General features: G+C 49.8%; 3 protein-coding genes across 4 annotated transcripts; 2 read left to right on the top strand and 1 right to left on the bottom strand.

Moving 5' to 3' along the window:
- Window positions 1–1,026: 1,026 nt before the first annotated feature.
- On the top strand, window positions 1,027–23,998 carry SMYD1 (SET and MYND domain containing 1). Of its 2 annotated transcripts, XM_035547402.1 has the most exons (10): window positions 1,027–1,163; window positions 10,967–11,143; window positions 11,805–12,018; window positions 13,598–13,728; window positions 15,380–15,418; window positions 18,156–18,348; window positions 20,888–20,980; window positions 21,465–21,628; window positions 22,441–22,609; window positions 23,840–23,998. In XM_035547402.1, exons 1-10 carry the CDS (start codon window positions 1,027–1,029, stop codon window positions 23,996–23,998), a joined length of 1,476 nt encoding a protein of 491 aa, XP_035403295.1. The 2 variants fall into 2 exon arrangements, with proteins under 2 accessions (XP_035403295.1, XP_035403296.1); XM_035547403.1 differs by lacking the exon at window positions 15,380–15,418.
- A 1,802-nt stretch (window positions 23,999–25,800) lies between these two features.
- On the bottom strand, window positions 25,801–29,373 carry FABP1 (fatty acid binding protein 1). The gene is made up of 4 exons (XM_035547460.1): window positions 29,307–29,373; window positions 28,208–28,380; window positions 26,317–26,409; window positions 25,801–25,851 (listed from the first exon to the last, which is right to left on the bottom strand). Exons 1-4 carry the CDS (start codon window positions 29,371–29,373, stop codon window positions 25,801–25,803), a joined length of 384 nt encoding a protein of 127 aa, XP_035403353.1.
- Window positions 29,374–38,647: 9,274 nt separating this feature from the next.
- THNSL2 (threonine synthase like 2) lies at window positions 38,648–47,275 on the top strand. The gene is made up of 9 exons (XM_035547297.1): window positions 38,648–38,777; window positions 39,430–39,657; window positions 40,346–40,540; window positions 40,807–40,959; window positions 41,675–41,905; window positions 42,768–42,916; window positions 45,491–45,616; window positions 46,499–46,650; window positions 46,784–47,275. Exons 2-9 carry the CDS (start codon window positions 39,435–39,437, stop codon window positions 47,049–47,051), a joined length of 1,497 nt encoding a protein of 498 aa, XP_035403190.1. The 5' UTR covers window positions 38,648–38,777; window positions 39,430–39,434; the 3' UTR covers window positions 47,052–47,275.
- Window positions 47,276–69,707: the final 22,432 nt, after the last annotated feature.

The following is a 69,707-nucleotide window of genomic DNA, read 5'->3' on the forward strand; positions in this document are numbered from 1 at the left end:
ACACAAAATGCTATTAAAGGATAAAAAAAAATGCTGAATGACAGTCTAGGCTGGGCTGAATTTCCATAGCAAGGCTCACCGTTATACATGGAGGCCTTCCTTTGCATCACCTTGAACATGCTCTAGCTGCTGGAGACAGAGGGCAAAAAAAGGGAGTGCGTTCTCATGGGCTTGATCTCTCTGGTTTTCTCTTCACCCTCCTTTACCCTATGGTGGGTCAAATTCTGCCTTCTCAAGGCTGAGAACTGGAGGTGGGGAGAGTCCTCAAATGTGCTGACGTTTCTGAGTTTAGTGCATCCAAAATTGTTCAAATATCTAAGATGTTCTGCTTGCTTCTGCAGCCCGTGCCAAACCGCTGCTGCCCTTCCAGCTCCTTCCACGCTGCTCTGTGTGCTCACCGCCGGCATTTGGGAAGCGACGGCCCTTTTCCAGGCCTCAGTGGTCATGGAGGAGGCAGAGGATTTCAGGGCGCAAGTTTCTCTGCTCTCCCTGCCTCTAAATATGCCGTCCATCTCCTGGAGAGTAAAAATAACGCAGCATTGTTTAATTTCTGGAAAAAGCCAGATGACAGTGGAAGGGGTCAGAAATATGCATACCAGCCCTCCCCGTCCCACTGTCTCAGCTGTTGCTTCCTGAGAGACAGAAACATGTGGTTGCTAAAAATACCCCTGCAAAGAGAATACATTCCCTCTCCAATGGGAGCGTATAAATTAATCCGAGTCCTAACATATACAACCGCTCGTGGCTGGGAGCAACAATTCCAAACGTGGGTTTTGGAGAGGGGTTTCCTAATGCAGCAGAAGACCCAGCCCTGCACCTTCTTCCCTGCGTAGGCTGCCAATATTGCACGGGAGATCTTCTCCTTCTGCCTTTCCTGCTCCCACCCCCTCGCCCTCCTATGGGAAACGGTGTGGCCGGGGGTGGGGGTAGGCCAGCCCTTTTATAAGCGTGGTCCTGTGGCAAGACGAAGTTGACAGGAGTGACGGGAGATTTGGCTCTCTCTGAGTTACCCTGGGGGTCCCGGGGATGACTAAAGGGGGAATGGAGTCAGTCGAAGTGTTCACGTCTGAAGGCAAAGGCAGGGGCTTGAAAGCGCAGAAGGAATTCCTGCCCGGGGATGTCATCTTTGCGGAGCCAGCCTACGCTGCCGTGGTTTTTGATAGGTAAGAGAAACGTACTCATAAAACTGAGATCGAAAGTTGTCTCGATGCAAAATGTCATCTGGCTGGGCGGGTGAGAGTTTGAAAGTGTCTGGATAGCATCAGAGAGGGGCGTGAAGGGAAGTCAGAAGCACTTCTGTAAAATCAAGTCCTAGCTTACAGTGAATATCCTTCCCGGGGCTCAGACCTGCTTTTTTACTTTGAACATGGCACGATCTTCTTCCAGGATGTGACCTTGCGAGGTGCTCACTGCTGTCAGCTTTTACCAAAGGCAGTGAAAGCTGCATGTGCTTGGTGCCTCACAAAACGGGACCCATGTTACACTGCAGTGAGCAGCCAGGAGTGCGTGTAACTCAGTTACAGCAGCCTCAGACATGCTTTGCTGAAGCCTCCAACGTAAAATGTGTGATAAAAGTGAGTTACACTGTGCTGTGCTCGTGTGTATTATCCCCCCCACCTCTACATGCAAATTCATAGCCAACTATCTTCAAACTAGAGGCTCCTGGGGATCTGCAAGTGGTATTGTTTCTCTTCATTAATTTTGTATTTCTAACCAGCTAAGTTAACTGGAGACAGGTTTCTACTTTCACTCTTGTGCGAGAGTAGTTTTAACCTTTTTGTTCATGCTGATACAGCTAGAAGCTAAATTTTGGTGCAGGTGCATTTTTCTTTTCTGCAGCTTATTTTAAGGATGAACAGCATTCAGTCAACCTGCACTGCTGGAGTGGCAGTGGCAGGTAGGTGCCCACTTCTGCCCTTCAAATCAATGGAAAATTCACTTAATTAGCCTGAAAGCTAAACGACACGAAGAGACAATTTCTGTGTTAATCTCCTTTGGAATGAATTTAGTCTAGAGCCTCCGACATGAATGGAATTTGTTCAGCCTTATAATGCAGTAACCGAGAATAGAATTTGTCCCTTTTCATTTTTTTAATTTTTTCCCCAAAGTGCCAGTGCCTTTAGCTGCACACTAACTAGGGCAGTGGGTGACCCTGCCTAGCTGGGCTTTCCGTGATTGAATCAGTTCTGCTAATGGAGTCTGCAATTCAAGCAGAGCTTGTACTTTTGTTTTAACGCTGGTCATCTTGGAGCCTTTAAGTTAAGTGCTGTAGCTACAGCTGGTATGTGCTACTGTGTGATCTGACAATAGCAGAGAATTAGGGGTCAAATAGTAGGAAATAATTTATTTTTTTGTCTTTCATTCACTTTTTCCTTGCCCTTTTACTGTCAGTGGATGAACATAGTTGTGAATCTATACCATAGCAACAATGATACTATTTTTAATTTTTATTTTAATATGTCTTTACAAGAGCTCACAATTAAAAATCTTTTTTCTTGTTTGTTTGTTTGTTTTAAAATGTTAATTTATTGACTTCTTAACCCCAAGTTCAATTACAGTAGTTAGTGACAAAAACCTCTCTCCTTGACGTGTCCTTCTAGCTCTCATACTTTCATTGCATTGTGTCACTAGTTGGGATCTTGCTGTGATACTGTGTTTGCCTCAGAAGTTCCTATGGACGATGACTTCTCCCATATGCCTTATTAAACATACTAATTAAATCACTGAAAACATTTTGCCTTTTGATTGCTGGTTGACAATTTCTGTTCTTCTACCCAAAATGTTGTGAGCATTGATGCACATAGTAGAGCAGCCCAGGCTGCAGTAGGCTTAGATTTCCAACAGAAAACATCGGAAGCGCAGAGAGGTGCCTCCCTCTTTAGCCAGGCTGTGGTTTTTTAACTACCAGAGCAGGAAAGAGGTAAACACATCTCTCCTCTGTGACTACAGAGAATGGGGATGGTTTCAGTCATTCTTATCTCTGCTGCTTCTTCATGCTGCCGTGCAGTAGCAGTGGGCTCTCACCCTCCTGGGGCATGTTTCATCCCACAGCACTTTGTATGTGTCAGTAGTGAAATCCATTCCCAAAATCTCTGAAGCAGGCATTGCCAGCTGAATACTTGTCAGTTAGCACTCAGCAGGGGATATCCTGGGTCTGAGATAAAGGGAGCGTTCATTTTTCTCGTCAAAACTGTTCTAATGTTTTTCACATGCACACCTTGGTTTTGAAGGTACCTTGCACCACTCTCCCAGGGTATTCAGTTGCATATAACTCCAACTGAATTGACTGAAATAAAAGGGTAGCCTGGATCCTTCTAGGACCAGCAAGAATAAATCCACACTAGCCATGGTGGTTTTGCCCGGAGAGAACTGCTGTTTACCTTTGCATTGGTGAAGAGTCCAATGAAGAGGCATGTGTTTTTCCATGTTTTTTTTTTCCAGGTCCTAAATTGGTATTGACCCTACACTGTTAAAAACGTGCTCAACCTGCACAGGGACACCCAAAGTCAGTCCATCATCCTAATTACCATCAGCATCTTAGTCTCTTGCTGAAAGCAGTGTATACATGAGTTATGGAAAGGGAATTCAAATATGAGTGACTGGTAGATTTAATTTTTTGGCTGAGGTCCTACCAAATAGGAGACTAGATTTTCCACAGAGCTCAGCTCTCTTTTGCGTATAAGGGAAGCACAAGAGTGCAGAGCACTTTGAAAATTTGGTCTGTACTTTGCAGCTATTTTAGGAGCTCAGTTCTATGGGAAGTCTGGTCACAGGGTGGATGTTGAGCCCCTGTTTATGCTGGTGAAAACCAAGTTCTGTCTGTTATTTATATTGATGGCCATAATACTATAATGACCACACTGCAATCTTCTGTGTGACTGCATGCAGTGTGGCAACACAGCAAGTGAAGTGAAGGCGTCTTTTCTGGATTAGTGGGAGCAGCTCTTCAGAGGTACAGCATTGTTTTCTTGGTGTGGCCATACTACAGAAAATGATTCCACTAACATGATCAAAGGGCTGGAGCAGCTCTCCTATGAAGACAGGCTCACCTACCTTGGTGAGCCAAATGGCTTTCCACACCCCACTGAGTGTTTTGACTGGATCTCTGCTTAGCTAGGGCACAGATGCAGTGTCTAAACGTGCAGACTGCATCTCACCCTGGAAACCCCTGAAGGTCCCAGGGACCTAAGTCACTGAGGCTGTTGGGCGCATGTTCTCTTTAATCCAGTGACAGTCATCTGAGCAGCAGCGCCTGAGACTTCTGGTCCAAAAGTACAGCAAGCTCACAGTGAAGCTAAAGAAGGTTCCTACAGACATTGGCCAGCTCATCTCAAGGCTAACATTTTGCTTAACACCATAGTTACGTGGCGTTGACTCTTGCATCAAGCCCATTACTTCTACGTGAACTAGAGCAGACTGGAGAGATGGTGACTGCTGACTGAAAGGGGGTGCAGGTCTCAGTGTGATCTCCTGCATTTTGCTGTTTGGACAAAGTGGGGAAAACTCTCTGATCTGTGCTTGAATCAGCCTTGAAATAGCACTCGGAAAACAGCAGTCAGTGGCAGGCCCTCTTTGCCCTAAAGTAGATTTGGAAGGTTGAAAATATATCTTTGGTATTCTACCCTACTCTACCCAACCCTATTCTTCCCAACCCTACCCTACTCTGCCCTACCCTACTCTGCCCTACTCTACTCTACCCTACTTTACTCTGTTCTGTTCTGTTCTGGAATTCTTTGCCTTTGTGGGGTCCTTTTTTGATTTGCAAAGCCACTGTGCATGCCTGGTTGGCCATTACCTTCAACTGAAGTTTGTACTCGTGCTCTGCTTATGTGCTGAGGTTTAATCCTTCCCTCCCTCTTCCCTCTCTCTTTGAAAGGTCTCCTTTCCTCACAGCTCCCTTCAGGACGATGACATTCCCATTGCCTGGCCTCAATGTACAGTATGTGACCTTCTCCTCTAGCATGCACGTTGGCTCTCAAACCTGTGAGAGTTTACATTTCCTACAGGCATGGGGAGGCCCAATATATTTCTGCCAACCTTCTCTTGAGGGGTTTGCTCTTTACCCAGTGGGATTTGAGAGAGAGTAGTCAAGGTAAACAGTGTCATGTGGTAGAAAGCCAAGATCCCTTGAAGATCTGCTTGATGAGTGATGTATGAAGCAGACATTTTCCAAGGGAAATGTGGGGAGCTCTGTTATTGTAGCTGGGATGACCTAGGGTTATAAGGAATGCAAAATTTTCCATAATAATATGACTCTGAAAGTATTATGGATGCAACTTTTTTGAGCTGACACCAATAAAAACTGAGAGGTAATGTGATCATATTCCTTTTTTTTTTTTTTTTTCTGGGCTTTGATTTTTTATTCCTAGTTCAAGAGCTTAAGTAAAACTGGGGAGAAAACCCAGCTTTTTGAAAGAAAACCACAGCCACACCTCTTTAAAATGAGGCTGAGAAAGCTTGTAAGGAAAGACTAAAAATAAGAAAGTCTAAAATAGGTCTAAAATAAATCATTCACTCAACTCAGATAAACTACAATGTGTCATCCATGGCATTTTGAAGATAAAAGTACTGAGCTCCAACCCCCCACTTTTAAAGGAGCAAAACTCTTCTTGCACTGATAATTCACCATTATAAGTATCTCCAGGAGAAGCCGAGTATTGAATACCTCCCTTCTTCTTTCCCTGCTGAAGGGGTAGGTGGATTTCCTTAGACTGCTGGGTTTAATGTGTTAAGATCCTGCTTTGAAAGCCAAGTGGACTTTGCCTACACTTCAGGCTATTCTTCTGCTGTCCTCTGCAAGCTGTTGAGGAGAGGGATGCTTAGCCAGCCAATAATAAATACAAAGCAGGTGGACTTAGGTGTAATTTATGTCATTTGTGTGTGTCATCTGTCGTGTACAGAATAGAATAAACTCACTTTGAATAGTTCTTGAGCTTCTCAGCACGTCCAGCAGCTATTCTGTGAGCTCCTCCTCTGTCCCTTTGCACGGCAGCCATCTCACTTTGCCTTTTCACATCAGCGAATGAGATGCTCTGGGGGCTGGGTGCGAAACGGCTGGCAGGTATTTGGCTTGGGCATGTTCCAAAGACGAGGTGAATATATTTCCTACGGCAGTGCTCAGCCCTTTGACCTGGCAGGTCTGACGGATCTGAATGCATCTGAATCCAATCCAAGCAGTTGCTAGAGCTGGTTGCTGCTTCTGCTCTCACTGAGAGCCATGCCTGTGGGAGCCATGGTTTAGCTACCAGTGCTCTGTCACCTCTTGCATTAGTTGGCTGGCGTATTGAATCACTGCTTTTGTGACAGTAGTAGCCGTGTGTCTCATCCATGTAACACCAGAGCTCACGAGCCCCTCAGAGTTCAGCTCTGCTGACTCTTGGATGAGAGGCCAAGGAAACCTGAGGCTCCCCAGAAAGTCATTTGGTGAGTCAGCCAGTGGCATCTGCCCTCCAAGTCCATCCTAAATCCCTGACCTGGCAAGGCCGTGGTGGGCTGAAGAAATCACTGTGCTAATGAAGATCCTGCTTTTGGCCAGGATAAAATAAAGATGTTCTCACTATCTACAGTACATGACCACACGGAGGCAGTGAATGAATGGCCGAAGGTCACCCTAGAGGCCACGGCGTACACTGGCACAACAAAAAGCGGTCTCATTGTACCCGTGTTAAAGCAAAGGAGCAGAGCACTCAGTCTTTAAGGGTTCAGACCTCCACAGCGCCTGGGCTGGTGCCACACATCTCTTCAGAAACCTTCAGAGCTGCCTGGCCATGCAGCATCCTGGCCACACAGGAACAGGCTGCTGTCCCTACAGGGAGAGGAAGCTCTGTCTGGAAACATAGAGCCAAAGAATGGCTTTGTGTGGAGGGAACCTTAAAGATCATCCAGCTCCAGCCCCCTGCCATGGGCAGGGACACCTCCCAGCAGCCCAGGCTACCCAAAGCCCCATCCAGCCCCCAGGGATGGGGCATGCACAGCTCCTCTGGGCAGCCTGTTCAGTGCCTCACCACCCTCAGAGTAAATATTTTCTTCCTAATACCTAACCTAAATCTACCCTCTTTTAATTTAAAGCCATTCCCCCTTGTCCTATCACTCCACCCCCTGACAAAGAGTCCCTCTCCTGCTTTCTCGAAGGCCCCCTTTAGATACATGAAGGCTGCTATAACCCCATGTTTGGTTGTGTTAAACACTTCCGAAGCCAGCCAGAAAAGCTTTAATAGACCAAGGAGATTGGGTTTAGGACCAAGAGATTGGATTTAACCTCAATTAAGATACCCCATGTCCTTGGGGTACCCTAACTATTGCAGAGGGGATGACGGAGGAAGATTGTGGACCACAGCAAGCCTTTGGTGTTGTCTATCTCCAGGACAGATGGCATCAGAACCTGTCTTAAGGTCAAGCCTTGGGACCAAAGGAGAGTCCCATTTTGCCGTCCTCCTTCAGGGCATTTTTCTCTGAGCACCTCTGGCACATCAGGGGATTGCAGGACTCAACCTGGGTGATTTAGGTGCTTACAGGGATCAGGCAGTGATTGAGCAACATTTGTTGAAGATTTAGGCAAGGGGGCTCAAATACCTGTGTCTCCTGATTATTATTATTATTACTATTATTATTATTATTATTTACAGGACCAAGAGTAGGCCCCTGGAGGCCTGGGACGTTATCAATACATCCATTCTTTTTTAAAACCATTTCTGAAAGCTCAGGATCTCATGAGAGTTTTGTGAGAAATGTGGTATTTTTTATACCTGCCAGCCTACTCAGATTGCTATGAATAATCGTATCTGCAGTTTCACTGCCATATGAACTGTTCTTTTGCTTCCTCAGGAAGTCTTGTATAATATGTTGGGTTTTTTTTGGGTGCATTTCTGCATCTCCTCAGAAGCGAGAGCTTTCTAGGGCTGGCAGTAAGCTCCCCCAGTTAGGTAAGCTTTGGAAATGTTGGACACCCTATACAATAAATAGCAAAATGCAGAGCCAATATTTTGGTATTTTTCCATTCTGGGAGAGGGGGCTGGGGGGAGACAAGCCCCTCTTTGTAGACAGGGGTTCTGCTGCACCATATTCTCCTCCAGCCCCTCACTGCTCTGTGCAAGGAGACTCCTTTAGCTGCCTGCTCACTTGCTGACTGTCCCCAAAACACGCGGGTGGCAGGAGGGAGCCCTGCTCCCCGCAGGAGATATCTCCCCATGCTTCCCGGCACAGCTCAACCATGCAGGTTTTATCAGCTCCCTGCCTCTCCTTTGCCTTACAAGGAGCGTAATCTCTCTTGCACCTCTCTGCCCCCCTGACTTGACAGCTGACAGAGCCCAGCCTTGCATTTTTCACCACCTCCCAGCTCTTTCACCTGACTTAACAGAGCAGGCTGCGTCCCCCTCCCTGGACACGCGCTCCCCCCTGCCCCGTGCCGACTGCTTGCCTTGCATTGGGCTCTCTCCGTGCACCAGCACTGCTCCTGGCATTTCCCAAACCTCATTTTTACATGTGGTGCTGCCTGCTGCAGGTCATCCTGCTTTAAATCAATGGCCCTCTTCATCTTGCAAGAGCCAGCGCACCGGGTGGGTTGCGTCAACAGCTCGTGCAATAGTGCCAGAGGAATGAAAATGCATTTTAAGCGTGCTGGGATAGATATAAACATGCATACATATGTTTATACATATATATGTAGACTGGATAGGCAGGACAGTCTTGTGACTGGGACTCTGGGGCTATGGGGCTGATTCCCCCTTGTGGCAGTCTTCCCGTGTGACTGTCAACACAGTTTTTGTTTCCTCGTGCCTCAGTCTCCCTGCGGTGGGCAATAATGTTCCCCTGGCAATGAAGCCTCAGTGGTCAGTGGGCTTTCTGCAATGAGGAGAGCTTTCCTTCCGGGGCTGGCAGTGTCTAAGCAATAGGAATTTGAATCCTCACCTACTGTCGAGCCTGGCTGGAGGCAGAAGTGAAGTGTGCAGTTGCTGGAGAAGCTGATTTTGGGGGGCAGCAGATCAGGGAGGGAAAAGCCTGCTGTAGCAGCAAGGGGAAAGTCCCAAAGGGTCTCCTCCTCCTTCTCAATAAAGCAAATGCCAAGAGCAAGCATGTGAAACGGAGCACATGGGGGAGGTTTCCCCCTGATCCAGGACCCTGGGCACTCTTGGAGGGAGGATGTTGGGTTAGTTTTCATCCGTGCCCTCTGATATATTCCTCCCCCTTGGTTATAGTTACATATATACAATTGTAGGATGCTTCTTGGAAATCCAGTTTTGACACCCCCAAAGAGGAAACCCGCTCCTTTTGAAAGCTGTTTTCCAGCTGCCCCATGGCCATCTAGCTCACAGTAAACGACAGGAACTGGAGTAGCCAGAGAGCAGCACTTGCTGCTGGCACCAGAGAAAGACACTTCAAGCTTTGGGATTTGAAGGAGAAATCTGCATCGCCAGCCCATCTGCAGGACAGCTTGAAGTGGCCTGAAGAGCACAGTGCTAAAACTAACACCAGACTAAACAGGGAGTTCATGCCCTGAGAGCAGAGCACATCCTCACAGGCTCTGTGCTTGTCACTTTGCTGTTTATGGGTGGTGTATCCTGGGCCACCGACCAGCACTAAATCACTGATGTTCTCAGCTCAGCACCGCACTAGCCTTGTGAACCTGAAAGATCTGTGATCCCTTGGATGTATTAATAAAATGTTATGGTGGTCATAAATGCAAGTATGGCTCCTTAAACTCGGTATTTCAGTCTGCCCCAGGTCCTACCCCAGCCAGTGCTCCTGTGAGCTCTTGAGAACTCATCTTTCTTTGTCTTCAGCTCTTTGGTGCTGCCTGTCCATCCTGGGGCAGCTAAAAATCCACTTGACCCTTGACAGTCGTGCCTGGGGGCTGCTGATCGGCCAGGAGCCTGCCTGGGATCCGCAGACCCGTGCTAAGCATCTTTCTGGAGTCACCGGGGCCAGGAGAGCCCCAAACCCGCCCAGCCTGGAGCTGTGCGCTGCCGTGTCCTGCTGTTGGGCAGCCACGAGACGTGCTGTGCTTGCAGGAAGGAGGAGGAGATGTAAAACACCTTGGGATGAGGAGGTAGACCAGGAAGGAGGCTGTTTTCTTGGCGTCCTTTTGTCACTTCCAACACAACGCCAAGTGCGATGCTGCCTGTATAGCTACAGCTCTGGTCCAGCGGCGAAAAGGAGTGACAAGCAAAGCTGCTTTGCAATCCATGAAAAAACATCTTGGTTTCAAGCAGGGTTTCTCTGTGCAACCACATCAATCTATCGTTGCCCTTTATTGTGATACCCCTCTGGCTGCTCACTGCCAGGGCATTTCGGATGCGTATTTGTATCCCCACAGCACGCCTGTGCCTCAGGAAAGCTTAGGATAGCAGTCAGGACAGCTCAAAGCCACAATCCTCCCTCTCACCCAATGCTTTCCTAAATCCCTCAGACCCGGTGGTGGTCTCTGCTCTGTTTTGAGCCACGGCCCATGCAGGATGTGGGATGCAGGGCCTGGGATGGGTTCCAGCTCAGCCAAATCCGGAGGCTTTGCAGGCAGATGAAGCTCTCAGGCTGGCTCGCTGCCTTCACATTGTTCTTCACGTTCGCCTGAGCAAGAGATTCATTGGGCATCTGCTTTCTGCCCAGCGTATGGGTGGCTGAGACTTCAGCACGGGCCAGACAGAAAAGAAAAGCAGGCCGAAAATCCTATTCACGGCGGTGGTGCTGAGGAGGAGCAGACGAGCTGCAGACAAAAGGGCTGAGAGCCGGGGAATGCTTTATTGCCTTCCTCCTTTAAACAAAATGTTTGCCTCTTTGGCATAGCCAAGCAGCCAAGCAACCTGACTGCGCAAGCGGACGAGGATTAAACCAGGTGGGAAGTTTCTGTGTCCTCCCAAAATGTCTCGGGGTCTATCCTGGGTGGGTGGGAGGAACCCATGGGCAGGACCCTTGCGTGGTGGAGCTGCCCCATCACCAAGATATGAGCCTGTGTGTCCTTCTGTCCTTCCAGCCTGACACACATCATCTGCCACACCTGCTTCAAACGCCAGGAGAGGCTCCACCGCTGCGGCCAGTGCAAGTTCGCCTACTACTGCGACCGGACCTGCCAGAGGGCCGCCTGGCTGAACCACAAAAATGAGTGCTCCGCCATCAAGAGGCACGGCAAGGCACCCACCGAAAACATCAGGTGGGAGCTGGCCCCCAGGACTGGGGCTCACCAACAGGCCTGGGGGTGGTGGGAGGGGATGGGGCGTCCCTGGGGAGTGGAGGAAGAGCTGGGTGTCCTGCCTCGGGTGGGCTGGAGGCAGGAACTGCTTTGGGGGAGGCCAGAAGCATCCCTGAGCCCACAGGCTAAGGAACTGGAGGATGATCTGTGGTGTGACAGGGTTGTGGTCCCACTCTTTTTTGGTGCTGGGCCCTAAAAACTCTACCGCAGCTGAATGTGGTGAGGCGAATCCACCTTGGGCGGTTTAGGAGGTGGGGAGAAGCAGGGAGAGAGTGAGAGGAGCTGGGCTGGTCCCCAGCTTGCCTCCAGGATACACTGATTTAGATTCACGTCCTGGTAGGAAAATGACAGGAATCCCCAGGGAAACGGGGTCTGTAACACTTCTCCAGATGAGAACACAGATGCCACTGAAAAACCCCACACATTCCTTTCCTTCAAAACTCCTGGATGGGGCCAGCCATCAGCAGCCGATGCAGGACCTGTCCTGTACCACCTGGCTGCACATGGTTTCCCACCCCTAAAATAAATTTCTGTGTCCCTCCGGTCCCTGTCCTTGTGCTGGGTGGAGGAGCATGTGGCTGGCTCTGCTGGTGCATGGTGCTCGGGGCTCTCTCCTGGCCAGGCTGGCGGCTCGCATCATGTGGAAGATGGAGAGGGAAGGCAGCGGGCTGTCGGAGGGCTGCCTGGTCTCCATCGATGACCTGCAGAACCACGTGGAAAACTTCGGCGAGGAGGAGAAGAAAGACCTCCATGTCGACGTGGAGAGCTTCCTGGAGTTTTGGCCGCCCCAGAGCCAGCAGTTCGGCATGCAGTACATCTCCCACATATTCGGAGTGGTACGTCTGAGGGCTGGGAGGGCAAAGGCGGGCTGCTTTTAGTGCCATGGGCTGTGCTAGGTGCCCAGAGGAAGTCTCATACCAACCCTTGATGACACTTGACTTGACTCCCATCTTGCCCTTACGAAGCCACAGCAGTTGGACAGGCAGTAGCTGCAGGCAGCTTGAATACTGTCACGTTCCCCATCTGCACTCACGTGGGGAAACTGAGGCCCAGCAAGGTCAAGGTCTGGATTTTTTATCTGTCAAAACATGCAGACAAGTGTCTGTCTCAAACTCAGGTGCTGCACCGGCATCACAATTCCCACTAGGCATCTCTCTGCACCTAAAAGAGCTAAGAAAATCTATTTAAATATATATTTTTAGTATGTATACTTAAATAGTATATAGCAGATCTATTTTAGTGTATGCATTAGCCTATTATATATCGTATACATTACATTTTTGCATATATATATATATAAATAGGTAAAATATACAAAATATACTTCATAATGTCCTTTCCTAACACGTTAACTACACATTTCGTCCTCAGTGCAGCAGAGAGGGAAATTCCCCGAGGCCAGTTCAGGCTGAGCAGCTCTGCCCCCAGCCCTGGCACAGGCTGGTGCATCCTCATCCATGCTAACCCCATGGGACATCGGTTTCCCCTGGGGGGACACAGAGCATCCTTTGGTACCCACCCCGCAGAGCAAATCCATCCCACTGGGCACAGGGAGAGCCACGTGCTAGCGACTGGCACGGCTTGCCTACGTAGCAGTAAGGCACTTTGGATGAAGCACAGCATTAGATAAGAGAGGAAATAAAACTATTAAGGGATTAAAGCAATTAGCAGCTGAGTTAATGATTTCCTTTAGTATATCCTATCGTACTTGTTTTTTGCAAATTCTTTGCTTGTTTATGTTTGTGACTCAAAACTGTTCCCTGAACAATTCATATGTGATAATGTATTGTACAGAAAATCATAATCACTCACTCTTGGTATATATGTCACACCAAAGTAATCATTTTGAAAATTCATTGCCTGGGACTCATACCAAACTGCTGCAATCGGTTTTTGTCAGCTCTGGGGGCCACCCAGCAGATATGTGTCCAGGCTGAATGCAAGGTTAATTTCCACCACTGACTCCTGGTTTTTAAGCGTGAACTTTGCTTTCTGCAAATGCTCTGCTTAAATTGCCTCAAATTCATTCTCCTGTGGCCTTTTCCTGAATTATTTGCAGAAAGCAAGTATAAGGAAAGCAAAGCACAGTCAGACAAAATATATCTTAAACATCCTGAATGAATATTAACAGGCAATACTCTGCAGCGTTACTCAGCCCTGCTCTGAGCTGGTCCATCTGCTGGAGTCCTGCATCACGTCTCTTTTTCTGATGCTTTATCCCAACTAAAGATGTCATTTCTACAATCACCTCCTACAACAATCTTGTAGGCAATCCTCCTTTCTCCCTAAGGATTGGAGGTGGGATGCTGGAGATGCACCTCTCCTAACCATCAGCAGGAGCCGAGACATCCTGAGTGTAGCTGAGCTCAGCTTTCTCTCCTTTAATGCTTCTTCCTGCCTGTGTTTTGGGACTAGATCAACTGCAACGCCTTCACCCTCAGCGACCAAAGAGGACTGCAAGCTGTTGGTGTGGGAATCTTCCCCAACCTCTGCCAAGCCAACCACGACTGCTGGCCCAACTGTACCGTCATCTTCAACAATGGCAAGTGAGTGGGTTTCTTCCCTCAGGCGCAGCGGGGATGCATCCTAACAGGCAACTCACATAACAGACTGCTAACCCCAGAGCATCAGATCCCTGCCCCAGAAAATTTATTCATCTCATTTCCTTTTGTAATCCAGAACCAAAAAAAACCACAGGATTTTCTTTCTAAAGAGGAGTTGTTTTATCTCTGCTTGTTATTTAAAAAAATGCTGTCTGATGCACCAGACAAATGCACACAACTTATCAGCAGGCTTTGACCTCAAATCCAGCAAACCAGCAAATAATTTCCCCATGCGTCTTGAAATCAGACACAAAATAGACAGATAAAGTGGTAAGTAGCTGACTAGATCACTTTAATTGAAGTTTTATTTACAAACAGTTAAGGAACAGCTTTGGTTAATGAATTATTGAAGATTAAATTGAGTCCACAGTCCAAGAATTTTTCCATAACCGAAGCTTGCAGTCAGCTATATATCGCTGTTACTGATGTTCTTTTAGCCATCTATAACACAACTCCTCATCCTTGTGAGAGTGTACAATCTTTATTAATTACTGATTAACTATTTAGCAATGGGTTCTTAATGACAAACATGACTGTTATCTGCAAACACATGCGATTGCAGGATACCCCACGGCACTGTGCATTCCCCATTACCACCCAAACCCTGTAAGAAAACATCTGCAGGACGTGTGAGATAGGAAGAGGGTGAGAGGCACAGCGGGGAATGCAGGGAAGCCCCAGCAGAGCTGGGAGCAGCAGCTGCTGCTCTCAGGGCTCAGGGCAGGGATGGGAGGGATGCTCTGCCCCCCGCAGCCTCCTCCCAGGCCAGAACGGGCATAAACCGCTGCTGATCCAGCAAGTGCATTGTGTGCAAGGCATTAGCTGTGGGGAACTGCTTGCCAAAAACTCCACAGCCACAGCATTTCATCAACATTTTCTGCTTGGTCTTAAGATTTTATAAACTCCTGTGTTCAGCAAGCTTCAGTGCTGAGCCTAAAAGGTGACCCCGCAGCCTCCTCTTCTTTAATTAGTGCATTGCTTGTGCACTCCAGTTCTCACTGCCAAAAAAAAAAATGCAAGCTCCCACATGTGGCCTGTTACTGACTTGAATAAACCTTAACGGTCTGGTTGGGTTGTGCAACTGGCCCGGTTTCTTGTCCTTCTGTGGAAACCTGGTGATAAGACCAGCTACTGCTGCGGGAACTGAGCTCTCGATCAGCTCTCAGGGCACAATACCAGGTTTGGGGACCCACTAAACTCATCACAGAGAGCACAGACCTGTTGCTGATATCCCAGTCTAATTTCCATTTCAAGCTACGCTTTGTAGAGCATGAGTACTGATGGTGGTGGTGATGTTTCTGGTCTGTGCAGGAGAACTAGCCCCAAATAGCAAAATGTCAGAAGCGGGTTTTGCTCATCCTCTGGCTGACAGCACTCCTAAAATCACGGTGCAGGACAGCTGTCCCCCAAATCCACTGTGATAGGGTTACAGCAGCTGTAGAGGAAAAGCAGAGTGCTTTGTGCCCTCATGCAGCGAGACACGAGCCAGGTGCCAGGAGCCCCATCACCCCCAGCCCACACGATCCCAGTTCACCCAGTTTCTTTGGTTGTACTTGCACCTGTGTAAACTGCAGATGTCTGTTTTGTCTTTCAGTCATGAGGCTGTAAGATCGATGTTCCACACACAGATGAGGTGGGTCATTCCTGAGAGCATCGTCCTTCCCCTCGCCCCGTACCCCTCATGCCCTGTGTTAATGAAGCGGCAAACAGCACCGAGGGGCTCCGAAAGCCCTCTGTTTGCAGACAATTTGACCTTCTCCTTTTTCTGAACTTCTACTCCTCCCCTGTGTAAAGCCCCACTAAACCCAAACCTCACTTAACTCTGCATTTTGTGGTAAATTAAAACAATAGCAGTAATGCCTCCCCGACTGCAAATTCCCTCCCTTCCCTTCCAACCTTTCTCCTGTCTCCCTCCCTTTCAGTATTTCCCCTCCACTTCTCATTTCTCCCCCCAAACGACCTCAGTGAGAGCATGAAAGTCAGAGCAAGGTCTCGCTAATCTTACATGGCCCAAAATAAAACCTTGCGTACTACGAGATGGGAAATGGCTGCATTACTGACATACTAAACAGCCCACATTTCTTGTGCAACAGACAGTGCCCTTTGAATGCATTGACTACAATAGCAATACCATGAGGTGTAGGCTTCATCCCTTTTTTTCATGATAATGCGTGATTAATGTTTTACCTTTTCATGATGCCACTGTTACCTGATCCAAGCATTTCTCTTTTGATGAAGAAATCACTAAAATGTATACAAACAAACAAAAGAACAAATTTTCTGCTTATCTCACTTCACCTGGTATGTTATAGTCAGTCCAGTTAAAGGGACACTGTTGTCTTTAAACTTTAGTTTCAAACAAGCAGGCAACACCCTCAAATAAAAGGTGAAATACTTTTGCAGTGCCTTTCCCCACCACTGACTCAGAGCATTACAATTAGGACCATAAAAATGGGCAGATACGTTTTACTTCTGATTAAAGTTCCTATTCCTGTGTTTTGAGCTCCCCAGTGCTCACAGTGCCTGTGCCCACACCTTTCAAGGTCCGAGGTGCTATCTCGGCTGACAGTGTCTCTTTAACTGTAGCATTTAAAATATACCATCTGTGTCCAGGCTTGTCCGAAACGCTATCAATCCCCTCGACCCAAGGGATCACGGCTTAAAATACACCTTAGGCTACCAGGGGCATCATAAAAGTCAAGGCTTGCTTCTGCTTCTCTGGTTGCATGAGTCACATTAACGAGGATCCCGTTAAGTGTGAAGGGGAACGTTTCTGTGTGTAACTTTCTGATGGAAATTGCTCTGATTTGTGCTCTTTCTCCTGAGGTAGCTGGTCGCACCTTTCTCCCGGTGGCATTTTCCCGTGGTTACGGCAGAACTAATAGCTGCCCTTCATGATGATGGCATGTTCGGTGATAAATTCAGTGTGGAATATGCTGTTGCTATGACCTAATGCCCAGAGAAGGTCAAGACCATCCTCAAAGTGTAGTTTTCACAGCAGCTTTAGCACAGTGGACAGACTTAGAAACATGCCCCTGGAGGGTTTCCTAATGGGAATTACAATGCCTTTACAGAAATATGATCATGCAGGAGAAGTTCCCCCCATCTGTTGCAGAAGATGCACCTGGGTGCGCCTTTGGTGAGACCTTCACTGGGTCCCACCTAAAGGACCTCATGTTCAAGTGGGAGCCAGCAAGCCTCCCCAGGTCACATAAAACATACTGTTGGGTGCAGCAGGATCAGGCCGCCGATGGTGGAAGACCCCTGGGTGACTCCCATCCTGGTGGCCTCACTGTCCTCGAGCTTTGATGTGCCACTGCCCTGCTTTTAGCCACCAGCCTTGCTGTGGTGCTCAGTCCAAGCACTTCCTCGTCCTGGTTAGGCAGCTGGGCATCCCCTAGAGCCTTCTCCTAAAACACGGAGCTGAGCTGATACAAATGTCCTGGCTTCTAGATGAGCCCTACAGCAAGGCACTAGAAGACGGGGAAGCAGATGGACATGGAAACACCACTCACAGTTGGTGTTTCTGGGTTAATTCTTCAGCCCTCTGTGCTTATCCAGACCCCGTGGTGGAGAGGTGGCCCAGATTAACTGAGACATTTCTCTTGCTGGAGTGGAACCAAAAGGGCATTTGGGATGTTTTACAGGTAAAGAGTTGAGATAAAGGCAGGTGCAAAGATCTGGCCTTCCAAAGGTCTGTCATCTTGCGAGGGTTTGCCGTGGATTTTGGTTTGGTAACAGACTGGTGATTTCCTTGTGTTTGGTATTGGCACTAGGCATCGGATCAAATGGGCCATAATAGAAAATGAACCATTCCCAGTGAACTGTTCCTAAGGGTTTATGTAGAGATGCACGAAAAGGGCTAGGACGTCTGTTTCACAGCGCCCAGCGGGAACATCTCTTAGCTTTTCCGAGTGAAAATGATACCGAAAGCAGCCTGGCTCAGGATCTGGGAGTCTGGCCAGGGATGTGTGAGCAGAACACAAGCGGCGCTTAAAAAAGCCCCGAAGTCCAAACTCAGCATTTTGCAAGGCTCGTTGTGTACTTCTGATCTCAGGCTTTTCTTCTGGCAAGATCCCCTGTGGCATAATAAGATTTTATGCCTAAATTTACCCCTCCATTCACCCTGAATGGAGCACTTTCTGCTTTCCAGTGTATCCCAGACAGGGACTGGCAGAAGGGCAGGAGAAACTGGTGTGACTGTGTTTTCACTCCCTATTCCGTTAACTGACTGCTGCACATCCCTGCATTGCTAAAGCAGTACCTTAGGGCTAGGGCTGACCTCTGGGGCCATTAGCAGGATTTGTCCCTGGTGCCTCAATAGCTGCATTCGCTTCTCCAAGTCCACATCTTGCCTTCTTTGCACCCAGGATCGAGCTGCGGGCACTGAGCAAGATCTCCCCGGGGGATGAGCTGACCGTGTCCTACGTGGATTTCCTCAACGTGAGCGAGGAGCGGCGGAGGCAGCTGAAGAAGCAGTATTACTTCGACTGCACCTGCGAGCACTGCAAGAAACAGATCAAGGACGACCTGATGCTGGCGGTGAAGGAGGGGGACCATAAGGTATGGCCCTGTGGTGCCCACACCCAGAGGTGGCTCCATCTCCTCCACAGCCTGAGGACACTCAGGAACAGCAGAGGCATGTTTTGGCAGAAGCCCGAACAGTTCTAATGTGAAAAATGAGGTCAGAACTGAAACATTATTGAGCGCAATGCCAACTCAAACACACCGTGCAAGGTTGGTTTAGTCCCTACTGTGCAACATGCATACAGCTTTTCAGTTTTAAAAAGCCCACAAAAGTTGCCTTTAACTCTAACCTAACAGTTCAGCAGGCAGAATGCTAAAATCTTGGAAAATGAGGTCTAGAGGTGACAAAAATGCTGACATTTAGATTGGGCTTTTTGTGAGGAGCTGAATGGAATTGAAGTTTTGAACAGCAGGACAGGGAATAATATATTATTATGATATATATGTATTATATATATATCTATAATTCATGATGACAGGACTAACCGGCCCTGCTGAAGCTGTGGTATTTGTAAAAGATCATCATTCTGGCTCTGGAAAGGTGGGAATCTGATCTTCCAGCCCTCATCGCACCAGCCGGTCACAGTGAATTTGATCTTTCCCCTGGCTTTCCTTTGTGCATGGCTGCTTTGGGCAGACTTACTGGGAAGAATTAGTGTGTTGGACCATTCAATTTCCAGTCACCTGTGTTTTCTCTGGAGGTCTGGCAAGTCACTGAGCGGGAGGGCTGTGTCTTGCTGTCGGCATTAGGATATGTTTCTTGGCCAGCAGCTTTAATTTCTGAGCATGCTGGTAGCTGTAAGATCTCCTTTTTGGTTCCTCTGCCCAAGGATATAAGTACTTTATTATTATTATTTTTGTTTAGTCTGTGACAGTGTTAGTTTAGGAGGCTTCTACTCCTGCAAGCTTTACAAAAAGCAAGCTATTGCAAATGACATTGCTATATAATCCCTTTTCCAAATTATCAAGCTTCATTTTAAAGCTAATCTTAGCTACTGAAACTCCCCACTTCTAATGTAAAGCTGTCCCAGAGGTAGAAGCCCTTTCCTCTGACTTCCTCTAGAAGTATTTTCGAACAGCTCCTGCGGTGGGCAGGATAAAAAGGATAAAAAGATCCCAGCTCTGCCCTCAGGAAAATCTCAACACCTGCTATGGAGCATTGGGAGGCACCGTCCCCTTTTCATGATCATTCCAAGTGCCCTGCAGTGCAGCGGGAACACACGCACTTTCAGATATGTGTGCTCCACCACCTAAAGCTGGCTTAAAAAAAAACCAAACACCCTTGTAACTATGCCAGGTGCATGATTTCAGCTATTAAAAATACCATCCCTCCCTGACAATAAGTATCCAGACTGAGCTCACCCGCAGAGCACGCCAGCTGTATCGCATTCCCCGAACCCAGGCTCGCTCTCCTGACAGTGGCAGCACTCACAGCTGTGTGGAAAAAGCTCTCTGAATATGTGCAGGATTGACACCTCGCATACTCAACAGCCGCTCCGGCCTCCGGTCCGTCACCCCTTCCAAAGAGCAGCATTGTTTATGATGGCAACAGGATTAGGGGGCTAGGAAATGCAGGAGGGAGTTTTTATTAGATAAAGCTGCTGTGGAAATGCTGTTAAAGTGCCTATTCTGGGAGTCTTTGCTCAGACAGCAGAGTGATGTGATTTGCACTGACATTAATGTTGCCTTTGAATGTGCTCTTGCCACTAGGACACCCCGCGTACTGCTCAAACAGCTGCTACGATCTGATTAGCTGTGATAGTTCCTGTCTAATAACATGTAATAGTAAATCATAACACATACATACACACCCATGAATATATGGGGCATATAGCTCTGAAAAGCTTCTGTTTTCCTTCTGTACTAAATTTTCAAGAGTTTGAAAATCCAACTTCGAACAGCTCAGAAAAGGGGAGGATACCTGATGGTGCTGGATAAAGTTATATTTCAGCATTAAATGGAGGGGAGCTAATTAGGGGCTGGTTAGAGTTTGGCCAGGCATGCCTGGGTGTGCATCATGCCTGGATGTCTTCCAATACATGGTGAAATCCAAACGTCTCTGAGGTATATGGGAAAACACGTTTCACTCTCTGGATGCGACTGAAATCTGAGGTAAACTGTCTTGGGGTATTTAGATCTAAAGGGAGCAGAGTAGGTAAAATTTATTAATATAATCTTTCCTATCCTTATTCCACCTAATTCCTCCTCCTTTATTCCAGGCAGCTGTGTTAGGAACTCCTGGTACACACCAACCAGTATCTGTTCGCCTTGTCCTATTTTCACAGCCTCTCTGGCCGCTCGTGAGGCCTCCCGGTAGCAGGGCCGATTCTGTCCTTTCTCCAGAGGAGAGAAGCGGACGAAAAAAATGAGGAACCAAGCCAGATGTATATGGCTGCTGCCCTGATCGGTGGCCCAGCCATGCTCTTGCTGAAGCCAGCAGGAGCTTCACCCCTGAGTTTGGTTACAGGATGGTTTAAGGCCAGGCCGGGGTAGGCCTGAGGAGGCACCCCAGCAAACCCAGCCAGCAGCAGGAATGGTGGGTTTTCCTCACCGGGTTTCCTAATTTTGTCCCCAGCCCTCTGCAGAGACGGTGAAGGAGGTTATCCAGTTCTCCAAGGACACACTGGAGAAGATCAACAAGGCCCGCCTGGAGGGACTTTACCACGAAGTGAGTCCCCGTGCTTTTGTACACATGGTGCTAGGGACAGCAGGGCTCGTCCCTCTTTGAGTCAATGATTTATGGGTGAAACAAAGATCCACCTCTGTAACCTGAACGTCCCCAAGTGCCTCCTGCCCTCTTGGCAGTTCGAATCGCAAAAGCTGGCACAGACGAGAGATGGGCATGGGGCAGTGCCTGTCTGCAGCCCCACGGGGCGATCAGGAGCATTCCTTGCATCAAGTGTGGCAGGAGGTTGGGTGGATGGCATGGGGGGTATAATCACGTCTTCCTCACCAGCGGATGATTTGAGCCCCGGTCATTTTGTTAGACTGATGTTTCTGGACAGATAAAAGCATATCCTATTTTCCACAGCCTTCACAGAGTCTGACTTGGCCTCTAGGGCTGGTGTGGACCACACAACACATGGGGTTCTGGGGGTCAGATTCAGGCTGATGGTGCTCTGGCTTTCTCTCTCTGCTTCTCCTGGATGTAGGTTGTGAAATTGTGCCGTGACTGCCTGAAGAAACAGGAGCCTGTGCTGGGGGACACGAACCTCTACCTCCTGAGGATCCTCAGCATCGCCTCCGAGGTGCTCTCCTACCTCCAGATGTTTGAGGAAGCAGCTGACTATGCCAAGAGGATGGTGGACGGCTACATGTATGGCATTGCCCTGGTTTTGGCAGCTCTCTGTGGTTGTACAATGTTAGGCAGTGTGTTATAGAAATTATTTTCTTAGTCTGTTCCCATCAGGACAGCAGTAGTGACATTCAGATTTGGTCCTGATTATATTAGCAGACAGAGCCCCTTTCTAAATGCACAAGAGCTCCCAAACACCTCAGTTTACTGAATTGTAACTGCCAAGTGGTTTTGGTCATCTTTCATTAGCCTCTTTGATTTGTTTAGAAGCATCTCAGAGCTGCCCTGGTAGCAAAGCACAGAGCCTGGGTGCAGGACAGAGTCGCTGCAGGGCATGGTCTGTTCCTCTGTGGCCTGTGGGAAGGAGAAGTCACAGAGAAAAGAGAAACTGTCATACTGACGGCACTCAAGATGCCCCTTGAATATGTGGATTTGGGCCTTGGCTAATGAAAATCTGATGATTGTTGCATTCTCAGTTAAGGCCTTCATTAAATCTCTGATTTTATGTTTTGTGCCATCTGGGCTGTAGGGTCAGGTCTGGGTTTTGTCTGTGTCAAAATCCTGTGGAATGATAAACCTTGCTATTCTCCAATCCAGATGTCCAGCTCACACTGTCTGCAGGTTGTTCACCCTCTTTCACAACATCTCGTGTCCCTATGTAACTCATGCCCTCCTGACCCTTTTTAAGCAGGGCTGCACATTTAAGTGGCACCAAATTCAATAGGGTCTTCACCTGAATACACAGTCTGCTCTTTGGAAAACATGTCACATCGTTGACAAACACTTGGGAACTCAGATCTCTCCTGAGCTAAAATTACTCAATGCTTTTCCAGGAAAATATACCATCCCAACAACGCGCAGCTGGGGATGGCTGTGATGCGGGCAGGAGTGACCCACTGGCATGCTGGCCTCATTGAAGCCGGCCATGGCATGATCTGTAAAGCCTACGCCATCCTCCTGATAACCCATGGACCTTCCCACCCTATTACCAAGGATCTGGAGGTAGGTGTCAGGATCTCCCTTCTTGTCTCTGCTATCCGCCCAGGTACAGTTACATTCATTATCATGTTACAGTCTGCTGGAAAATGCTTGTTCCTTCCCATCGGAAATTTTCATCCCTGAAAAATAGCTTTTATCCAGCACCAGGACATGCATTAAAAATAGCCAGTGAGCCCCTGGATCTTTTTTTGAAACTGCTGTGCCCAAGGACAGAGGCTCCCATTCTTCAAACAGCCTGATTGCATTGCTCCCAGATGGATGGCATTACAGTTTGGCTATATCAAATTACGTATGGGGGGCCTGTTCCCAGCTTACCAACCAATATTCTTCATCTTATATTGGTGACCATTCTTCTTTATTTACCCCCTCCCCAGTCCTTCTGGGCTGCAATGCATTTTTATTCTCAAATGACCGATAGGTCTATACCCTAGCTTAGGGCCAAGACCTGCAGATCCCATGGGAATTATATCTGCTCAGCTGTGATGAACTCCTTACAGTTGCATCTGGGGATTGATCATTTATTGAACCTTTAACTCACCCAGTGTGACCTGCTGGCTTTACAGAATTCTCCTTTATTAGCCAAAAAAAATTACACAACACCAAATGAAATCTTTTATTGATGTCTTAGTCCCCATTACAGCAGAGCTACAATCTTAGTGCAATTTTATATCATCAGAAAAATAATTCTCTTAGGCCTGAAGCCAAACTGGCTGTTGGCTGTTTGCCTATATATATATATTTATATATATATATCAGGGGGTGAGACTCCAGCACCTCCATTTCCCTTTCCACTTTCTTCAGGATGAAAATAGTGGATATATGCCACATGCTTACTTCTGTGCTCCTAAAGAAGGTTGAAGAAACTCACAGACAGGTGTAAAAACATTTCCTAAAATCCCTTCTGAACCTATGCCACAATGCAGCACTATGAATGAGTGCTCATGGTGAATCCAGGGATGTTTGGGAGCGTGAGGTTTCCCAGCAGGAAAGCTGGGTGCAGGAAGGGCTGATGCCTTCTTCACCTTCATAGCTCACAGGCAACCAGGACTGAGAAAGTAAATGCTATCTGTGTCCAGTCAGCCCTGGTCCTGCTTTTGGGACACCTGGAGCAGGGTGCAGCAGCCATTACATGCTCTAGGACACACCTGATGGCTGGTCCCCACTTTTAGGCTGTGTGTTTTTCACTTGCTTTGAGATCTGTGTCACAGGTCTTTAACCTGTTGTGTCCCTCAGGTCATGCGTGTCCAGACGGAGATGGAGCTGCGCATGTTCCATCAGAATGAGTTCATGTACTACAAGATGAGGGAAGCTGCCCTCAAAAACCAAAAGATTCAAGTCATGCCTGAACCCAGCAATGAGACCACACCCAGCCTCTTCCACAAGAAGGAATAGACCCTGAACTTGACACAAAGTCATGCCTGTGGGGCATCGTCACCTGTGGCACCTGGGGAACGTGATCTATGAATGAGACACATCCATAAGGATTGTTTCCAGTGGCACCAGTCTGAGAGCATGGACCTGCTGGGGGAGAGTCCTGAAAAACCTTCTGAGGGCTCAAAGCAAAGGAGCCCTTGGCAGAAACAACATCCTTTTTCTACCACTAACATTAAAAATCAAAGCAAGAAACCTGTTTTAAAATTATTTACATTCTTATTGAAAGCCTGTTTCTCTCTGAACCTGAAGTCCTTGGTTATTTTTAAAATTGTTTCTTTCTAAATATTTTTTCCATCACTTCCTTGTTGATGTCATCACTTCTTCCCACTGATGCCTATGGGTAGCTGACCAAGGGATGGTAGGAATAGGAAGCTGGTTCCAAGAAGAGTCTTGGGCATTGAGTGCAGAGTGGCTAAGGCCCACAGATTGTATTTAGTGGAAAGTAAGTTTTTTTCTGATGAAAAAAATGATGAAGAATGAATCTGCAGGTGACACAGGTACAAAAATTCCCTACCTGCTCCTCAGCAGAATAGCAAGGAAAAAAACAAAAAACAAACAAACAAACAAAAGAGCACACAACAAGGCTTTTCCTCTTCTCAGAGCTTTTGCTGATGCTCTCCAGCTCTAAGACAAGCTTGCTGGAGACCAGCATATGCTCTTTAGGCACTGTTGAGCTAAGTCCTTCCATCTGTCCATGGGTTGCAGAAGGAGGTGTGGAGGCACTGGTGGTGTTTTCCTAACATCCGCTTTGAGTGGCTGTGAGAACACCATCCCAGATAAGTCCATCACACCAGCAAAACACCCATTTCCCAGGCAAGTTCCCAGGCAGCCTCCAAGCACAGGGCTTGGAAAGGGCAGCTAAGAAGGAAGAATTTCCTCTCTCCTGCCCGTCAGAAATCCAGGTCTTCACAAAGCCTGCAGCAGCAAGTGAGAAAGCTTTGGTGCTGCTGGGTCTCTGCTGTGCACAACCAGTGCTGGCCTGTCCTGCCAGCAGAGAAAACCCAAAATTTCACCCCAGAAGGAGGAGTTCAGTGCCAGTAACCCAATTTACCAGGCATGGTTCAGGGAAAAACCACACGGAGAACACCTGAAGGCTGTCTGGGGCCATCCTGCTGGTGGTTGGTGATGGGGTGGGTGGTGATGGGGTGGCCAGAGCCTGTAGGGCTGGGAGTTCTTGTGGGGGATGAGGGTAGGGATGGCAGCTGGGATGCCTGAACTCCCCCAGTGCTGGTCCCTATCCCAGGGCAGTTTTCCAGGCAGGATCACCCACATTTCCTCATCCCCAATCATCTGCCACCCTCCACCACCCCATTCTCTGGCTCTACCAATCACCTTGTGGTCACTTTGGCTAAAACTTTAAGAAAAGGGGACAGAACCCTTTCCCTGGCCTTGGCGCTATTCCATCCACCCAGCCGCGTGGGTACAACCCGCCGGGATGTCCCAGGAAGGATGCTGGTGCCAGAAGGGGGCTGACAGAGCACTCGTTGGGATGGAGGACATCTGAGTCAACAGGTGAGCAACACAGAGGGTCACACACTGGCTCTGAGCCTCCCCTCATCCCTGCCTGATTCACCACCATCATCACAGCCTCGGCTCAGGCTGTTGCCCAGTTGCTACCAGGGTTTGTGTGAGTTTTGGAGGCTTGCGCCTCTTTAAAACAACAGTGAAGAGGTTGATGATAATAATGAAGAGGTTTTAATATAAATTTTACTTTAATGGATACATTTTACACAGTAAAATGATAGGTGTGCAGAAGGTCTCTAGATTCTCTTGCTGATTCTCTTGCAGGTGAGGTCTCCCATGGTCATTGTCTGAAAAATAATGGAAATGGTTAACTTCGCATTGCACTTGGCTCCAAACTCTATTTAGAAAGGACCTGGTCTTGCAAAACAGGACTGGTCCCCAGTCTATCCCCCATAAATCAAATTATTAAAGCTTTGGATACATTCATGACTATTCCAAAGCAGATAGGGATAATCTGACATTGGCTGGGATCTCTCTGCCGCACACCTCTTCTTTAAACGTGCCAGGCCCTGCCATAAGCCTATGCCTCTGGCTGAGAACATGCCCCCATTACATGTAACTTTGATCATCAATGGGTCTCAAAGGGTACTTTGTGCATCACACTACACCCCAAAAATGCCTTAATTGCCTGGCCAACTGATCAGCTTTGGCTCCAGCACCCGTCTGAGGCCCCCAGCACCACTGGAGGCTTTGTAGGGCCTGGCCCCAGTGGGAGCCCTGCAGGCAGCTGTACGCACTGTTACTCCACTTACATGGGTGATGGTGTCTCCGTTGAGTTCGGTGACAGATTTCAGCCCCTTCAGAGTTGCAACCAGCTTGTTGTTGCCCTCCATGTGAACAACAGCCTGTTGAGAAGGGATGAGACAGAGACATCATGTTAGCACTGCACACCGCATCGCCCCCTGCATTTTGGCCTTCCCCTTCCGTACTGAGTTGCCACCATCCCCTGTGCAAGCTGTTGGGACCAAGCTGCTCCCCCAGCGATTTTGGCTTTCCCAGGAGGATGAGGGAGGGTTGTGCTGGTGATGACTACAACACAACAAGGGTATGGCTATTTACTTTGGGCTCTGCAGGCCTCCATGACAGAGGTGCCATTTTGCTGCTGCACCTACCTCTCCCCCCATCCAAACTGGGACTCGCTCATGGCTCCTGCACTGTTATATGCTAGAGCAGGGAGCCACAGCATCACAGAAAGACCAGGAGGACCTGCACACCTCCAGGCAGAGCGCTGTGGAGCCACCTGAGCTGGGCCTGGATCTCACATGAGTGCTACATCTTCTGTTCACCACCCACCCATTGCACATCGCTGTAGGACCCTCCTTTTGGGGTGGAGGGATGGGGACCTGAGGTATGGGGCTGGTGTGGGTCTCAGTCAAGCTGGGAAACAACTTAAAGAGCTTCTGGAAACACAGTCATGACTGGGAGGGTCTCAGGGGGATGGGCATGCCTGTTGAGCCTCTGCCCCCCCAGAGTTGTACGTATAAAAGGGCTTCAGACAGCACTGACACCCCCAGGGCAGCTATCATTGATCACTGAAATTACTCAGACAGCAAAACCCGTTTCTGTTCATCTGTTTGTCCAGCTGCAAGACATCTTCATCTGCCCTCAAGCTGCTGATTTAGGCAAGGTAAAACTCATCAAATAGCCCCTTGTTTCTGAGCAAGGGACCTCAGTGATGCTAGAAATCATGCTAGGGCAAGTACTGCTCTCAGAGCAGGGCATTTCTTTTGTGATCATTCCTCCTGTGCCCAAAATCCCTGCAATATCATCTTCTCCCAAGGTAGAGGTGAGAGGCAATATTTGCCAGCAGTGCCATCCTGACATTTTATGAACCATTGTTAACTATCGCCCAGGAACTGGAGCTGACCCAATTTCAAGGGTGATAAATCCTCACCTTGCCAAATCATCTCACCCAGCGTAAACAGAAGCAGTGGAAAAGGCTAGCAGACAAGCTAAGAGCCTCTGGGACTTAAAAGGACGGTTTTATTGGTTTATGATTCATTGGCTGCCTTTCCTGTGCTACCTTTGAGTCAACAAAATGGAGAGGGGGGGTATGTCTCGCGTTGGAGCGTGACAAAAAGTCAACCCTTTTCCACCTTAAATCTTTCAGATCTTTTGTTGTCAGAAGGATTTACCAAAGCCTCTCTATTCCCCTTTTCCAACCCAGCTATTAAAACACTGACTTCCAGTGTTTTCCAGTAAAAAAGCTTTAGAAATGCAAAGCTTCATCTGCAGAGATGCTGAGAGGGGAGCTTGCATGGTGTCTCGTAAAAGCAGAGAGAAGGCGAAACCTCAGAGTCTCAGGCTCTGAGTTTCTCAGGAAGGTCGCACAGAAACACACTGTCATTTTCTGAAATGTGTCCCTAGGGGACTTGCTGAGGACCCACAAGGAGCAGGGCAGGGGGTGTCACACCTGCAGGCTTGGTTTCAGCAATCAGCTCCTTCCCATTATCTTAAATCCCACATGCAAACTGCCAGAGATGGGACCAGGCTGGCAAATTTACCCAGGTCTTTGTCCAGTGTCAGATTTAATACACAAGATGTGGTCATTCCCTTTATCCCAGGCACAGGGGGGATGGCTGGAATGGAAATGCAATGCTCTGAGTCCCTGTAGCCCTGGTGGAAAGGGAGCTGGTCACTCACCTTGGCTTTCTCTCCCGTCAGCAGCTCCATTTCACACTCCTCGCCGATGGTGAACTCATTGCTCAGCACTTTGGAGCCAGTGGTGATGGTAACCTTGAACTTATTCCCATCCTGCACGATTTCCGAAGTGCTCTTCATGTCCTTGCCCTTCTGGATCTGGTCATCGGGAAGCCCTGCACAGGAACAGGGATGTTAGGAGGAGCCATGGGTGGGCAGGTTGCTGCTGCCTAATGAATGCGGTGGGATTTGGGACCTCCACAGCCGGGAGGATCCCATGTGGAAAAGCCCCACAAGGATGACGGTTCCCGAAGGGCAATGTGTCCCTGAGTCTGGTGGGGAGGGGGAATAACAAATCATGTCCTTCTGGACATGGTTTGGTGTGGGAACTAGACTTCTTCCTTGTCCCACCGATGTGGCTGGGAGCAGAACAGCTACCTCTCTGGCCAAGCATCAGAGGGAAAGAAGAAACCCAATTTTCCTTCCTTTGCTGAGAAGCAAGCAGAGAAAACAGAATAAATCAAGGCAGAAGGAGGAAATCAAGTATTTTTATTATTATTATTTTTTTTTTTTTCATGAGATTCAGGGTCCCTCAGAAGCAGGTCACCAAAGTATTCTCCCAAACCCTGGAGCTGACCTGGCAGGTAGAGCCCCTCCTGCACGTGGTGATGCAGAAGTAGTGCAACCTCTCCTGAGTCCCTGCACATCCCCTGATGGAGATGTCACCAGCCACATTCATCACTGAGCATTTAAACAGCCTGACTATTTTTCTGATGAACAGTGGAGCCTGGAGCTTTGCAGCATCACTGAGCAGCATCACAGTGAGCTGTCTACAGCTGCCCTGAGCTGCCAGGACCATTTTCGTGCCAGCTGTACAATTTCACCCAGTGTCTCTTGATCTCTAACCATCATGAAAGAGATGCTTCCCCTTCTATTTTGAGGTCACATCTCCACGCACACATTTAAAAAACAAGAATTGCAAGATGAGAGATATTGGAAAATTTTCAATGCACATCACCAGCACATCAGCATGGATGGGTTATTCCAAATATTAGCGCAAAGTGAGGAAGCAAAGCAGCACCCGATGCATGCAGGCACTTACCAAGGGCTTTCATAAAAGGCTCAAAATTTTCCTGGGACTGGAGCTCGTACTTTCCAGTGAAGCTCATGATGAAAGGCTCTCTGTGCTCCCAAAGCAAGAGAAGATGCCTTGCTGGTAAGCAGAGCTTGGTTTTATAAGCTTTTGCCCTAAAGTTGGTCAGAGGTAAGATGATGTAATTCTTTTATTGCCATGTTCAAACACTAACATAAAACTGGGCAATGGTCAGTGATAAATTGCTCGACATCTTACAGACCTCGATTTACAGCGTGGGGGCAGAGGAAGTCCCATAAATGGGTTTTATGGAGGTGGCAACGTGGCATCCATAAACAAACTAAATAAAAAAAATGTGCAAAAAGATTAATTATCAGGGTAACGAGCCAAGTCACCTAATCAGCTTGCAGACTGGAAGTGCACATCTGGAAGAGAAGGTGGGGAGAGATGATGGTGTCCCCTGGGGCTGACAGCAGTGGGGTTTCTGGTGTCTGCACCAGGTCTTCAGCGTGGGCAGGAGGAGCAGAGGCTGTGCGCTGGCAGGGAGCAGCCAGCTCCCTCCTGCAGATGCCTCGTGGTCCTTTGTAAGTGGGGTTTTGATGTCATTCAGGTGTAGCACTAGTCACAAAATCATCATTATCTCCTAAGAAGAAAACACGCCTCAAATTGAAATCCTGGGTTTCATGCAGCCCAGCCTGAAACTCAGCCTGCATCACTGCAGCCTTGTCCTCATGTGGGTGCCACTGGTGATCAACCAGGGCCATTGCCAGGAGCCACCACGAAAAAAACCTTTCCTCTACTTTCCCCAGAGGAGCCACAGTCCCTTGTACCCTGAAGAAGCATCCCAGCCCTTGGAGCTGCATTTCTCCCAAATCCTGCATCAGAAGCAGGGCCAGCAGCAGCCTCCTTGCTGAGCCCATTTCCTCCCTTCAGTGCAGGACTCGGGGCTTGGGCTCCTCTCCTGGCATTGTGCTCTGGGCCGAGCAGCATCCCAGCACCCATCCTCTGGGTCTGGGCTCCCCAGGCTCAGCTTCTTCCTCTCTCTCTTCCTCCTCTATCCCAAAGTCATCATTTTTTCCCCCCTTTTCACTCACATGCCTTCTCCTCTTTGTGATTCTTTTATTCTGCCTTCTCTCAGCATCTTTGGCCTTGTTTTATTGAAATCACAGATAAGCATGAAAAAAAAAAAAAGCCGGCTCCCTCCAATTCAGAGATGCTACCATCAAACAAAAACACAAACAGACCCCAACTTTCTCCTTCTTCTCCCTCTCAAAATAAACCCCAGAAAGCTTTGCAATGAGTAGGGACAGCATCCATCCCCTCTAGGACCAGAGAGCACTCATGGGGGTGGGGGGGGGGTTGATTTAGGGCATCCATGCCCTAAACCTCTGGCTGCTCCTCCAGATGGTCCACGTCCCCACACTTACATAACAGGGAGAGATATTCAGACTTAAAAAAACACCGGAATAGTCTTCTATCCGACTCATTTTGGGGCCCAGCACTCCCAACGCACTGTGCTGTGATCACTGTGGGAAAGCTCCAGCCCTGCACGGCTCATTTTTCCACCCACCGTCACTGACTGGAGCATCCCGGAGTTGTTCATTCATTTTTCAGTGGGATCGCTCTCGGACTAGCCATGTCTGGCCACATCCTGCCACCAGGGCAGATGCCCAGTCCTCAGCCATTTCCACGGGCAGGCTGGGGAGAAGGGGTGGCTGCTAAGTCAGTAGGGACAGAACTTTCTCCAGTAACCCCAGCCGTGTGCAGTGCAATGACTACCCCTGAGTTAATCTGTAGAAAAAGAGAAATAGGGAAACACATCAGGAGCAGCGTCCCAGGACTTCCAAGCCCCCACCAGCCTCTCCAGAAGAAGCCTACATGAACTGGGCATCTGTGAACATTTCATATTAGGAATGATGAATCCAGTCTTAGGTGCTTGAAGCACCTGGTGTTGCCCCAAGGAAGCCTGACATCCCAGCCACTTTGGACATCCCAGGCCCATGCTCGCCCTAGGAGCCCCATGCCAGCTGGAAATGAAGCTCAACCACCAAGCCTAAAACAGCTAATGGGGCCTGAGCCTGAGACAGGATCCAGAAAAGCCCACCAGGTTTTGTCCCACAGACCGATAAATGGCTGTTGTGCCTAATTAGGGTAGCTGAATTAATTAGTCAACCTCTGGGAACTGTCATACAGCCTGGATGTCTCCCACCAGATGGCAAAAGGAGAACATAACTGTTCAGGACTCTCCTGGTAGGGGGCAGAAATATAAATGATCAAAAATAAAGCTTCTTCATTTTGTCTGCAAGTGTTCTGTTGGGCTTGTATACTTTTATTTCCTCTACTAAAGAAATGGTAAAGTTCCTATTAAAAAAAAGAAGAAAAAAAAAAAGAAGAAGAAGAAACCCTTACAGAATGAAATTTGGCCAGGGTAATTATTATCTAGCCAAGCTGGCTGAGCAAACGGTAGGTGAGATAAACTTAATCTCAACAGCAAAGTTCAGAATGCCTGTATATCTCCCTACCAGAATACAGGATCTTTTAAAACGTGAGATCACTTTAACTTTCCAGGGCACTGAAAATGCACCTGGTTAGCACTAGCAGAAGGCCAAGTCAATTGGCCATGTAATTAAATCTAAATCCATAGCCTAAAACTTGGACATGGTTAGTAAAAGAGTAAAGGCAAGGATTATTTTCAAAAAATTACTGAGGAGGCTGTCTTGTGAAAGGCCAGCAGGTACTTAGCTGTTTAAGTTGCCTTGAAAATAATGCTTAGGACCTCAGAAGCTTGTCTGAAAAAAAAAGGACACAAGTGTCTCATTTCTCCTTTCTGCACCTGAAACAAAGATATGGATATGCAAAACTTCTCAGCTCCTTCCTAGCCACGGAGGTACCCGAATTCTCTGTGTCCCGAGGTGATGAATCACAGAAATGCTGGTTGGGGAGGCACCTCTGAAGGTCTCTGGTTTAACCTCTTGCTCAGAGCAATAACATCACCAATACCAAGGAAGGTCAGCCATGGCTTTGGCCACGTCTCAAAAATGTTCTCTGCCTCTCTGGTTACCCATCCTGGACCTGCACCAGCCGCCTCTCAAGCAAGAGGTGCTCAGCCCCAACCTCCCAGAGAGCAATTTGCGGCCAGTGCCTCCTGTTGTGTCATCTGCCATAACCAAGAAGAGTTTGGTCCCATTGTCTCTGTAACTGCCCTTGGAGCAGTTGCGGGCTGCTATCACCTTCCCTCAAGCCTTTCCTGGGATTCCTGGTCTCGGCTCCCATGATTTAAACACTTCTACTTGTTGTCTGCCAGGGCAATGGGAAACCACCCTCTTACATGCACTGCTTCTTGGTGACTTGGACATTGTGGTGAGGAAAAATCCTTCTCTGCCTCCTCTGGTTTGAGCCATAGCTCTAATTTAGGCTTTGAACTCCAAAAAGGACGTCACAGTCAGAGCGCTGTGTGAACACAGGCACTTTGCTCCAGCCCAGGATGGGGCACCTGGCAGCCTTGAAGGAGTCTTGGACAGTATTCTTGCACCTCTTCTTATCTACCCCACTGGTGACTCCCCAGACTTTCTGAAGCCTTTTCTTTCTCCTCAATGCTTTGGGAAGCTGGGGCTGGGCACTACACTAGGATTTTCTTAGCCAACATGGGAAAGGTTGCAAGCCAGCTGTTGCTGATTCAGTCATGGATTCCTTTAATGCAAACCCAGGAGAGAACCCCCAAAACCATTTTTTTAAGAGTTTGGTCACAAGCTTGTCACAATCACTGATCCCCATGTGGGTTTCCTTCTATCTTAAGCCATATTATTCCTTGAGTCATCTCTATTTCTGCTGTGCTTGTACCTGGCAACTTGGCCTGCTGCCCGCTTTTCACATCTTTGGTTATCTCTAACCTTGAGGAACAAAGGTTTCTTTAAGCAGGCCACATGGCTGCGTTGCTTCAAAAGGCTGGACAGGATGGGAAAAGATGCTTCTGCTGCAATAAACTCCCTGTCCTTCCTGGTATTCGCCAGGTTTTCATTGGGCTGCATTACCAAGACAGCACTAAGATGAAATATGGCACCTTTCCCAGCTTTTTCTTTTTTTTTTCTTTTTAATGGTCTTGATGGTCTCCTGGGATCAACATCAGGCTGGCTGGCTCCAAGCTGTACCTTCCAAACCGTAGACATGCAAGCGCCAGTTCGAATTGCTTTAGATTAGATATGCCAGTATCAGAGCCTCGATAACACTGCTGAAAGCGGCAGCTTGTACAGAGCGCTGCCGCTTGATAACACTTTCTATTAATGCCAAAATTCAGTGAAGGGCAGCCCTTGTCATCAGCCATGTCCCTTTAGGACAAAGGTCCCAAAGGGAGCAAAGTCCCTGTATTGCTTCTCCAGGGACAAGGCGGAGATCTCCATGATAACATGAAACCTATCACTGCCTCACTTCGGCTTGCCAATGAACCCCTGGGTAGCAGAGTGCCCAGAAGCGCTGGCTGTGGCCGTTGGTGCCCATGGTGGGACAAGGCTGTCCTTCATCCCACCACCCAGTTTAGAGAGTAGAGGAACAGGGTCTGAAAATGGTGTCATTGCTCATGGAGATAGTTTGTGCTAGGGCAGGGAAAGAAAACGTTGGGAGAGAAATGTAACCATTCACCATTATGTGTTTGAGTGAGGATGGTCTGGAAGAGCCCCTCAGAGCAGTGAATATTCAACCCATGCAAATGCATTTCATCTCATCCCATCACACATCTGCAGTGCAGGTATCTCCGTCTGGTCTGGGTGCATGAAGAGCCCCTAAGACACAGTGGGGATAAGCAAACCTTTGTCTGACCAAGTGGAGACTTGCACGTTGGGATGAGAAGAGTGGCGGTATCAGAGTGCCTCCAGGCCCTCAGGTGAAATCCATCCCAGAGGGACACCCGGTTGTCACTCTGAGACAGTGCTCACCCCTCCAGCTTGCCTTGATCCTGATTTATTAAACACGGTGGCTCACTTAATGAGTGCTCACAGTGGATGGCAGCAATTAGTCAAGGAGAGCTTCTCAGGCCCATACGGGCATGAGTGCTGAGGCACCACGCTGCTGTGAGGAGGGCAGAGCGAGAGGCTGAGTGTGGTCTGAGAGCATCCAAATGTGCAGCAGGTTCACGGCCAGGGAGGCACTCCATGGGAAATGACCACGGTGCCAGCAAGCCCAGAGCTGTTGACAAAGTCCAGAATTGCCACCATGCGCGTCCTGCTTGGTGCTTCTGCCACATTTACGATACTCAAAGCACCTCTGTAAGCACAGGTATCTCTGCTTTATACATGATGAAGTGCCCAGAGACTGAGTGACTTTCCCAAAGGAAAGCTGATAAAGAAAACGTGCTGTAACTGTGTGGCTACTGCAGCATCTTCCTCGTCCTCCTCCTTGTTCATCTTCCTGCCTGGTTGGCAGTGACAGAACCCACATCCCGTGTGATTGCAGATTTGGAGATAAAATTTGGCCCTATTAATGTGATCTTGGCAGAGCAGGACCGGATTGCACAACCTCCTGGAGAAAGGCAAGGGTGTGTTTGGTGTCTCACTAAGGGAGTGAGCATTGCACAATCCCATCCTCACACTCCCTTTCTGCTCTGTCCTTATGAGTGGGTCCTGCACTTTGGTCTCTAAGACCCAAACCACAACACAGATGTCCTTGAGCCCATTGTGAAACACCTCACAGCAGGAAAGCGTCACACCTAGCCGTGGCGAAAGGGCTGACATGCTGGCTGCTCTTGGCACTGCAAAATCACCATGGGTCGGGGTGGAAAACTGCATGTGTGTGTACACAGTTGTGTGCAGGGACAGGTGGCCCACGTGGAAATCCTACCTCATGTCAGCTGAGATGCCTACAATTCATGTTGGATTTAGAAAGAGGGGAGAAGAGCCAAGTTTACCGGAATAGAAGTGCAGCTCCTAGCACTTTGATTCACTTGCAGTTGTACATTTCTGCCTTGTACCTCCTTGACGTGAAGCTTGAAGATATGAGTCGGGGTGCATGCTTGCCCGTGCAGCTGCAGATGCTCTCTGCAACCCTCCTAGCCCCCTTCCTGCCATGGATCCCAAACCTCACCAATATGTGAGGTTCAGGCCCGCCACCTCTGAGAAAGGCAAAAATTAAATATTTTGATTTCTGGCCCAAACCTTACAGGTTCTACCCCAAAACTCCCTGTTTCCTCTGTGAAAACTCAAACTTCTGTGCCTGAGAGGGGAGGGGATGCATGGCTTCTTCACCTACCTCCAGTGACAGGCTTACACATTTTTTCCCTACAGGGATGTACTCCGATAGGAAATGGCATTGCAAAACCTCAAACATCCTTATCAGCCATTTGCTGGATCTGCCCAGTATTGCTTGGGTTGTTTATAGATATGAAAGCTTTTTTTGCGTATGCAGTTTGCAGACATCAGCCAGCTCACGGGCAGAGACAGGACTAGGAGACAAAGGGATTTTCATGGCGTTGAGGCCGTCTTTGTGTTTTGTGATTAAATGTGGCACCTTCTAGTCCTGGTTGTGAGTTGGGGTCTTTCTATGTGCCCCTTTCTGAGTTTCTGCCAGGCTGTAGGCTGCAGAGACCCCAGAGAAGAGAGACTGTGCTGGAAGAAGGGTGAGCATAGAATCATATTTACAAAAAGGGATAAACCCCCACGACCCTCAGGGAGAAGATGGGGTGAAGATGAAGAACATCTTTCCCACCATAGAATCATTTAGGACAGAAAAGACCTCTAAGATCATCAAAATCCAACTGAAAACTGCGACGAGTTGCTGCATTTGCTCAGGCCACCCAGCTCCATAACCTGGCCTCCTGCCAAAGGACATCTCCTGTGCCTCCCCTTCCTCAGTTCTATAAAATAGGAGCCGTGTTTCTTGCTGCTGCCTGAAATTGCGGCTGAGCACACGTGGCCTGGGTGCAGTGGAGGCGAAATGCCCTGTGTGAGGTGTGAGAGTGACTGCAACCAGGGCAAGGCTGCGTTTGTGCATCTCCTCCCTGGACGCAAGGCATTGCCGCCATCTAGTGATACAGGATTCATCGGTGGCTCTGGCAGAACCTGGGGTCTGCAGCTCTCCTGGGCCTGGGAGTGCTTTGATGGAGGTATAGAAAGGGCACCCAAACCCAGCTTCTCACTGCTATATATGCCTTTCTGTTTTCTTACTCTTTGCTACGCTTTAGGATGCCTTTTGTGGGTAGAGAGGTTGAGGAAATCCAATCTGGAGGGATGGAAACTGATGGAAACTGTTAAAAAAAGCTGGAAAAGTGACACAGTAGCTTTAGCTAGTGTTTGCAAACACAGCTGATTTCTGATAGGCAAGTCCAAAGAGCAACTGAGCACCCATCAACTCCTCAGGAATATACAAGGTCCAAAGCGGAAGCGCACATCCAAGCAGAAACACGGAGGCACTGGGCAGTACCAGGTTAATCAAAGGCTGTTACATCTTCCAGATCTTGGGTCTGCTACTGCAGCTGACAAGGAAATGATAATTTCAAAAACGAAAGCATGGAGATTGCAGGGCAGAGCATGGGAAAAGCCGTTCCAAGAAATGGCACTGCCCACGTGCTCCTTGTGCTCACCTCTGGTCGCCACATAAGCAGTAGTTAGCTCATCCCCAGCTGCAGCAGTAGCAAATGCTGACATCCACGACAGCACTAACCCATGACCTCGTTAGCAAGACCTATCACCACTGACAGGCACAGGGCATAGATAAAGCTGCATCAGCAGCCTTGAGACTATTTATTTACAAGCACAGAGCAGCAGGTATCCTGTTTCTTTTTTTTTATTATTATTATTTTTTATACATGTTTTTTCAGGGGTCCTGTATGTGCTACATTGTAAGCTCTTCACTTGAAAAAAAATACTTTTAGATGAAGCAGTGAAATAATCTCATGCAGCTAATTCACACATGAGAAGTCTTTGGTATATATGAGGTAAATGCCTGGAGGCGCCAGTGGTGGGAGAGGTGAGGTGACCCTGCAGGGCCATGTCACTTGTGAAGAAGATCATATACACGTTGGTAATATTAAATTATGTTGGTAATAAAAATTATCAGCTTGTGTGGGTTTTCCTAGGGATTTGATCCTTCCCTTGTTCTGCTGAAGGTTCTGCTCAAACTGTGCTCTGCCTCTGCATGAACCCCAAATTCAGCATACTGTCATGGCAGAAAGAAGAGATCAGGGCAGAAGAGGCAAACCACGTATCCTGCAGCTCTCAGTGTTTTATTCATTTCTATCATTTTGCTGTCCTGCCCAGAAATGCTATTTATTTTTTTTTATTATTTTGTGTGTGTGTGAGCTGCTGCCGAAACGTGATGGAGAAAAAAACCCTGCCAGAGCTGGTAAACAAGGGATTAATAACTAACTGGAGCATGTATTAATAGATCACTTACCTTCTGAAAATACACAGGGCATTAAAAACTTATGGGACTGAAAACATCTATTGACACCACTGTGGTACTACGGGATTTGCCCTGCATGTCAGGGCCAGCTTGAGGTAAGTGGCCCGTGTCCCCAAAACAGGGTCCTCGGGTGACCCCAGGGCTTTTGGTGACTCCGGGAAGCACCAGGGATGGCCCTGGGGAGGTTTCACAACTGACTGAAGCCCAAGCTGTCCCTGGAGAGCAAGGTCCTGCCTTGCCAATTCCAGTCCCCCTATGAACAGGCCTGGGATGGGGACAGACCCTGATCAAGGGGTTGGGAGCCCGTAACGTGAAACTCTTACGGTGAGGAGATGTGGGCAGGTTGGGTTATAGTTTGTATAATAAATTCAGGGATCTGTTGTTGGCTGGTTTCTGAGATGTGGCGAATTTGGAGACTACCAGCATTGCTCCGTCCCACTGGGTAGCCTCGCTCGCTGGTACGCGGGCTGGTTGGAGCAGTGATGTGTTTTGGGTTGGTTTCTGGCACTCTGGAGGCAGCGTGTCCCTTCTGTCCCGTGAGCTTTCTGACTCACAGCTGGTGGTTACCAGGCACCCTCTGCACCTTGCCTTACTGGGCTCCAGTCCCTGCACCCGGTACAGCTGTGCACGCTGCACAGCTCCATACAGGCACTAACAGAGGAGAACCAGGCAAGGAAATACAGTAAAAATCAAGAAAAGGGACACACAGCCCTTCCCTGCCTCAGTTTCCCCATGGAGGGACGGCGCTGCTCCAAGTCACAGCCTCCCAGGGTGAACTGCATGGTGGGAAGGCGCTCATGGAGCTTTCTGATCCTACTTCCAGCAGATTTAACCTTAAATTTAAACCCAACCCGGGGCCTGTCCTGCTGAACTCCGAGCTTTCCCCTGCAACCATGGAGCACTCCCCCTCCCCCCCCCGCGCCTGGCCGCCATTTCCCAGCTCTGCTCCTGCCTCCGCCCCGTCACGGCCCCGGAGCCGTGGCTGAGCTGATCCGGGTTAAAGGCTGGTTGTTTACCAGCTCTGGAAACTCTTATTTTTTTTTTTTTTATTTTTTTTTCCCTCTGTCTGCTCCTGTGGGGCAGCTCTGAAGGGTAATCGTGTGTGTGTGTCGGGGGACGGGTTGGTTGCTTTTGGTTGTTTTGGCAAGGAGGGGAAATTTGGAAGGAACGAAAGCATTGTGCACAAGGTGCTGGGGCAGAAAGCCCTGCAGGCTCAAAGCCCCAGACCTTGCGGATACCTTTATGAAAAAGAAAAAAGGGGATCCGGGAAGTTTGCTGTACCTGTCATGCAAATCCTGTCCTTGCTTTAACCCCGTTGAACAAAATCGTCCTGCACTAAATGCATAATCCTTCCCCCCTTTCCTCCGCTTTCTCTCTCCCTCTTACTCCCCTCCCTGTTTTCCCTGTTTCCTCCTTTACTATTTTTTAAAGAGATACATATTTGCTTATTTTTATTTTAAAGCTCCAGCGTTTGCACGTAGCCTGTAGGGGATGTCAGGTGCAGGCACGGTGCCTGCTGCAGCAGCAGGGACGTGTCCGGATCGGGGGAAGCCTGACAAGAGGGCTCCCTGCAGACACCTGGGTGCAAACCCCACTCAGCGCTTCCCCTGCCCACAAAATACCCCACAACGCTGCCCTCCAGCTGTGTGTGTCCACATTGGAAGTGTCTGGGAGGTCTGCTTGGGCGTTCCTAATGGGACGGCCGCTCTGGGGTCCTGGCAGTGACTGTGGTGTCCCCCGACAGCACCCATGGAGTATGTCAGCACACGGGGAGGCTCGAGGGCTGTCGACTTCGAGGGAGCCCTCTTCTCCGGCTACGCTCCTGACGGCGGCCTCTTCATGCCCCGGAGCATCCCCTCACTGGACGGGGCCACCCTGCAGCGCTGGAGCCGCCTCTCCTACCCCGAGCTGGTGAAGGAGCTGTGCTCCCTCTTCATCGCGCCCGAGCTGGTCCCGCAGAGCACGCTCAACGGTGAGCCTCAACTGGGCGGTGGGAGCTATTAGAAGGGACACGTGTGAGGATTTTGGGGTGTTTGGATGCTTCCACCTGCATTAGCCCCATCCTCTTGCAGCCCCCAGAGGATGGAGCCAGCTGCACCATCGCCAGATCCGTTCTCTTCCCTCTTTTCCCTCGCCTTGCTGGGGCTTGTTACCTTCTGGACAAGGTGTTCTCTATGTGCTGGGGACTGTGGTGATTGCAGCAGCGGTAGCTGGTGCTGTGGCACTGCTGACTGCTGGGAAGCTGCTGTGCTGGCTCCAGACCTGATATCCCATCAGGGTTTTCTGCTGCTCCATGCTCTGTAATGTTTTTAAGCCATCCCTTCCACCAGAGGGCAGCTACAACCTCTGTCTCAACAGGGTGCTGTAATAAAACTTGGGTTTCCTTTATTTTATGTTTTAACGCAGTTTGCTTTGATTGTGCCAGGTTTCCTCTGAGGGTACTGACTGTAGAGCTATTGAAGGCAACAGAGCATGTCTATATTCCTCCTAACAGCTAAGAATAACTTGTTGGATATCTGTCACCTCTCCAGCAACTGAGAGTCTTTGGCTTCGCAGAAAGCTTCCCAGGAGCATAAAGAGCACAGATGCAGGAAGCCACCGATCAAAAAAAAGTAGTTCTCTGCCTAGCCTGACATCCTCTTTAATCCTTTTCCCTCTAGATCTGATTGACAGGGCCTTCAGCAGATTCAGACACAAGGATGTTGTCCATATGTCCAGGCTGAAAGATGGGCTGAATGTTCTGGAGCTCTGGCATGGGGTTACTTATGCTTTTAAGGATCTGTCATTGTCCTGCACTGGGCAGTTTTTACAGTACTTCTTGGAGAAAAAGCAGAAACACATCACTATTCTGGTGGGTGAGTATTCCTCTTTGTGGGGGGTAAAACTTCTGGGCAGGTCTTTACCTTGAGAGCCATCATCCCACGGCCCACCACATAGATGCCCCAGGGTGGTACTGCCTCGTGGGTGGCTGGTGAGCGATCTCCAGCCAATGCCAGGGAAGCTTCTCTAACCAAAACCATCACATGGAGCATCTCTGCATCTTTTTCTTGAAGTGTGATGATGCAGGTTTGACGGATGTCTTGATATTTTATTTTTTTGTTTCTCTAATGCTTTGAAACAGGGACTTCGGGGGACACAGGGAGCTCAGCCATCGAGAGTGTGAGAGGTCAGCAGAACATGGACATCTTTGTTCTGCTGCCCAAAGGGCTCTGCACGCAGATACAGGAACTTCAGATGACCACTGTCATTGAAGACAACGTCCACGTCTTTGCTGGTTGGTATTGCTGTTGGACTGTCTGTGTTGTGGTCCTGCTGTGTTGAAACTGTGACCCTGCAAGTCTGTGGGGGCTGCTGTTTTTGCAGCTGCAGCCAGCCAGGTCATTTCTATCGTGGTCACCGTGCCCAGATGTCTGGCTAACAGGAACTGTTAGCACATGTCCCCAGTTTGACAGTCAAGTGGTTCAAAGCTTCCTTTTCTTCCGGCCTCCGACTAGAGTTGTCTCCATGCAGGCGTTTGGTGTTCAGCTGCACTGGATTCAACACCATTTCTTGGAACTAAAGGGCTCAAAGGTGACCCCTTCCCTCTTCCCTCACCTTCATGGGCAATTCACACCGCTAACTGTGCCCTCCCTATGGATCACCACAGAGTGCTTGAGCTGTCTTTTCCACTCAACCAGTTCTCACCGTGACATCTCACAGGAGATGCAGGCATTTGCCTTCCTAACAAATACGTATCGGTGTGAGCAAGAGCCCGGAGTGTATCTGCAGCTGGTAGGGACTGAGAATATATGTCAAAAACAGAAGCCAGATGGTGTCCACACTGTGCTACTCAAACTCTGGCTCATATAGTCCATGAGACAGACAGCTCAGGACACCCCTGGCTGCAGCAAACCCAGTGGCTTGTGTCTGGTCCTATTTGTGAGCAGAAATGCTTTGTGCCTGATGCACTGATGTCAGTAGATCTAATTTTTCCTTTCTTTTTCTGACAGCTCATGGGAACTCCGATCAAATCGATGAGCTGATCAAGGAACTGTTCGCTGATGTCGATTTTTCCAGAAAATACAATCTGATGAGCTTGAATTCGGTCAACTGGTCAAGGATTATGGTGCAGATTGCTCACCACTTCTATGCTTACTTTCAGTGTGCCCCGTCCCTGGATACCACCCCGCTGCCAGTGGTGGAAATTGTTGTGCCAACAGGAGGGGGAGGAAATATCACAGGTGAAGGGAAAAAATATGGGTTAGATAGGGACGAGAGAGAGTGTTCTATGACCTATGGACTAAAAACGCTTTGCAAATGCTGGGTATTGCTGTTTATTAAAACACCCACTCGCTGGTAGGATTTCTTCAGAAGGCCTTACATTTATTACTCATGTATGGTTATTACTCATTCAGGTGTCACTGATGATTTGCAAGGTGCAGAAAATCCCAAACCACCCCTTGATGATGACCATAGCTATCTTGAGGATGCGCACGTTAGAAGAGGGTGGAATGTGTTTGGTCCAGAAAAGAGGAAAAATACTGTGGCTCCTGTTCCCTAAGTAAAACTTTAACAGAGGCGTGGAGTCCTGCCTAGTTCTACTCTGGTTTAGATGGTAGTGCACAGTCAAGAGAACCACTCCTAATTGCATAATCTGGCCTTTTAAATTTGAGTTCTTGATTGCCTCCATTCTGAAATAGGTGCACAACAGTTTTACTAAAGCAGTGAAGGATTTGATGCATTCAACTGCATTCACTGTATTTCTAGGCCACCCCTCTGAGGCAGCATTAATAAGCTGCAAGAACCCCACAACTTCATCTCTCTTGCTTGAATGGCAGCTGCCTGACCTCTCAGTCCTCTGCTCGTCCATATTCAAATCTGGAGATTTTCCTGGGCTGGTTTGTTAGGAGCTTTGTGTCCCAGGATTTTATGTTCTGGGGTTCTACCAAAGCTTTTAAGATAGGTGTCTGGGAGTTTATTAGGGACTGTTGTTTGTGGCTACTTCTGAACTAGATGCCCAATCAATTTATACAGTGACTTCTTTGCTAAATCTCCTTTGAATGTTTCTTTGTCAAATGCATTTTTTCCCTTTTTTTTTTTAAGCTGGCTGTATTGCCCAGAAGATGGGTCTTCCGATTGAACTGGTTGCTGTGGTTAACAGCAACGACATCATTCACAGGGCTGTTCAGCACGGAGATTTCTCAGCATCAGAGCACGTGAAGGCTACGTTAGCATCAGCCATGGATATTCAGGTACATAATGAATTGGTACAAATGGGAAAATACTGAACATTACATATTTTCATAATTTTTTCCTTGTACTTTGTTATGCGTGGTTTGTAAGACCATAATTCTGCCACTGGCAATGCCTCTCAGTGGTGCACTGAGAGCTGTGACTCATACTGAGCATTTATGCTGCAGACTGCTGAGCTGAGATACACCACCTTACTTTTCAGGGCTTGACTTTGTAATCTTCCTTGTTCAATGCTGGGCTTCTAGGGGTTCATTATGTGTAAGCTTAGAAAGAGGGAAATTTTCTCAAAAGCTCTGTGACACTTAGAAAAGTATAGATCCTGTCACATTCCAAGGGTTCTGTTGGTGCTTCTGAAAGGCTCTACCAAGAGCAAGAGAAGAAGGAAAGAAAGTAGAGTAGCCCAGAAGAAATGCCTCTTCTGTGGCTGTCTGCAATTTGTGCAGAGCAGAACAAGTCCCGGCAGGCAAAGGCATCAGAAATGAAAAGTCATGGAGGGACAGAAAGCAAATGCCTGGAAGCAAATACCAGCAAATAATAACAGCAAATACACTTTCATACCTACCCTGTGATCCGTGGGGATTGGATCTGCTTCCAAACAAGTGACCAAGGTCTGAAATACTTGGTGTTTTATCACCATGGCCTTAAGCTACCTGGATTTTCCAAAAGCTGTTCAAACACATTGGGAGGACTTGGGAGCCTGGAGGAACTGCCACGCTTTGCAGAGAATAAGTTGTTGTGCTCCTGTCACTGGACTACTGTGGCCAATAGCTTGAATTTCATCCTGAGGCATGAATTTGTGGGGCTCCTCAGATCTCAAAGGGTGGCTGCGCTCCTCTCTTGGCATATGTTGGGGTGGTAAGGGGAGGTGGCTGGGTGAGGTGATGGCCAGAGGGTCCCCCAAAAGATGAACGGCTGTATCCCTCTGCCTGTCCTTCTCCAGAGCTGCATGGGATGTCATTGTTTAGCTCATGTCTGAAGCATCCATGCAGACTTTTCCGTAGCTCAGCACATCATGGGGTGGTTCATGCTGGAGTGCAACTCAGGTGGTCTCTAGCTGGGACCTGCTCAAAGCAGGGTCAGCTCTGAGGTCAGACCAGGTTGCTTGGGGTTTTGTCCTTCTGTGCATTGGGAACCTTCAAGGAAGGAGACTACACAACCTCTTTTGGTTGCCTCTTCTGTGGACTAAGCTAATGCAGGAACGGTTTCTAGTTAGTCACTAACTGGAAAGGTGAAGCAGGGAGTAGAGTGTGGATGACCCTTTTAAGGAGGAATTTGAGGAGAATCGCAGCAGATCTTGTGTCTTTGCAGCGTCTGAAGCAAACCAGTGTTGGTCAAGGCTCCCACTGGTGTCCCAGCCCAGTTTGACTTACTAGAGTTCGTTCAGAAAACTTCAGCGGAAACCACAGGCTGGTACAAAAGGAGGGTAAAGGGTAGGTTCTGGATGTGGGAGCAGCAGAAGGAAGGAGGGAAGAAGGGACAGCAGGAGGGCGATGCTGGAAGCACCCCTGGTAGCAGGTCATCGACGTCCTAGCGTGCTGACATGGAGCTTCTCAGGACACCCAGGTCAGGAAGCAGACGACAGCCCAAACCAGGGGACAGCCTAAAGCAAAGGGCAGGCTACGCCCAGGCTACAGTGAAGATTACAGGCTGAAGGCACTGGGAGATAATGGTGGGAAGATGAAGAACAGGAGTGGAGCCCTAAGCCACCCAGATAAGGACACGAAAGGCTGAGTAAGTCCTAATCGCTCGCAAGGTAGGACAGGATGGAGAGAGAAAAGGTCACAGGTGCTGTCAGCTCTTAAAAGGTGTAAAGAACTCATCCAAAACGGGCACTTGCCTGCAACCTAGGAACAACCCCAGAGACGTGAGGAGGACCCAGTCTGGTGTCCCTTGTCCTGTCTGTCCCAGCAAGATGTTTCAGCAAAACCACCTGGATGAATGTTTCTTGGTGCTTGTGAGCATGTGGGAATGAGAGAGGGAGCAGTGAAATTTGTTCGGGACCCTCCTGAATGGCCTTGCACTGAGTTTTGCTGCAGTGTCGCAACACTGGTTGCTACATAGCCATACAGACCTGTCAGGCCCTATATGTGCCTTACATGTTCCTAAAGATTATCGGTCAGCCCTGCAGGGAGCTGAGTGCCTCATTAAGTCACACAGGAGCTGCATGATTCATAGCAGCATCTGCAACACTAAGTAAACAGCTGGATATTTCTGGTTCTTGAATGCATAGTGTGTTATTAGCTTCCTTTCCTCAAGGTGATTATACAGATGTGGTCTTGCTGTCAATTTATCAGTTGTCCCATCATTATTATTTTTTTTTAATCTGATGGTCACTGCCAGACTGCTCTGACAGGTCAGAGGTCTGAAGGATATCAAGTTCCCAAAGACAAGGCTTGGGGGATGTAGCTGTGCAGGGAGAGGATGCAAAGCCCAGGGAGAAGATGCAAGCCTTCTCCAAGACAAAGGTAGCAATAGGACCTCAACCCTAATTAGACATCAGAGAATCCACACAGCTACTCTCCCTGAGACAGACAGACACGTTTCCGTGCTCACATATTGTCTTGTCATCCCAGGAGCCTTGCAACGTGGAGAGGATCCTCTGGCTGCTCTCAGGCTGTGACAGCCACCTGACAAAAGTGCTGATGGAACAATTCACTGCGTCGAAAAGCCTGAAGCTGCCGGAGGATCTGCACAGGAAGGTCAGTCCCCGTGCCCGTGCCTCTGCGTGTAAGGAGAGTTACTGTTGTCAGTTGTTTTCAACTCATTTTCGGAATTAACAAAAGTCACGTTGGAAAGTTTCCAACCTGAAGTGGAATTGTTAGGATGGAAGAGCTTTATATCAGTGCACGTCCATGGAGATGTTAATAAAAAGATGTTTTTTTTTAATTAAAAAAAAAAAAAACTCTTCTGTATAAAATTAATTTAAAATGTCTGCAACCTTTTAGGTAGGATATGAAGCCACCACCCCTTTCTTGGCCACTCCAGCGCCAGCATTAGCTGTGTATTGAGGCAGGCCGTGGTGGACTGGGCAGTGGGTGCTGGCACAAACTGAGCGTGGTGTTGGGGAGTGGGTCTGCTGGGTCCACAATTCAGCACTGACGTTGCGGTGAATGGGACCACAAGCACAAAACAGAGCAAAATACAAGAGAAAAGTGAGTGTTTGAATGCGAGGCTCTTTGGGCCAGATACAAACTTCTGCCTTGTCCTACCTGATGCATGCTGTCCACGGTGCAGTGTGCTTTGTGCAGTGCCTGGGCCTGCTTGCATGGCAGAAAAATAATAAATAATAATAAAAAACCCACTGCATTACTAAAATAAAGATGCAATATATTTACAGTATATATGCAAAATAACATAAAAATATACATTATTAAAAAACTGGGGGAAGGCACTGCTGGAAAATGCCCCTCTCCCATCTTCAGCAGCCACCCCTTTTCTTTATTCCCTGAGGCAACCCCCACCCCAGTTTCCGCCTCCAGCTTCCCTAATCCTGCTTTGCTGGATGCCCATGGATCAACTTCGTCCAGGGGAGCGCGTGTGGTGATGATGCCAAGTGCAAACCTCTGTTTCCCTTCCTGCAGCTCTCCGAGACTCTGCGCTCAAGCTCGGCATCTGACGAGGACATCGTGCGAGCCATGCAGCGCTGCTGGGAGGAAAACCAGTGCCTGCTGTGCCCCCACACAGCCGTGGCTGCTCACTACCACTACTCGCAGCTGGACAGCTGTGCCAGCAGGTAGGGACCTGCGTGGGAACAGCCACGGTCAGGTGTGCTGGGGACAAGAGCATCTTCCCCACTTGTTCCTCCTGTACCTCCAGCTCGGGGCAGTCTTGCATCAAAAGCTTTCTTGTTTTTCTTTCCTTTTCAGCACGCCCCGATGTTGCTTAGCTTCAGCCTCCGCTGCCAAATTTCAGGACGCCGTGCTGCGAGCGGGCCTGGTTCCCCAGCTCCCTCCCGAAATCACCGCCCTGACGACGATGGAGACCCGGTCCACAGCCCTGCGGCAGGGGGAGGACTGGGCACGAGTGCTCCGGGACCGCATCGCAGCTGTGGTGCAGGGGTGGGAGGCACGGCGGGGTGTTTCTGTTCCCCCGGGACTGCAGGGAGTTGGCGGGCAGGTTGTCACGCAGGGCTGAGCTGTGGGGATGTGGCTGGTGATGCCTCCCAGGGCTCGTTCTCCATTCCCAGGAATTTTTGCTCATGTGTTACACTGGGTGAGGAGCCTACACTCTCTGTACAACGAATTATTCGGAGAACATACTTTGCCACTGAATTATATAGACTATTTCACAAAATTTTTGGAAAATAGCTCTGTAATTATACCCTCTTTTTCCTATAAATTCATGAAAGCTGATTGAAACGCTGAAGAAACCTATTTGTTCCATCATTACTAGCCATCACAGGAAGCTCCCTTAAAATTATCCACAATCATCACCTTCCTGAACATTACTCAGTGGCCCTGAACATCTTGTTCGAGACCCACCTGAAGGAGTATTGCCAGGCATCGCTGCCAAGCTGTTGTGGTTTTCTCCTGAGCAGCTGCTTGGTGGAAGTAACAAACATGTTTTCTGTTTCAGTAAAAATGAGCTGAGCTGTGGGCATTACATCAATAAATTACATCAATCTCCAAGGAGAGATGTCCCATGGGAGCCTCCTGGGCACTCTGGGGACCATCGGCCCTACAAAATGTGGGGTTTTGAAGCTGCAGCCCTGTGCTGGCCTTGGGAATAAGATGCTTGCTGTGGCCTTCAAAGGGACTTTTTGTAAAACAGATCACATCAAGGAGCTGGATTGAGATAGGAACTTTCTTGGTCGTGGGAGAGCTGTATCCTGCTCAGTAATCTTGTGCTGAATTACGAGGTGCTTGTTTACACCTGGGAGAGGGGGCTGATGTGCCACTCGTGGAGCTTTTCACTTTCCAAAGCTCATGCAAAAATTAAAATGCTCAGTGCAAGCGTGAAGGGCAGAAATGGGTGGCTTTTGGGTAAAGTGGATGAGGAAAAAAGCGTGGGACCAGTGAGCTAAGCTGGAATTGACCTCACAGAGGTGCACACCTTGCAAGGCAACGCGCCGGCCTCGGTTAACTTGTGTTTTATGGCCCAGCAGTGTTCGGAGTGGGAAATATCTCTATGCCATAGCTGCTGGAAATGAACCCAGGGCTGGAGTGGATCTGCTTTCAGGGGTCATCCCTGACTACAGAAACTTAATATAATAGTGTTAAATAGTGGGCGTTGTCCCTGGGCGTGGTTATTTTAGGGGTGTCAGCCAGCAGAGCTGCTTTTTGGTGCTGTATCTCGCAGCTTTGGGTCCAAGTCCTGCTGCAGGTTCTTCCCGGGCAACTTCCACTGAAACAAATAGGAAATGGGAAATTCCCCTTATCTTCAGACTGAAACTTCTGGTCTTTCAGTACCACGTTCCCATCGTACACATATAAATATATAAATACCTCGTGTGGGAGCTGCCTCCACAAGTCATGCATCTGGCAGGAATCTCTTGTGCCTAAAAAGGGGAAAAAAAAAAAAAAAGATGGGAATAATTACACCGGGGGGGAAAAATCCCCTTTTGCCATCAAAAAAAAAAAATCCCCTTTGACATCAAAGGAGGTCCTGTAATGGGAGGGTTAATTTGAAGGTTTAGTGGCATTTAGCGGGGTAAAAGTGAATGCTGTGAAGTGAATCAGCATGGGGTTTTGCAGAATGTGCGGGGAGCCTTGCCTGGGCTGCGAGCCGCCGTGCTGGCACCCGGGCTGCGTTTTCCTCTGCCCCTTGGCTCAGCCCGATGCTCCCTTCCCCGTGAAACCCTACAGGAGGGAAGGGACCCATGCCTCTGCCGAGGCTGCCCCCATCCCAAAAACGAGGTCCTTTCTTTTTGCTGCAGGAACCAGAAGATTTAAAGATAATGCAAGAAGGACAGCAAAATGCCTCTTGTTTGAGCAACAACGCAGCATCACCTTTGCTCCTAACGATGACTTGGCCTGGAGGCTGTGCAGCAAGTCACTATAAATGACAGTGGTGAAGGTGAGAACCCCCCCATCCCGTCCGAGCCCCGCGGCCAGCTGCTCCTTGCGTTCTGCTGCACGTTATTCTAGTTAGACTCCACCGCCTTCAGTAGTCGCCTCCCCAAATCTTGCGGTTCTCGGACAGGGCCGGCTGCCCGGCTGTAATTTAGCTCTTAATCATAGCTTTAGACACCCCGTGAGGGGGGAGAGGCCCGAAATTGCAGGCAGCTCCGCATCCAAGCGAAAGGTTGCAAATCCGGCCGGCCGGGAGCAGCGGGAAGGACGGGGCGAGGGGGGTCGGGCTTGCATCCCACCAAAGCCTGGTGCGTTTGCGAGCAGAAATGGAGCAGCGAGAGGCGAGCGTACCCCCTCGCTCATCTCACATCCCTGAAACATCCAGCTGGGGACCCGGTCCTGGGCGGGAGGTGGAAGGGGGTTTAATTCCTAAATATCCTCTAGGGTGGGGGTGCAGTTCCAGCTGTTTTGAGGGCAGGACACTCTGAAACCTCTCTTAGGGCTCTGGAGGCAGGAAAAGCCTGTTCCTCTGAGGATGGAGAGGGAAGGCGCAGCACGGCGTGCAGGGATGCTGCACCCCTGCAGAGGGCAATGCGCTGCCGCTCAGCGCGGTCCTGCCGTGGGGACAGGCTTGGGGACAGCTCCCGGCAGGTCCCACGGGCTGCTCGGGGAACTTGGCGCTCCCATACTGGGGCTTTTGCTCCTGTTTTGGCCCCAAAATGAGTGCTTGGAGCTTGGCTCGGCTGCTGGCTTGGTGGTGCCTCCTCACCACCCTTGAGAGGTGCTGAGGGCAGCTCAGCGTGCTCCTGGGCATGGCGAGATGTTGCTTCTACGCCATCCAGAGCTGTGCACAAATCCAGGCCAGACTTGTGAAGTAATTCATCTTGTACATCAGCCGCCCCTCACCCTTTTCCCTGGCAAAAACACCAGTTTCAGGTCCTGCACCCTGAGCAGACCTGACCTGTGTGTCCAAGGAGACGATGATGCCCACAGGTGTGCGGTCATCCTCCAGGGGGACCAAGAGTCTCACCAGGGATGATCCCCAGAGACTGGGACACACAAGGGAGATGGTTGGGACAACTGTTCCCGAACCCTGTGTGCCTCGTGGGGAGATGTAGGGTGTTGGGATGGAGATGTAGGGTGTTGGGATGGAGTTGTTTCATCTCTCCAATCATTAACAGTGCCATTAAAAGTGCTATTAATTAAACAGGGACATGGGGCAACAGGCTGTTTGCAGGGCTGGCCGAGCTAAAATGAAGGAGGATACACAAATCCAGAAAGGGCTGAGGATGTGGTTATTATTTCCCACAAACAGAGCAGTGCAGCCTCTCTCCATCCCCATCCACCAGCTCGTGGGCACCTACCCTGTTCCTCCTGCCCACGGGGCTGATTTTGGGGCATTTCCTCAGCCAAACGGGGCGTCACGTCCTCCTCCAGCGTTCCCTTTATGGGCTGGAGGGAGGAGCCCGCAGCGCGGTGAATTGGAAGCCAATTCTTTAAAACAGCATTCTGAAGGTTTGGGAGTTGAATTATTATTTATAATACCCTGGGGGCGCCGTGTAATTTATGGACAGGTATGAAGACAAGTAGGCGCTCAGACATGGGGATGAGCCCGGTGTAAATGCCGAGATAGAAAGATAGATAGATGGATAGATGGAGATAAGCTTCTTGGCCAGGACAGCTGGAGATTGAAAGGCCTGCTCCTATAGATTTCGGCTGTCCTAGGGTAATAGCTACTACACCAGTACTCCCACTCCATAAAAAGTCATCTCAAATCTGGTGCAAATGGTTTGTTTACTCCTTTTTTTTTTTTTTTTTTCCTTAAATTAATTTATCCCAAGTGCAAGAAAAAAAAAAAAGTTGCTTTGTTGTTGCAATTTGCTGCTAGGCATTCCTATGTGTGCTAATGATAAGTATTAATTAAATAGCTTGCTGTTGTCTTTTAAATGCAGTTCTTTCAGGCTGTAATTAAACACAGACACCCAGCCCTTTCTGTCTGCTTAGAAAGAGGCAGGCAGGCCTCCGGAGCTCTGCACTTCTTTCCTTGTAGCATGAGAGAAGTGGAAAATGAGGCAAAACCAGTTTCCACTGAAAACTCACCACCCTGTGCATGTCCTTCACGGGGAAAGCAACCAGCTAAAGGAAATTAAAGGAATGCGACTTCCAAGATACCAGCCCTGCAATCAAAGTAAGTTTATATGCCCTTAAGATTTTGCAGCTTCATACATTTTAAAGGCGGAGGAGATGGCTTTGCTTGATCCCTGTGCAAGTCAGGCTGCTGAATACCACTCTGCCGTGTTCATCGAGCCCAGCAACTTTTGGCTTGTGAACATCTTGATGTGAAGATCTGGAGATAAGAGTCCATCCCTCCTACTTGCTCGGTAGTTTTTTTCGCCCTTGCTGTGAAGGAGCAGGCAGTGGTGTAAGTCCCCGTCCTGGCGCTGCTCCTGTGGCCAATATTGACCTCGCAGCTCGGGGTGCTGGGGAAACCCTCTCGCCTCCCCGGCCTCAGCGAGAAACTCAGCACAAACACTCTCTGGCAAAGCAAATTAAAAAGTCAGATGCTCACAGGAGAGAAGGCAACCCCCAGATAAAACTCTCAAGCCATCCACGATGCTGAACAGCACCTCCACCTGACGTTATTCCTGCCCTTAAAGGCAAGCAGGCTTTGCTCACCTAAGACGCTGCTGCTCATCAATACACGCACACGGAGGGGTGCTGCTGGTGTTATTCACAGAGCGGCGGCTGGCTCGGGGACGAGGACACAAGCCGTGGTGGCACTGTGAGGTGTGTTTCTCTCTGGGGCTAGAGGGAGCCTGAAGCTGTGCCAGCTCCTCACGTGGGGAAAAATGGGGATGGTGAAGAGCGTCAGCGCAGCACAAACAGCGTGGAAGGTGCAGCGGCTGCACGTGTGTGTTTGTATGAATGCAAACACAGGAGGTTGCATTTGTGTCATTTATAACCTGAGGTCTGTAGCGCCCGTGTAACAAATCTGCAGGTGATCTATGATAGCCACGCTGCCTGCCTGCGAAGGCGTCCCCAGTTTGGGGCGGTGATGCTCCTTCACCCTGACAGCTCCCATCCTTTCCAGAAAGCAACCACAACCCTTTAGGGTGCCAAGACTCACTTTTTCAGCTGGATGAAGCCAAGGCTGAATTTCCCATGCGCTTTTCTGTGTCCCCAGCCCCATGGCTTGGTCTGCCCCAAGGTTTCCATGCCGCCAGACAGGCACCCATGGGGCACAGGATGGGATCTGGGGACACAGGGCTCAGGAGAGGATTTTTCCTGATTATTTGCATTTTAGGAAGGAAGGGGAAAGAAAAAAAAATGAAAGGAGAAAGAAAAGCTAGCTTGCATTTAGAAATTATATATTTAATTGAAAAGGAATTTGGGTTTGTTTGGGTTGTAATAAAATATTTTTTCCACCAAAAATAAGCTGGTTTTGATCAGAAAATAAAAAAATAATCTGAGCCTTCCCTTCCCCCCCCCCCCCCTTTCCACTCTATTTTTAAACTCCAATGACTCACTTTTATTCAAAAGGGATACAATTATGTTTAACCTTTGGGAAAGGAAGCAAAGTAGATTATTTAGAAATTTTGGAAATCTGAGAAATCTTTAAAACACTGCATCCAGAGAAAGCAGCACCTCATCTTGAATGATTTTCACCTCCTCAAGTCCACAATATCTGACTGGGGGAAAAGGTAATGGAGGTGAAATGTGGGGCCTTGCTGGAACAAGGGGGCTGGTGAAGAGAGGAGGTGGAACGGAGAATTACAATCACCTGCCTGCGGGAGGGTGATGCTTTCAGAAAAACAGAAGAAATAACAATTCCTGTTAAAAAATAGAGGAGCGGTGAGCGCAGGAGGACAGAGGTGTTTCATGTGATTCTGCACTCTCCATCTCCTTGCTTTTGCTTTACAGCTCCTGGGTTTTCGCACGAGAGCATGAAACATCAGCGGGACGCTGAGCTCAGGGATGGGAGAGGCAGAAGGAGGACGTGCGTGTCCTCCACAGCAGCGCTATTTGGGTACGCCACGGATGGAGCAGGACCTAACCGAGACCTTGTCTCAACATGGAAAAATGGCATTTTCTCCACTGAAGTTTACAAGCAGAGCTTTAAGCAAAAGCCGGGACGGGGACAGGACCCTTTGCTGCAGCGGGGATCCCTCCTGCTGCCTGTGGCACTGCTCGGGCTCCGTCCCCAGCTCCCCGCGGGGCGCAGCCATCCCAGCCTCCGGGATGCTCGCGGGGATTAGCTGCGCTGTGCTCCCTCAGCCCATCACGTGTGTCCAGGAGTTTTAATTGTTGCCTTTAAGATAATTACAGGCTGGAGGCGGCGAGCAGGAAGAGCCCCGTGGATTCACACCAGGGCTTGAGCGCACTGTTGTGCACGGTACAGGAGATTTGCCCCGGAGCAAGTGGGGTACCCCAGGGAGAGCACCCCCCAGCCTGGGTGCAGGGTTAAATCCCTTTGCAGGTTCGTCCCCGAGCCAAGCTGTCACTTCCCAGCCCATCGACTGGTCAGGGTGGGCAGCTGCAAGGGGCACCTTCGCTCAGATCCAGCACTCCCAGTGAGGTGAACCATACAGTTTTTATTTTTTAAGGAAATTATGGTTAATCCTGGTCCATTTCTGCCTATCCATCCTCCATGGCTGGAGAAACCCTCTCCCTGATTTTTAAGGGAGGCAACCTGCTTGCTTTTGAGATCTCCAGCCAGTGTGAAACCCAGCAAGGGGCTCTTGTCCTCGCATTTGTAGTAGACTCCGTGTTTTAAAATAAAGGTGAGATTTCAGCCAAAGACAAGAACTTGCTCTCTTTCAGGCTGCTGATTGCAGGGAGCCTCGTGGCACCGTTCGGGAGGGTCGGGCTGCCTGCAGACATTGAGCAGTTAAGGCAATGGTAACAGGACTCTGCACACTGAGGATGCGATTTTGTTTAGTATTTAGCCCATCAAAATCCTTAAAAGAGCACTTCCTTAAACTGCCTCCCTTTTCCCACCCTAGCTCCTATCCTGGGAATAAACCCAGCAGGAAAACAGGGAAATGGCTTCAACCTGAAAACAGCCTGGAGGAGAGCTGGCCCCTGGGTACGGGGACAGGATTCAGGACCCCGGGGTGAGCTTTGGGGACACATTTAGCACTTGCAGAGCTACATCTTTGGGCACGGTGTTGGACCTAAAACCCACCTAGAGCCAAATCCGGGCATCCTGAGGGGCTCCCGAAGGAAGGGCCATTCACTGCCCACCATCCCTGCCATGGGACGTGTTGGCAGAGGGGTGACACGGTCACGTATCGCTGTGTTACCTCCCACCCCTGCTGCTCTCACGGACACCCGTATTTCTGCAAACGTTTGTTTTGCAGCTCCAGTAATGACGTGCTTGCTCCCTGAGACAAAATTGCTGGGCCTGGCGTTATCTAACAAAGTTGTTTTGGCACAAGCGCCTCCGTACCAGCCTTTTCTGCCCATTCCCGGGATTATCAGCCATCTCTGCAGCCAGCCCCAGCCCTAGTCTCTCATTCCTAGTTAATTGGTGTGAAATTGGAGCAAGTTCTCAGGTGATAATGTGTTTGCATTTACTGCTTCACTGAACCACCCTCGCCACTCAATCCCAGCTTCATTAAAGCCTCAAGCGGAGCTTTTGCTCCTGGCTGTGAGCTTCAAACCCTATTTCCTGCGTGGCAGACACACAGCCTAACACATGTCAGGCCGACAGCTTGAGCGGAGCTGCCGATAACGAGCAGGATCCGGCCCTGGGCACTGCTCCGGGAAGATCAGCCTCGAGTCGGAGCGATGCTCCGAGTCCCCACCACGGCTTTCCGCAAGGCTTCGCGCCGCGCCGGCTGGCTCCCGCGCTTGGGAAGGCATATTTTGTGCCCTTTAATTATCTTTGATTAATGAATGAATTAATTTCTTTTTTTTTTTTTTTTTTTCTGCAGTGCTTTGAAGATAAAAAGCGTTCACCTGAATTTCGTGATTAGTATTTAAAGACTCAAACGAAATATTTGTAGGCAGAGAAACCTAACCAAGGAATGCCTGTGTTCAGACACTCAATGGGGCCCATTCACAGGGACGGATTCCACGGTTATTATTAGCAATAGGGTTATCTTTGGCATCATCTTTTTATGCACAACATGCTATTGGATTCCACCCTCCTGTTTCGTGCGGGCCTCAGGGCAGGAGGCATACAAATTAGAGCGGGTTCAAGCCTTGCAAGTGTTTTTCTCGCAACCAGGGTTGAAGTTTGGCGAGATCCACCGCGGTTATATTTAGGATCATTTGGGAGGGTTTTGGTGCAAGTCGGGCACCCTGGGATGCTCACAGCCTGGGGGGAGAAGTGCATGGCTGGGGGAATGTCAGGTTTGCCAGAAAACCCTTTTATCTCAGCTGACAAGTGACAGAAGGTGGAAAAATGGTCTCAGCTTGTGCCAGAGGTGGCTCTGAGCATCCCCTCAGTGTGTGAGGCTTCACAGGTCCAGCCATGGCTCTGGGCTCTGACAGGTCTGGACACAGCAGGGATGGGGATGCCCGGAGGCACGCGTTGGGGAGCCAGGGCTCTGCTAGCACAAGCATCTTTGTGCCAGGCTGGATGTGCCAAGGGGTCCCGCCTGTCCCCAGCCCCACAGAGCCCGGCACAGGGATGCAGGGGATGGCTCGATCAGGCCTGAGAGCAGCTGCTGCTTAATTTGATTGCATTTCTTGCTGCTGGGGAGCTGAAGGTAGGAGTTGGGGTTGTGGTGGTGGTTTTGTGTTGCTTTTTTTTTTTTTCTATTTTTTTTAATGAGTGGTGGGTGTGATTTTCAAACGCACTCCCCTCCGGCACGTCTCCGCCAGCGAGCGCCCCGCGATGCCCACAGCCACCTCCCTTTACGTCCCGCCCTGTCCTTCTCCCCAAATCCAGCCACGGGTGGGAGGAGGCGAAGCCAGATTCCGTTCAAGTCCCTCATCTCCCATAGCTCGGGCTCCCTTCAGCACCCCAGCCCTGTCGGCCACCCCAAAACCCTCCCCCAAAATCCCAGCACTCATCGTCCTCGGTGCGGGCAGAGCCGAAACGCATCGAGGCGCATCGAAGGCTGGCCGGCGTGGCTTTCAAACGGCGCGGCGATCCCCTGTAGCCTAGTTTTTAGGGAAAGCATTTCATAGCTGGTTTTTCTCTTTGTGACTAAACGCGGTTATTAGGCCCTGAGTGCATCATTAAACCTGTTATTAAAAGTAAACGCGCTAAGCAGAATAGACCGGTGCGCAGCAAGCTCGTCCAGGACGCTGGACCCTCTGGAAAAGTCATTACCATTTGTATTCAAAGTGAACCTAGTCAAGAACATATTGGACTAATTCAGGGCCTTAGAGCTACTAAAATGACTGCCATTAAAAATAAATATGTTAGGCAGAATGTGCTGCATAATTAGGATTATTACAGTGTTTACTCTGATTGTCTTGTATGCTGGCCTCTCATTTAAGAGGCTATTTGTATGTATATAGAATATATATGTTATATATACATATACATTCGTGGTAATGTTTCTAACTATATATATTTGGTTATCTGCTGTGTTAAAATGTCTCTGCAGGAGAAATTTGACTTCCTCGTTGCAGGATGAGACAGAGCCCTGGCGGGATGAAGTCCTGGACAAAGCCATAGGGGAGAAAAATAAATAAATCTTGGCTACATAAAAGTTTGTGGCCGCGGTCCAGTGTCCGTTGAGTTCAGTGGGAACCTTCCATTGACTTCGCCGCGCTGGGTCAGGCCTCAGGAATGTGCTTCCTGCTTTGATGGTTTTGCTATTGGAAGGTCAGCTCAGAAAATCAGAAAATCGGGAGCTTTGCTCTCCATGGGCAGCTCCCAAGCTGAGCACCACCAGGCTTCCTCGACTCGCACGCTGACCCGGTTTCAACCTGGTCGCTGTGACTCACATGTCCCCAGGGAGGTGGTGGGGTGGGATCATGTCCCCGATGTGGAGCTCTCCCAGACCGGGATCCTGGGGTCTTCCTGCGGCTGGGATGGAGGGATGGGATGGTTTGTCCCCGTAGTTTGGGATGTGGGGGTGATTTTCGCCTTTCCGACTTCTGAGACCTCCCTGTCTCCTGTCTCTGGGTGGGAAGGTGGCCTCAATGCTAGACCAGGTAAGTGGGGCTGGTTTCTCATATAATGCAATATAATACAATATAATGCAATAAAATCACACACCTACAATATATAATACATATCATGAATAGAATAAAGCAGAACCAAGCAGAAAATAAGCGCTTTACTGCTTTTCAGAGCTCACACAGGGATCAGCACGCTGAGTGCAGTTGCCTCCCGGGGACCTGTATGGGAGCTGAGGTTTCATGAGGCTGAGAAGGACCTTTACGAGATGGCCCAGCCCCTGCCAGCCAGGCCAAGGTACCTTCTCCTGTAATTCCTCTGGGAGTACCTCCAGCACCCCTCAGCACTAGAGGAGGTAGGACCACAGGTCAGGGAGGAAAAAGTATACCAAGAAATGGCGTGGGAGGGGGGAGAGCCCTTGAAAAGCAGCCTGTGAACCCTATGAAGGGTTTAGCTTTGTTCATTAATTACAGCAAAAGAGATAAAGGCCAATTAAATTCTGCTGGGTGGCAGTGAGCAGCACCTTCCCCTCCAGCCCTTCTACCAGGGGTGCTCGGGGTCTGTGTCCTCGGTGGTGAGGCCACCCCAACTGCACGCTGCAGCCAGCGGGGCCACCCTGGATGTCCCCGGGGGTCTCAGGCTGCCAGCATGCACCAGCCCATCACTCGTGGGTTTGCCCCACCGGTGTGGCTCCATGAGCGTTTCTCAAGCTGGCATGACCCCAAAAGCTCACTGGCGTAAGGGAGATAGATAAGCATCCACCCCTCGCTTTCTAGGAATAGGGTTAGTCATGTCAGTAGATGGCACTATTTCTTCTGCGATAAATGCAGGTGGTTCCCACTGCAGCTCTGAGCCGCCAGCCGGGCCTAGCAGGAGAAACACAGAATCACAGAATGGATGAGGTTGGAAGGGACCTCTGGAGGTCGTCTGGTCCAACCCTGAGCTCAAGCAGGGTCACCAAGAGCAGGGTGCCCAGGACCATGTCCAGCAGAAGCACTGGGCTGAAGGCAACTTGTTTCCCAGAACCATTTTCAGCATTGAAGATCCAGAGATGTGGAGGGCCCAGCGGTGGGCTCGGTGCGGGACCATGGTCAACCAAGGCCAGGAGCCAGGTGGAGGGTCTCCAGGGCCTCCCTGCAGAGACCCGTCCTCTTGGAAGTTGCCTTTGTGTTGGGTTCGGTGCCCAACAACGAGCAAACCATCCTCAGCCCAAACCTCAAGCAGTGCTGCCAAACCACGGTGCTGCTTGTTTTCTATAATTTCTTTTTTTAGGAATGAAATTCACCGTTTGCTGCTAATTCTCCAGGTGGAACGGGAGGGGAGAACAGCTTCTGCAGCCCTCCCTGATCCCCTTCACCTGTACCCAGCTCTGGGTGTGAGCATCTCTGGATGCTCTTGACCGGAGAAATGCCAACATCAGTGGGTTTCATTTGGAGAAGACCCAAAGTGGGGCTTACCACCCTTGTAGGTTGCATAGGTCCCTAATATCAGCTAGAAACCCCCTTTCCCAACCCTCGGGGAATGGCAGGACCCTGGGGCCATTGCCTCCTGCCCTGTTGGCTCCGTCTGTACCCATGCCATGCTGGTGGCTGGCCGGGGGTCACCCTCCTCCTCGCTGAAACAAACTGCATCTCCCAGAGGTGCTCCCGAGCCCAAGTGAATATTTAAATAATAAAATGAAACCCTGCTGGTGGGAGTACAGCTGCTATTACACTTATTATTTAATTGTGGCGGTGTTTCAGAGCCCTAGGCGTGCACCTGGACCCCTCGTGCTAGGTGCTGTACAAACAGGACGGAGGAGAAGACTTTGGCGTTGAAAGGCACTGAGTCATTCCTTCGCCCTCTCATCTGAAACCTCAGCTTTGTCTAAAACCTTTCGGATTTTGTTTAATGGGTGCAGCTAATGGTGAGGTAATCAGGGAGCCTTTCGACACAAACTGAGCAATCAGTGGGTTGGATGCCTTTTGATCTCTCACGGCGGAGCAAAGGCGCTGCGAGGAGAAGCCGCGCGGTGGGGTACCAGGAGATGCTGAGCTCCCACTGCAGCGCAGCGGCCGCACAAGTGGGTGGCTGAGCCCAGCCCAGGGATGCTTTTCCCGTGCTGGGACCTTTGTGCCAGGACCCATCCAGGGAGGAGGTGTCCCCCTCGCCCTGGTGCCACAGCTCTGTGCATGTCAGGGCTCCATGAGCACGTCCCCACCACCACTCGGAAGCCACCCAAGAGGAGATGGGGACCGCAGAGGATTACCATTCTGCTCCATCTCCTGCAGAAAGGGGATGTCTCTGCAAGAATTGCTGCTGGTCAGACATCAATTTCACTCTGTTGTCCATAAATGCACCCAAACCAAGTGGTGGGTGCAAGCCGTGGCCTCCAGGATGTCCAGCTCTCATCTGGCCTGCTCCATCTCCTTGCTTCCCAGAAGAAAACCATGGAAAGAGGAGAAGGTCCCCAGCAGGTTGCCCCAGCAGAGCAGTGGTCAATAGTGGCCCTGGGGAGGGGTGGCTGGTCTCTGCTGGGGTGGTTAGCACAGGTTGTCCCTCCTGTGGTCATGCATGCCGTGCAAAGCCAGGCCAGGGCAGGAGAAGTCCTCTCGGCTTTTCCTCTCCCGAGGATGACCTCACCTTTGCTGTTTGTCAACATCTGGTAGGGGTGTGAGCTGGGGCAATGGTTCTGCAATGACAGAGGCCCTAAGGTAACTGCATGAAGTTATACTTGTAGGTACATTCTTTCACACTGATATTTTGCCTGGCAAGCTGGTACAAGCTACACCTGCAGGACTCCTTTCCCTTCCTGCTGGTGTGAGCTGGGCTTCCTCAGGAGATCAGTGCTGGCACAAGGGTGGTGATGGTGGGACTCCAAGGTGGTATTGCTCCTCTCCCACCATCTGGCACAGACACCGTGTTGTACAGGCTCAGGGGCCACATCTGCAGCCCCCCAACATCCCAGCCTTGTGCAAAGAACCCATTTTCAGCTCAGTCGTATAGCTGGGACCAAACCCTAGCAGCTCCATGGTCAGCTGGATGAGCCACTGCATGGCCATGAAGAAGGGGATGAAGGACATGTGGACAGGGCAGGGGACAGCTGGGCTTGGTCTGAGAAAACACCATCCTTCTCAGTGCTTGTGCTATGGCAATATCCTCTGGAAAAAAAATAAAAATAAAAATGAAAAAGCAAAAAACTCGAAGGAGTGTGCTTAGAGGTGCTGCCCTAGAAGCAATGGAGTTGAGGGGTGCCCCCTCCTTTTCATTGGTGGTCAACTCCTGGAATGGGGGTAAATGTCCGGTGGAGGTAGGTCTGGCCCTGTTGATGTCAGTTAAGAGGCATCATTTTTAGGAGCTGTAATATAAATAATAGCAGGTGTCACGGCTGGCTGACCAACGTAAATGATAATATGGATAAACATGAGTTTTATCATAAGGAAATGGAATGGAATGGATAACAGGAGGAAATCCAACTGGGGATCACAGCTAAAGATCCACCTGAGCACCAGAGCCTCCTGTTCAGCACCAGGAGGGAAGGTTTGCTGTTGTGCTTTGTATTAAACATCTCCCTAGGGCTGGCACAGGTTGGTGGGCTGAGCTGGTGCAGTCGCAGGTTGGTGAGGTCCCAAACTGATCTGGCTCGCTGTGTCACTGCGTGGCAGTGCTGGGAGCCTGGGGACAGGCCACTCATGGGTTGGCTTTACGTGGAGTGAGGAGCTGGGACTAAATGCCCACACTGCCTAGGAGCTCCAGCACAGATCTCATCCAGTCAGGGACATCCCTGTGGGGAATATCAACTTTTTCACCCCCCAACCCCATTTTATGGATCTTTCACCCTGGTTCCAACTGGGCCTCACTTACCCTGGTTTCTCCCACAGTAATGCAAATCCTTATTTCCCCCAGCTTCAGCCACCAAGGGTGGGAACCGTACATCTAAATGTGAACAGGTAAAGGCCTAGAGGTCTTGCTATGCTCCCTTTATAGCTGATGGAGATCTAATCTGTATAGTCAGTGAATTTAGGGTGTAGCTCATCCTGTCTTAAAGCAGTTGAGAGCAGAAGGGGTGAATTGCACTTCCATAGGGCCTTTGGTGTCTACAAAGGTTGCTGAGGTACCTGCTCAGCTCCAGAAGTCAGCCCTGCAGAGCCTGGCTGGTGAGCGACACGAATGCCACCCTGCTGCCACCTGGGTGCTCCTTCGATAGTGAGGGGAGGAAAAAACCACCCACAGGGTGCCTCACAGACACCTCAGAAGGTGGAGCAGGATGGTCCGTCCTGGCTGTCCAGCCTCTTGCTGTGAACCACAGATATTGCCACACATGGAATTTAAGAGGTGACTTAGGAGATGAACGTCCTCACACCAGGCCTCTGGAGAGCTCATGAGTGTGGGCCCATGGCTGTGGCTGCGAGAAGACCACAGCAGGGCAGAGCAGGCCAGGGCCATTCCTGCATGCCCCCTGTGCCCTGTCAGCACCCCCAGGGGATCCCAAACGGGGCTGCGGCTCCAGCCTGGAAGGCCTTGGGACCATGGGAGGGCCCAGTTGTAGAGATGGAGCCTGTGGCTCAGGACCAGGCGTAAACGTGGACGGTTTAGTGGGTGACATTGGTAGCAGGGTGATGGTTGGAGCAGATGATCTTGGAGGTCTTTTCCTACCCTAATGATTCTATATGGGATTGGGGTAGAAACCCAAACTTGGGGGCAGGGACTAGAGTAGGGCCTGGCATCTCCAGCAAAGAGACCTTGTGGACCAGGACGTGCTTGTAGGAGAAGGCATCTTGCACCCCTTGCGTTTCCTCTCCCTGGATCCAACCAGGTGATGCTTGAGGAGCTTCTGGGAGCTACAATCACCTTCTGCTTCCATGCTGGTGTGGCCAGGGCAGTGGTGTCCACACCTGGAACCTGCCAGACCAACAGCAGTTCATACGTGTTCATGAAGGCTCTGCTCTGAAACACTGAACTCATCCTTGGCTTTCATCACCACCTGCAGGCTTTGGGCCAGCCCTTCATATCAGAACTAAAAAGACACCTTCAGAACCTCCCAGCAAGGGATAAATGCCCCAAAATTAACAGGTCTGGGTGGGGAGATGTTTCTCCTGCCCTCACGCTGGCTTTCCCAGGCTCAGCATCTCCTGCTGAGATGAGGACGAGGTGCCTCACAAGTGTCCCGGTGCCGGAGCTCCGCTCTGCTGCTCTTTATCTGCAGATCGCTCTATGCTAACGAGGCACACGTACAATGTTTGTGTGTGCATGTGAGAGATACAGTGCTGACTCCCGGCCAAGTGAGAAAAATCATTAGTTACAGGCTCTGCAGGACTGAACTTGATGAGGAACTTGGGGCTTTGCCCCGACAGCGCTAGGCGCTGGTGCATTATTCAGTTTGTGGCTATGTTGATTTGCAGATCTAATCGCTCCAACAACACATACAGAAAATTAATTTGGATGCGAGCCCGGTTTCTAGAGAAAGTTGGACCTAAAGGCGGGAGGTTGGTCGTGTGGCTGAGGCAAAGACCCAGGCCAGGGAATATCTCCTTCCCAGCTCTTGAGCCTCATGGAGGAGATGGGATGAGGATGGATTGGAAGGAGCCGCTGAGGTTAGAGGCACTTTATGTGATAAACGGGACTTCATCCCTGTTGTGTCTTCCTAAACCGATGCCCTAATCTCTCAGTCCTGGCGGTGTTGATGTCTCCTGTGTTGGGGAGAGATGAAGGGAAGATGCTCTCCTCTCCCCACTCTAGGGATGGCCCCCAAGGGTTATCGATTCAACTGACTGGCTGGTGTAAATCCTTTCTAAAAAGACATCTGGTGGGAAAAACATTGCTATTGGCAACCTGACCCACTATTCTTCGACTGCTTCATCCCCTTTCCTTCTCCTTGCCTCGCTCCTTGCCTCACTGACTGCATCAGAAATCAGTCTCTCACCCTAGTGAAGGAATTTAGGTTAAGCAGGAGGGGCTCATTGCGCTGGGGGGGGAGGACACATGGGTTTGGGGTGCCCCCAGCAGTGGGGGGATGCTCCCTGCCCTCCAGCCTGCCTGAACCCATGCCACGAGGGCTGGTGCCCACCATAAGTACCCTGACCATCTTGAATTACCTGGAGAGCACTCTCCCTCCTTTTGATCACAGACCCCTTAACGTTGCCTTCAGCAAGGGCTGTCTCAGCCCTGGGCGTGCTGTATAGCTCCCTATTTAAATGGGATTTAAGAGGGCATTAGGGACTAATTAGGTCTAATCAACAGCAGTGGCTGTTTTAGACCTGGTGCCTCCAGTTGACATCAAAGAGTGGAGGGGATGGGGTGAAGCCCGAGGAAGCGTTATCAGCAGCATGAAAGATTTAGACCCTACAAAATCCTCCCTGGCAGGGGGCTTTGTATCCCTAATCCCTCTGCGGCCGGCAGGCAGGGAGGCGGCGTGGTCCTCTCCCGCTGGAGACAGACGGGATGGAGAAGTCATGCTGGGAGCCCAGCACCACCGCTGCTTTCTCCTGGGGGTCACCTCCTCTTTCCCAGCCTTCACCCCCAGTGGAAGAGGCTGGCGATGGACTGGGGCACCCCAAGATGTGGATGCCAGGATGGGGCTCCCAAGGGAGGAGGAGAGGAGCTGGGAGCAAGTGCGGAAGCAGAGTAGGGCACGAGGACATTTTCAGAGCTAGGGGAAGGAGTGAGGCACCTATTTGCCTCCCCTGCTTGCTTCTTTGGATGCAGGCTGTGCTGCTCATGCACAAAGCTGCTCCTCAGCACTGTGATGTGTGTTGGATGCAGGACGCCAAGCAAGGCAGGACTTCTTTGCCCAGGGTGCAGCACCAGCAGCTGATGCTCCGCAGTGCACCTGAGCCGCAGCGTGGCTCCAGTCACTCGCAGCTTGCCTAAAACGCAGAATTTCCTCACCATTTTCTGCATGTACGTGTAAACTCACCGCACATTCTGGAGTGCCTGCCTCTCATTCAGAGCAACGCCAGTTATCCCTCTGCTGTGATGACTCGGGTGGTTTCGCCGAGGCCGGGAAGTCAGGGGTCAGGCTCAGCACCGTGGGAGCCTCTTCGTGCCCTCTGATGGTCTGGGATGAGAAAGAAGGAGCTCGCTGCCAGCTCCCCGCCAGCCAGATCTCATTGACCAGAGGTTTAGACGGGGGGGATGTTATGGCTATCGAGTCTTTTTAACGGCGAGTGAGATCTCAGCAGACAGCGTTTGGGAGAGCGCACGGAAAACAACAACTATTTGCAGGGTTATGGACACAAATGCCCTTGAATGATACAAACCGTCTTAAGGGGAATTTTTGCGGCTGATTAAGCGTAACCGCAAAGCTTCAAGAAAACATGTGTTTATTTTAAGTAAGTAATGTTGATTACTAATGAGAATACTTAGTAGATATGATCAAAGGTAGCTGAAGTGCCGTCATGATATCAAAGACTGGGATGGAACGCTTAATTTAGATGTTGAAAAGCCAATCTAAGGTGAGCGTCTTGAAAGTAAATATCATTAACAGTATCTAGATTAGACCAGGGTATAAAAAGAGTTGGAGGTAACAGCTTTCAAATCTCCCGTATAAACAGGCAGGTGATGCTGTAGCTGGGGGAGGCGAGTCGGACCCGGTGCCCGGGGTAGGGGATGGATCTGGCACGCTCAGCCCCTGGCCCTGCTCCTGGCTCTGCCCATCAGCATCCCAGGGTGGCTGCCTCCTGCTCCACCTCAGCCAGGCAAGGGGTGGAAATGGGTCCCCCCCCACCCTGAGCATCTCTGGTGAAGGGCTTTGGAGGCCAAGGGAGGGCTTGTGCAGGGAGCCTGGGCTGGGGAGGGCGTGTCCCCCTGTCCCCAGGATGGTAACACTGTTGGGATTCAGACAGACGGATGGATGGGTACAGCAGCGCAGACCAGTGCTTTGGTGCCCAGCGTCCAGGTGTCTTTGCCTATTTCTGGAGCCTGTCTTTATCTCTCATCCCTGTCTTGTTCCTGAAGCCAAGCCCTGATGGGATTTGGGGTGGGCATACCCTTTGTGCAGTGCGAGAGGGGTTACGTTGTCCATTTTTCCCTGTGTTCATCCCAAGCACCTGAGCTAGAAAAGCAGCCAGCATTAACCAGGAAAAAATTGAGACCTGGCCTAGCCATAGTCAGTGCTGTCCGCTGCAAAAAATGGGGGCCAGGTCCTTGTGCTGACCACCTCCCTCATGGCTTTGGGACACATCTGTCCCCATTGCTCCCTCCCCAAGGGCCCCTCGGTCCCCCACTCTGCTCTGCAGGTTTCCCTTTAGACGGAGTTTTGAGGGCCTCCGTGCATTACTTTCAAGCCTGGACTGAAAGCCCAGGCTCGCAGAGGTGATGAGCATCGTGCCGGTGACATGCAGAGGTCCTGCCTGACGCCTCCTCACCCCCAAGCTCTTGAGCTGTAACAACAACAACAACAGAAGGGCACAAAAGATGGTGATTTAAATAGCTTGAGAACAAATCACTTCCCTGTTTGCTCGAGTGTCACCTGCTCAGTGTCTATTCCACGCTGTGAATTTGCTGTTTTCTCTTGAGCAATAAAGATCTGCATTTCTAATACCTCAGAAATAAAAACAAAATCTAACATGAACAAAGCGATTTCTGGCCCTCTTTGCATATTACAAAGGAGCGAGATGGGCACGGACCCAACCCCTTTGTTCTTCTCAGATCTTTGCTACTGCGAGCAATATTTGTCAGGAGATTGGAGACAGCAGATGAAAAGTGCTACCTACGGACCGGGCGTTAGTACTGCTTTCAACTCGCACCCTCCCAGCCAGCTGGCTGTCCTCCTTCAAAGGGAGGCGTGCGGCCCAACAGGTAGGACAGACACTGTTTGCCAGGATGCTCTGGGTCCTGGGCTTGTCCTTGCTGCTGGCTGCTCGATGGCCATGGGCAATGGGTGGGACCCTCACCACTGAGGTCACAGCAAGGAGCACAAAACTGGTGGAGAGCTGCATCATTGTAAGAACTGGAGCCGGGCAAGCAACTAAAACGCTGGTTCTGGTGGGTTTAACAGCAGCACGGGGTTGCTGCGCGAGCAGGGGCTGGTTGGCAGTGAGCAGCACAGCCCCGGGGGGATGTGCAGGGAGGATTTCTCCTCTCACACCATCACTCGGTTTGGAAAAAGCTGAGCCGAGCTCACCGCAGTGCTCCGTGACCAACGTGCAAGTGCATGGGGAGGGGGGATTCGGTTTGTTTTTTCGGTGCTATCTCTGCCCTCCCGTGCAAAAGCAAGCAGAAGAGGCTCCCGGGGCTCAGCCAGGGCATCCTGCTGTCGCACGGGGCTGCAGCCGCCAGCAGGATCCGTCCCGGCGGCCCTGCAGCGTTGACAAAGAGAACCCCATCCATGACATTACATTCTGCACAACAGCAGCTTGGATTAAGGAGGGTTTTCTTGTGCTGGAAACTCCATGAATAAGAATGTTAGGAATTGGCTCAAGCCACCAGTGACATAATTAGAAGGCTTTTGATATGCCAATTTGGCTGATCTCAGTTACTTCCCCCTGGTGCTGGGGAGTGTCAGTGAGGGATTAGCCTCCAGTCACTTCCTGACACTCTGCTAAATCTTCTCCCTCTTTGTTCTCCATCCAAGACAGGGGGGAGAAAAAAGGGGAAAACAGGGAAGCAGCTCTGGAGATGCTGAAGCGAAGCAGCGTGCGCCGAATCCCTGACCTGCCTTCGGTTTACACTGCGGGCTCTCCTTACGGGTGTAATGCAATTACGGCTATAACTGGGTGCTATACATTTTAATCCCATTAGAAACAGCCTTTTAACAGCTCCTGACTGACTATAATATGTAATCTCATTAGAGACACTACCTTTATACCTTGTACGAGAACATCCAAACAGAAATCAAAGGCTGGCGTACGGCTCACGCTGTTTTCTGTCCTTAAAAGCTTTCTCCCTGGCATTTGGGGTGTTGGTGCACAAGGCAGGCACAAAGGGCTTGGTGGTGCCAGGCTGGATGGAGTTTCGGGGACACCCCCTGGTTTCCTCCCCATGCCTCCACCAGTGCCCATCTGTCTCCATCGCCGTGTTTGGAGGCTCCCACATTTGCTGCGTGGGGACGTGGAGCCATCCTCGCCATCCTTGGGGCTGGCTCCACGCAAACTCGGGACAAATATTGATCGAGGCTGGGCCAACGCTGCAAGGATTTCTCCTGCCGGAGCGTGTTTTGCTGTGCTGCCTCCCACGATAACACACGCTACGCTGACCAAAGCCCTCGCGTGCGGGTACAGCTGTGTCTACACCACGTCTGCTTGTGTTGCTCTGCCAAAGGGGGGAAGGAGAAAGGGAGGGGCGATTTTTTAGCTGTTTTCCTCAAGGGTCTACCATCTCTCAACCCTCTCCTTCCATGGCAACCTTTGAAGCTTTGGGCCGACTTCAAGGAAATTTGCGGTGGGAGGCAGGCTGGAGGACATTCGTTTCCTACATCTTACATGAAAATAGACTCCTAGGCAGTTTGCAGGTAGGTTTGACCTTGGTAGAGATCACCAAGATCTCTTTCTGTGCGAGAGAGGCAGCACAAGTGTCCCAGCCATGGGTCAGGTGTGGTGGGGTTCTGCTGCTTGTTAGACACCCAAGAATCTAACCTCACAGCCAAGCTTCTGGGGACCGAATGTCACCGTGGTCCTGGTCCAGCTCTGGTGATGTAGAAACAGCAGCTCAGACTCCAAAAGCAGAGGGAGAGCACAAAGGGGTAGGGAGGCAGAGGACAGGCCAGACCTGTTGCAGGGCAGTCCCCTCCCCACAGCCCAAAAACCAAGATACTGCAGCTGAGGACAGGCAGGACCCAGCCCTGGCCTCCTGCTTTAAGGAAAACATCTGTCCCTGGCTTAGTCTGAACCCTGGTGTGAGTCGACATGGACCAGGGTGGCAACCAACTACTTGGGCACAAAGCTATTAAATAAATGGGGAAAATATAGTGCCATTAAACTGAGCATCGTATTGGTCCAGTGTTTGGGGGTCGCTGCGCCTGTCTTCCTGATGGGACTTAAAAGAAGAGATCTCGATCTTTGGGATCTTTAAGGACTGCAAAGACACTTATTTTTGCAAGGGGGAGATGTTAATCCCAGCAGATTCGAAGGGGCGATAAGGCACTTTGTTTCATGCTCTACAGTAATTGCAACTTCTGACAACTCTGATAAACTAAAATGAGGTTCTCGAAAGCATCCACCCAAGGCTTTGTGGGGCTGCAGTCAGGGTTGTATTTAAATGCTCCTAATGAGTACCTACAGCAACTGGGAAAGACATGCAAATCAGATGTCTGATTGAATGGGCCTTTGAAGGAATATCCCAAGCCGCTGGGTAATTGATGGGTTATCTTTCCACTGGCTTGCCTTGATTGCATCTCCTTCCGCATTAGTCTTTCCTCAGAGTCTGGTTTGACAGGAAAACTTGTGCACCAGGATGAAATGCAGATCTCCTTCAACAGCCTCAGTGAGGACATTTGCCGCCCCAGAATACGACCCTTTTGCAAGGCTTGCATCATTGAAATCTCTCTACCCCTGGAAGACAGGTGTTTCTTCCGGGCATGGAAGTACCTTATTATCTGTCATTTGAATGTTTCACTCAAAAACACTGCCTTCCTACCTGCTTTGCAAAGTGGAGGCATGGCAGATGAAGTTGCTTTCCTGCCAATTTTCTTGGGTCCACTTCTCCAGCAGGCGTAAATCGATGTGACCGCCTTCATCTCAGTGTAGCGAAGCTGATTTGAGCTACGAAATGAAATGGAAACGAAACCCATCCGACCCATCGACTATGTTGTCTTGTGAGGATTTACCAGCATTGCATGTATGAATTTTGCTTTGTTTAAGACCTTGAGTCTTGTGTGTCCAAGAGTCAGCTGGCGGCCAGTTGGCAGCCCAGAAATCTGGCAGCTCAGGAGCAAGCAAGAAACAGATTCGCTGGCTAGAGCATGGCATTACTCTGTTCCTGCTCTAGGTCTGGTCTCAGAATTGAGCGAAAAATACCCAAATTTGTGGATCTTTCTATAACAGAGTTATCTTGGCCATGTGAGCTGCCTCTCTAGCACCTGCACTGACTCCAAGGGCTGAATTTGGTTGACCACACGTGGGCACCTGGGGCCACTTGAGAGGCACTGGGGTGTCTGGGACATCCCTGTGGGCTGGCTCATGTGCCCCTGGGGGGCTGCTGCTCTTCTGGAGCAGTGACTGAGGGGATACTTGGGGGCACCCCAACACCTCTCTTAAGGCAACAGATTTTTAGCTAGAGTTTGCTTCTCAGCTCAGGCTGAAATGACTTTCCTGTTGTCTCTGGTGATGGCAGGAGGAGCAGATTTCAGCCCTACAGCTTCAGCTTTCCCTGTGCGTGTTTCTATCCTGTTCAGAAAAAGTCTTGGGATGCTGAGCCACGACAGTCCCTGACACTGAGTCTATCACTCTCTTTATCTTTAATCTTCTGAAAACCTCAATTCAACCCTCGTGTACACCAACACCACCCTTAAGTTCCCCTCAGAAAGCCAGCACCAGGATCCCGGCTGTGGTTTGTTGCATTGAGGGGCACAAACATATTCATGGGCATCCCTGCTGAGCCCCAGTTTACTTTGCATTCCTCCTTCTGCTTTTCAGGCCTGGACCCATGGCTTGCTTCTGCCTTCAGCTGCCTTTGCCATTTCTCATAGTAAATCATCCAGATCCTGGCTATTCTTGCCCACTATTCACTGTTCCTCTCTAGTCTGTACATAAATACCATGCTTTGCCCTTCACCTTTAAT

Source organism: Cygnus atratus, chromosome 4, assembly GCF_013377495.2.
Source record: "Cygnus atratus isolate AKBS03 ecotype Queensland, Australia chromosome 4, CAtr_DNAZoo_HiC_assembly, whole genome shotgun sequence".
In the NCBI taxonomy this organism is placed as follows: domain Eukaryota; kingdom Metazoa; phylum Chordata; class Aves; order Anseriformes; family Anatidae; genus Cygnus; species Cygnus atratus.

What these genes read in the sequence shown, in the direction of transcription:
- SMYD1 (XM_035547402.1), top strand. Translation starts at nt 1,027, where the DNA reads ATGACTAAAGGGGGAATGGAGTCAGTCGAAGTGTTCACGTCTGAAGGC. An exon ending in GTCATCTTCAACAATGGCAA is followed by an intron (nt 13,729 to 15,379) that starts GTGAGTGGGTTT and finishes TTTGTCTTTCAG; the next exon opens with TCATGAGGCTGTAAGATCGA. An exon ending in ATGTTCCACACACAGATGAG is followed by an intron (nt 15,419 to 18,155) that starts GTGGGTCATTCC and finishes CTTTGCACCCAG; the next exon opens with GATCGAGCTGCGGGCACTGA.
- THNSL2 (XM_035547297.1), top strand. Translation starts at nt 39,435, where the DNA reads ATGGAGTATGTCAGCACACGGGGAGGCTCGAGGGCTGTCGACTTCGAG. An exon ending in ACACATCACTATTCTGGTGG is followed by an intron (nt 40,541 to 40,806) that starts GTGAGTATTCCT and finishes GCTTTGAAACAG; the next exon opens with GGACTTCGGGGGACACAGGG. An exon ending in CTGGACAGCTGTGCCAGCAG is followed by an intron (nt 46,651 to 46,783) that starts GTAGGGACCTGC and finishes TTTCCTTTTCAG; the next exon opens with CACGCCCCGATGTTGCTTAG.
- FABP1 (XM_035547460.1), bottom strand. Translation starts at nt 29,373, where the DNA reads ATGAGCTTCACTGGAAAGTACGAGCTCCAGTCCCAGGAAAATTTTGAG. An exon ending in GCCTTTTATGAAAGCCCTTG is followed by an intron (nt 28,381 to 29,306) that starts GTAAGTGCCTGC and finishes GTTCCTGTGCAG; the next exon opens with GGCTTCCCGATGACCAGATC. An exon ending in TGACGGGAGAGAAAGCCAAG is followed by an intron (nt 26,410 to 28,207) that starts GTGAGTGACCAG and finishes CCTTCTCAACAG; the next exon opens with GCTGTTGTTCACATGGAGGG.